This window comes from Lissotriton helveticus, chromosome 12, assembly GCF_964261635.1.
Source record: "Lissotriton helveticus chromosome 12, aLisHel1.1, whole genome shotgun sequence".
NCBI classification, from domain to species: Eukaryota; Metazoa; Chordata; class Amphibia; order Caudata; family Salamandridae; genus Lissotriton; species Lissotriton helveticus.
The window spans coordinates 190,011,032-190,083,120 of record NC_136073.1 but is presented as its reverse complement, the minus strand read 5'-3'; positions in this window follow the sequence as shown (position 1 = coordinate 190,083,120).

Genomic DNA, 72,089 nt, shown 5'->3' with positions numbered 1-72,089 from the left:
GGGTATTTTTAGGGTTCAGGGTCAGTTTTGGGTTTTTGGGGTACAGGGGTATTTTTAGGGTTCAGGGTCAGTTTTGGGTTTTTGGGTAAAGGGGTATTTTTAGGGTTCAGGGTCAGTTTTGAGGTTTTTGGGTAAAAGGGTATTTTTAGGGTTCAGGGTCAGTTTTGGGTTTTTGGGTTAAGGGGTATTTTTAGGGTTCAGGGTCAGTTTTGGGTTTTTGGGTAAAGGGGTATTTTTAGGGTTCAGGGTCAGTTTTGGGTTTTTGGGGTACAGGGGTATTTTTAGGGTTCAGGGTCAGTTTTGGGTTTTTGGGGTACAGGGGTATTTTTAGAGTTCAGGGTCAGTTTGGGGTTTTTGGGGTACAGGGGTACAGGGTAAAAATAAAATAAAATTAAATTTAAATTAAATCAATTAAATGAAATGAAATGAAATGAAATGAAATTAAATTATATTATTTTCAATTATTTTAAATTAAAAAAATTAATATATACTTACCAATACTTACGTTGTAATGGTATGCCTTGTAAAGGTACCTGCGTTGTAAAAACATGCATTGTAAATACATGAGTTGTAAAAGTTTTTGCGTTGTAAAAATTTCGTTGTAATGGTATGCGTTGTAAAAGTATGAGTTGTAACGTCATACATCCCTATCATTATCCCCCCCACCCTTCCCTGGGTGGTTGATTTTAGTTATTACTGTTTTTTTTCTTCAATATGTATATCTGTATGTTTAACTTACACCTTTTTGTTTATATTCCTTTGCAGAACTGCTCTTTATTGTTTATATTTATGGAATTATTAACACCTTTTTTCTTTTCAGATAATTTCTCATGACTTCGTGTCCTTGGCTCTTGTCCTGCTGGTCTTATGTTCATGGACTTTTCATTCATCTTTCATCTTTCTTCAAGTTTGGAGTTTTGTTTGAAGCTTATTGGTCCTTTTATTGGAAGTTTATTGGACTTTTCCTTCCTTCCTTTTCACCACATTTAAAAGAGGCGGATTGCCTAGTGATCTTTCCTTTTGTTGGTTCTTTAATGTTCTAATATGGAACTATTACTTTATGATGTATGCGGCTGCTTGGGTCTGCATTAAAAGTAATATGCATAATGATAGCCTCCGTGTCTTTAATGAAATCCAGATTCTCTGGTCATGTTAATAGGAGAATCACAATTTCACTGTGCCACTTGCACAAGGCTTTTTGAGGGGGTTTGCACACCCTGCATACATTATACCCAGCCGCGGTTGGTAGTGGGAGTACCTGCCGGGGGGTTGACGAGGGGAGGGGGAGGGGCAGGGTGAGGGTAGTAAACTATGGATCACGGAGGTTTACAGGTAAGTAAACATATAAATAAATATAAATGTATTTCGATGTGCGCACTGCATCGCATTTGGGGACCCACGGGGGACACGTGCAGTGTCTAAACACAGCTGCAAATTACCATTAACTTCTGTTGGGAAAGTCGCGGTTGGAATTTTAAAGATAAAGGACACTTAGAAGAGGACTTGGAGCAAACCTCTTTAGAACTAGGAGATTCCAGAATCAACACCCACAGAAGCACAGGAGTACTCGAGTTACCTCACCCAGGGAAGCCGGGTTCATAGGTGTCTTTTCGTGTTGGGTTTTGTCATCGTTTTCAATGGCGATCTGCTGCAAAGTGCTGCTGGCGTCCAAGTGGAAAGTGTCTGGTGTGATCCAAGCCTGGATCAAAGATAATAAGAACCTGAAAGGAGAGAGGACAGAGTCTGGGTCGCTTGCCAGTGACCAGGGGCACAACAGTCGAATGCCCACAGATGTCGGGTGATTTCAGGTAAAGTAGGTAAAGTAGGTGAGACTTGACTCTTCAGCCACAAGGACCAAGAGGCGTCGATGATGACCAGGACCTGGAATCGAGCTGTCCCACAAAGGATGTCGAGTACTGCGGTGTCAGTTTCCGGATTGGACCCAACAAGCCTTGGCAAAAGCAACCCAAGTAAAAAGGAGAGATATGCTTCGGTGCAGACCAGCAAGGTCTGAGGGACTCACCACTTGGTAGAGAGTCAGGGCACATCTTAAACAACTAGAGAAGCCTAAGGAAAAGTAGAGTTGCCTTTGAGGGGACCCACCAGTCGACGGACCAGGGATTGCAAAGGAGCCTCTAGTGGAAATGCAAGAAGCGGGCTCACGGAATACTAATGGAGTGTAGGCCACAATCTTTAGTGCAGATGGTGCTCGGGCGTGGGCTACAAGTAACCCAAAGCACAACTTCAGGAAAGCTCAGGAAGTCAATGCACTTAGCAAATGTGCACAGTGTCCCGAGATTCTGGTTCCACATTACTCGTGAGGGTTGCGGGTCTCAGCTTTGCTGGGGACTAGGGTCGGCCTTCGAGAAGAGTGCACCCACCGAGCCCCAACACACTAAAGCCTGTCTGGGAGGTGGTTACAGCTCCCTGTGACAGGAAACCTATTGTCCAGGCCTCACCTGCCGGACTTTCGGTCAGCAGCAGGAGGCCTGACTCGAGTCTGTAATTGCAGCATCCATTTTGTGCTGCCAGGGCTCATTTAAACTATTACCGGGCAGACCAGTGTGTACATGTCTCTCCCTCTAGAAGGGTGAAATTCTAGCATTTACTGCAAGGTTATAATGCACTTAAGAGTATATGGTCTGGCTGCATCACAGAACAGCCTCAGAGAATAGGCTCCGAAAGCTGCAGAGGGACTCTGCTCATGCATGGGCACCCTCTCAAACAAAACCAGGCACTCTGCCTCCAGATTGATTAGGCCTGCCATAGGAGTGACTGATAGGCTTATATGTGTCAGGGATTAAAGATAGATAAAGGTAACCTATATCCTAGTAAGAGGTGCATTCCCCACCTTACCCAGGCTGCAGTAGCAGTCCTGTGGTGCCATTTTGGAAGGCTTCCCAGGGGTGGCATAATAGATGCTTCAGCCCCTGGTAGGCCTCCGGGGTACATATGCCCTTAGTACCTAGTGTACTAGGGACTCACAAGGGTGCCTCAGTAACCAAACTGGAGTGTACCTAAAGTACAGATAATCAATTTATAGAAATAGCAGCTAGGCTGGGTTCCTGGAAAGCAGGATCCCAGCCAAACTAAGTCAAAAACCATCAAAACACCAGGAAAAAAGTAGGGGCAACCATGCAGTCAGATTCCACCTTCCTACAGCTAGTTTGGGCTGCAGCTTCTGCTTCTGCCAAGGAGAGGACAAAGACTGGAACTTTGCTGTGAACCTGCTTGAAGAAGAATCACCAAGGACCTGTGTGTGCTGGCCTCCTGTTCTGAAGTCTCAGGGATGCAAATACTTCACCTGCATTCGACTGACCAGCACCTGAACTCCTCTGTGGATACAGTATGCAAAATAGCACCAATTACCGTTCCTGGGCCCTGGGAATTGTTGTGTTGGTTCTGCAAAGCAAGAAGTACATCTCTGCCACCATCAGCGGTGCTGCCATGACGCCCCGACCTGCACCGAGGTATGGGGTACCTCTTGTGAAGTGTATGATGCACTGCCCTGCCTGCACTGCAGCTCTGATGCTCATCAACTTCTGCCAATGCCTGCAGTTATCAGCGTTCAGGACGCCAGCTCTCACACCGAACCACCAGCAAAAGCATCCCATTTTCGTAGAGCCAATAACCGATGAGGGTAACTTCACAAACTCCTCGACTTTGCATCGCCTTACCGGAACTGACACCTCACCACCGACTAAGCTGACTTCCCCTGTCCTGGAGTCAAAGCATCGCCTCCTAACAAACACAATGCCTCGCCCCCCCATTGCAACCAGGTAAATGGCCTCAACCTCTGCACTGATGCCTCACCTCCACGAATGACACTGTGCATCGTCCATAGACTTAATTTCCCAGGGACTGTTATTTGGGGGTTCATGTGACTCCGCGCCCAACACCATGCACCTCACAGTCGGCACCGTACTTTGGATTTATGCCTGTCATGACGTCGTAATAGCCCCAGTTGGAGCTATTTTGTTTCTACAAGTTCTATTTTTGCAATAACTGGTTCTAAAGTGATATTTTGATACGTGCATATTGGATTCTTGTCATTTTGGTCTTGCTTGGTTTAGATAAAGATACTTTATTTTTCTAAACTGGTGTGGTTTCCATTTGTTGCGTTTTCACTGTGTTACTGTGTGTTTTGAGTATAAATACTTTACACATTGCCTTTGGGATAAGCCTGTCTGCTCGTGCCAAGGTACCAAGGGGGTGAGCATGGGTCATCTAAAGTGTGTAACTCCCTTACCCTGACTTGAAGCAAGGGTCCCTACTCGGAGAAAGGTGCATACCTCTGCCAACTAGAGACCCCCATTTGTAACGTCGCTATTAGTGTGTTCATCATGTTGATAGACAATCTACGTTTAACTCTACAAATGTACTTTTTGATTTACTTCTATTTATTTCGCAAGCCTCTTAAACAACCTTAGTAACTGTGGTCCATGATGCCAAGCTATTTTAGACAAACAGTAACTTCATATAGAAACGTAAATCATGTGTACCAAAAACTTTGACAGTAATAGTTGGTCCCCAATCTTCAACCTCATTTACTACTAACAAAATACCTACTTTGAGATATTTTAAATATAGTGAAAAGAAAAATGAAATTAAATAGATGTAAATTACATATTTGTATTTGTTATAAGAAAAGTAAATGCTACCAAAAATTCTTTAAAGCATAATTAAGTTATTGTATGAAAGTATTTACTCTAGCCAACCCTTACAAAGAAAAATTGGTTTAGGTCCATGTTTTCTCTCACAGAAAACAGATTGATAAACATTGCACTTTGACATACCAATCAAAGGAGGTGCTTAGCATTTAGAGAATGATACATGACCTCATTCTAAATCAATTATTCTTGTCCGTTTTCTAAACATGTGCTCTAAGTCTGTGCCATTAATTTTGAAGAGACACATCTTTGTGGTATCACAAGTTGAATACAACTGTTGTACTAATAATTCATTTTTAACATTTATGATCATATGCAATTTGTTTTTTGAATATTATTAAAAAGAGTTTTTTCAGTTTAAGTAATTATATTAAAATAAAGGAGAAAGTTGACAGATTCAAGCCGTGGCTTAAGAACCAATAACTATTATTTTACATGGCGATCATGATGCCTTGTAAACAGTTGCTCAAAACCAACTATAGACTACCTTTCGGAAGCAAATGTCACCATATTGCTGGTAGAACATTGTCGATTTATAGGCATGTGCTAATTATTGTTCTAAGGCCGTGGTCTTTAAACTACCCCTGGGAGGTCCTTAATTGATGAGGGGCGGGGGGGATCAGGCTATGACCAACAGAAGCAACATGCTGATAACAGTCTTTTGACCAGAATAGCATGTTTGGTCCTCATGTGTATGATTGCATTTATAAAAGAGGTGAGTAAAATTAACTGCAATGTTTAAGTATGTTTAGACACAATACTAATAAAATATTTTTGAAAACTTCTGTAGTGCAAGGGGCATTGAAATGTTTAAAGACCACTGTTAGCATAGATAAAGTTAGTTTTAGAATATATATCTATTTAACAGTTTAGTGGTATTTTCCTATGTGTTTATTACAGGGCAGGGAGGGGGAGGTAATGTTTAAGTATAAATATATGTAACTGTAAATGTTTAGCTTAATAACATATGTTTACATTAATGTATCTATGTTTTAGATAAGATAATAGTAATATATTTTTGGTGGAGTGAGTTTGGATTTTATATATAAATATAAGTGTATTTTAATAAACTATAGAGTAGTTTAGGTTAAGTTAGATTAGATTTGTTTACAATTATATAGAGTTGTACTAAGGCAGTATTTTTAAGAAATAATTAATTATTTATTATATATTTGCTATTCCTATAAAAATGTTATTCTATATAAATAATCTGCTTCTCTATTATTTTTTATTATTTAAAAGTAATTGGTGATCATTATTATCAGAAAATTACAATTCCTAAAGCAAAATATATGTTTTTTTACATTTTAACCAAACATACAGTTTTAATAAATTTTTTTAATATTGAAAACGGAGAAGGCTTAACGTAAAATCAACAATTCATGCTTCTGTCATTAAATGGAAAATTAAAATAGGGGGCAGTTATATTGTACTTTATTAGAAATGATTAGACATGCATTATTTACAATATGTTTTATTAGGAATAAATCATATGATATTTCAATGAACATTTTTTTGTGAAAAATATATAAATGTCGCCATTAAAATGATAATGTTTAATGCATCAGAAAATATTAAAACATTGTCATTGCTTCACACACATGTACCACCTGAGAATCCATTTGATTTAAGAATTATTACCAGCGGATGTATCTCCATTCACATTAGACAAATCTTCTTCTCATTCAATAGAGGCATTGACAGAATTATTATGAAAAGTGGTACATGCTACAATCGTTTTGATCACCATCTCGGGAATATATAGACATCAACCACAAAAACACCAATAACTAGGGGCCCATTAGGATTGCGGGTGCATTGCCCCCGCCAGGCCAGCGGTGGTCACCGCCGGCCTGGCGGGGGCAATCCGCCCTCCATCCGCTTCGGAATGACCCCCTGCCATATTAGTATGGCTGGGGGGGTCTGCGGTAGATGGAAAGACCGTCCACCACATTTCCGCCCCAGTCGACTTGCGACCGGGGCGGAAAAGGGTTTATATGGTAGCGGTGTCTATCAGACACCGCCAGCCATATTAGGATGGGCCTTTGAAGATGCTTTTCCGTGGCGGCATTGAGCATGCAGTCTTTGCTATATGGGGGCCCCCTGCTGGCTCCCACGGTGAAGGCGAGGTGGGGGGTGCACATGGGGGGTACCTGTGGTATCCCCCCTGCATTTGCATGCACAATGCGGCAGGCACTGCGCCACAATGTTAAACATGCATGATGCGCCCGCCACTGTGGCGGGCGCATCCTAATACTCCCCACGGGACCCCCGCCCTTATAGCGGGCGGTCCCTTCTCCCGATGGGATGGCGGGCGGACTAAGTCCGCCCATCATCCTAAGGACCCCCCTAGATTTCAAAATTCCAAATGTCCATTCAATGTTATTCTTATTTTTTTAAAAGCCAATTTATTAAGTATGGGCGGAAAATTCGTTCCGCTCGCGGAATTTGCAAATTTTTGGCAATTTTGCGATCCGCGAATCGCTCGAAATAGCCCAAAAATTATTCGCACGTTGGCAGATTTTTTTTTTTTTTCGCGCTTCAAAAATACAATCTAGCTCGCGTTGACTTACCATGATTCTGCATTCGCTGATGAGTTTTCCTCCCTGTTCGTTTGCGCTGCGAGATTTTGGTAGCTGGCCGAGCGACGCCGCGATCGCGAACACGTCATTGCGACCCGAAACAGGAAAATGCAAACGCTAACACATCATTGCAACCCGAAACAGGAAATTGCGAACGCGAACACGTCATTGCGACCTGAAACAGGCATCGCAAGCAGGCTGGTTAAGTGGAAATAACATGTTTGCGACCGTTGCAACCGCATGCGCAAGTTCTCATTCCCGAACTGGTAAAAAAATCTTGCGAACTCGCAAAAAAATAACGTTCGCAAGCTCGCGGATTTTGGCGGATTTTTGCGAATCAAGATTACTAATTTGCGCAAATTCGGTTAACGCAAATTCGCAAATTCAGCCCATGCTTACAATTAATATTTCTTTTAACCTTCATTTTATGGTTTCTAAATTGGGTTTGTTAGCCAATGCTGGGGAGAGTAGCTTTGATAACCTAATAAAAAACATACAATGTAAATTGTTAGATAGAATTAGTTTTTGAAAAACATATGTCACCTGTGAAAAAAAATGCTGTACAGGCACCATATAAAATGTTGCTATTTTCATGAACTTTGGAATAACACGTGCGCATGGCTACATCTAACACACTCAGTTGGGAAAACAAATTAGTGCCCAATGTGTAATGATATCACACTGTGCATTTCTTGATAAGAATTCTATGAAATAGATTTAAATTATCAAGTATGTGTAGAACATGGGGTTAAATGACATAAAAACATAGGAGCAGATTTACAAGGACTGGTGCATCCCTGCATATCAGCAGGGATGGATCAGGTAAGATGCGTCAGGCAAGTTTACCCTTGCGCCACCACAGATGCGCTGCATTTACAATGCGGTGCATCATAGTGAAAGGATAAATAGGTGCATGACTCATCTGATGAGGTAAGGGCGGCACATTGCTGGAGTCGTGTTGCAAGCGCACGCAGTGGCGTCGGAAAAGAGACTCAGTGAAATCTTGTAGATTCCACTGCATCACTTTTCTGAGTTATTTTCCGCGGGAACTCCCACCCTGCATACATTAAAGCTGACACAGGTTTAATGTGGCGCATGTTTTTACAACGTGACGCATCTCCCTAGATGCGTCACGTTGTAAATAAGGCGCAAACTGGTGCATGGTTTTTGGTCATAGAAGTGACGCAATGGCAGCGTAAATGTGTCGCAAAGGGGCTTGTTAATCTGCCCCATAGTTGTCCATTTCCTGTAATTTGGATTTGTCTTGATCATTTTTTAAGTTTATGTACAAAATGTTTGATATCTTTTAAGAAGATTTAGGGGCCGATTAGGATGGAGGATTTTCCGCCTCCTCCGGGCCGGCGGAAGCCACCTCCGGCCCGGAGGAGGCGGAAAATCCTCTGCGGAGTCACCAAAGACCCACCGCCGCATTACGATGGCTGGTGGGTCTTGGTTTCTGTCCGCTGCTTTTCCACCGCGGTCGGATTACAACCGCGGCGGAAAAGCTTTCATTTGTCTGGCAGTGTCTATCAGACACCGCCAGCCAAATTAGGATGCATTTGTAAACATGCTTTTCCGCGGCGGTTTTTCCGCCGTGGAAAAGCATGTGTACTTTTGATTTTGGGGGCCCGTTGCGGGCCCCCAGGGTGTAGGCGGGTGGGGGGTGCACATGGGGGGTACCTATGGTACCCCCCAGTATTTACATGCACAAAGCGGCAGGCACCGCGCAGTGCCTGCCGCTTTGTGCATGTAAATGTTAAACATGCACTTTTAACATTGCGGCGGGTGCTGCTTGAAGCAGCACCCGCCGCAATGTTAAATATCCAGGATGTGACCGCCAGGGTGGCGGTCACATCCTAATTTGCACGGAGGGACCGCCGCAGCCCATGCGGACGGTCCCTCCACCTCTGGGATGGCGGACGGACGAAAGTCCGTCCGCCATCCTAATCGGCCCTTAAGTGTGGTAAAATAGAAACATTCATCAGGCAACCATTAAACATCAAATCTGACATCATGGAGTGCATATTTGACATAAATATAAAAACATGGATGCCATCTTAAAACGAGGTACACAGAAGACCACTGGTATGGTAATTAGACACAATATCGAATCCAAAATATAGAATGGACATAATATCGAATGGACATAATACAGTGGTAATAATATCGAAATGCAGGTAAGTAATATCGACTGTCCAAATATCAAAGTACATAATATAGGCATTAAAATATATAGAATTTTAATAATATCGAATTTTTTTAAGTGTTTTGTAGGTTAGTATATGTGTTGTAATGTATGTTACATTTTTTTTAAGTAATGAATTTTATGTTATTGAATTTTTTCGCAATTTAATACCGTAGCGGGTTGTGGGTTTACAGGGTAATAGGATGGGAAGTAATTTAATTATAGTAAATTAAATAATAATTTTTAGGAATTATTAATTATTTTTAATTTAATTTTGCATTTTAGTTTTGTAGCGGGTTGTGGGTTTATAGGGGGATAGGGTGGGAAATAATTTAATTGGAATTAAGTAAATATTTATTTTTATTTATTGGTATTGATAAATATTTAATTGTTAATTAATAATTGGTAATTAATTGTTATTAATTATTATTAATTGATAATTATGTTAATTGTTTTAATTTAATATTCAGAGCGGGTTGTGGGTTTATAGGGGAACAGGGAAGTAATTTAATTGTAATGAATTAATTATTTAAATTACTTTTGTGTATTGATAATTAATTTCCTGTTAATTAGTTAATAATTGGTATTTTTTTATTATTTATACATTTTGGTATTGAAAATTTATTGGTTGTTAATTAATTATTAATGGATAAATACATTTTAATAAATACTATTTATTTGTATTTATAATTAATCAATTATTACATATTTGGTAACTGCTTTTATTTAATGTTTTATTGGGATTGATAATTAATATATTTTTATTAAAATATTAAATCATTACTTTCCCTACTGTTGCACTCACTGGAGTGGGAATAGTAATCTTTACCCTACGTTATCCAACGCTTACCCTACTGTTGCACTCTCTGGAGTGGGAATAGTAATTTTTACCCCTTTGCTATCCAACGCTTTCCCTACTGTTGCTCTCATTGGAGTGGTAATAGTCATTTTTACCCTCCCGCTATCCAACGCTTTCCCTACTGTTGCACTCACTGGAGTGGGAATAATAACTTGTACCCTCCCGCTATCCAACGCTTTCCCTACTGTTGCACTCACTGGAGTGGGAATAGTAAATGTTACCCTCTCTCTATTCTACACTCAAAATATTTTTTATTAATATTACGTTAATATATATATGTATTGAAAAATAAAAATTGATGTTTATCTGTTTCTTTACTTACATTAATTATTTATACATTTTAAGGTTAATTAAGTGTTTTAAGTATGTTTTAGTTAATTATATTTATTATTTCATCAATTTTACATTACTTTTAAGACATTTTAAAAAATTCGATATTTTGACTATATTTTTTACAACAATATTTTACATTCGATATTTTTGTACTTACCTGTTTGTAGATAGGAATTCAATATTTTGGAATTCTCTATTTTTTCCTCGATAATTTGGCAGGTCGATATTTTGCTCCTCGATATTCTGTCAGTGATCCGGGACATCACATATCTCAAAAGGTGATGACAGGTTCTGTTTCACAATGGGCAACATATTGTCCATAGAAACCAATATATGAGAAGCAAATTATATTGCGAACTAATAAAGAATTTTAATATGCTCTAGTCTGAAACCAATGAATAATAGTATCATGCCTAAATATTGATTGAATCTTACAGGGTATTTTGCAACAATATTTGTACTAAGTATCCATAATAGCTTTCTTCTTATTAGAGTAATTGTGCTTCTGATTCCTGTACAGGTGTGAAGTTGCTGCTGGCGGTACTAATTGTATGTGACTAAAGACTATTGTACGAAACTCAACAGGAAATGGGCCAAACTGAAAAAATCCTTGCTTGATCTGAATTTGCTCTAAAAGAGTATTTGGAAAGTGATGAAACTGAGGGCTAATTTTGTTGATGGCATCTAGAACAGTTGATAAAATTAAGAAAGTTCACTATGTGAAATTCAAGCCATCTTGGCAAAAGTAGTTTGGAATGATCTCGATGCAACCTGTTGGAGTACTGACTGTATCTTGACATATGGTACTGCATGTGAGCATTCAGGATGGATTATAAAGTGAGTCCAATTTTGTCCAGGTAAAGCAAATACGTTTTCTTTCCACAGTCTGTGATATTTATTCACATTATCCTCCTTTTGGTCAAACTCATACAAAGCCTGATGAATCTCAGGCTGGCCAAGTATTTAACAAGAGATCCGGTGTTGATGAGGCAGTAGATATGTTTAGAGTTATCACTCCTGTTAGGAGGTTGCAGGAAGAGATTGTTGATCTGCAGGCACAATTAGTGGTTGTGACTGTGGAGGTTGAAAACTTAAACCCACAAGAACAGTGTGTAATCATGAGTCTATCTCCCCTTGTCCAAAGGGGCATATTCTAAGTTAATGGCAGAACAAATCAAAAAAAGGATCAGAAGGCTGGAGTTAGCCAAGCCCCCTAACAAACGTCTAGCACCAAAAGCCCGTTTGGTGCAACCTCTTGCCCAGGCTTGCCATCCTCCTGGCAAATATTTGCACCCCATTAAGAAGTGAATAGCATGCTCAAGCATAAGCATGACTAGATCATCTAGAGCCCTTAGAGGGGACCAATGCTCCCCACATTCAGCATGTAGGGGCGTGACAAACTCTTGGAAGGGCCAAGAAGGCTATAGCAAGAGACTGAATTATTGTGTTTACTTGCCTAAGGTCCTAAAATGGACTGAGGGTTTGAGGAAGGATAAGTATTCGTATCACTAATGTATTTATTATATAAGATCAACACGCAATTGTTATTCAATAATATGTGAAGATATTATAGCCATAAAAACATCACCTGACCCTTCGTCCAAAGGGGATTCATTTGAAATTATTGAAATCTGGCTCAAAGATCGGAAAATGGCAGAAGGGCTTGTGGACCTGAAATTTCGGAAGAACCCCCTGTCAGGAACCTAAATGCTGTTTAAATTTAGGTCACCCTTTCTTGTCCTCTCATTACTGACCATTGACAAAATAGATGGGGATAATGATTCGAGACTGTCTGGAGTGAATTGAGTGTTACAGAGGAACACTCCCAAAACAAATATAAACATGAATTCGTACATGGGTTTTGATCTTTTGCAGCATACAACCACTTTTGGAACCTACCGATTCCCTGATCCCCATAGCATTTATTTTGGGAGCAGCAGAAGCATCTCTAACTCCTATCCAAAGCCAGAAGCAGGCCAGAATAAATATTGTGTCCTTGAATGTGGATGGCTTATACCCCACGCTCAGTGATCCTGCCTAGGGAATGTTTATTGACCAATTTGATATTTGTTTGTTCAAAGAGATCTGATCTCTGGACCCTGTAGGTAGAGCAGACTTTTCACATTTCTTTTGCACCAGCAACTACAATTGGAAGGACGATCCTCTGGTGGCCTACTAGTCTGGCTATGCACCTATTTGATCATAACCCCTTGCCTCCTAAGTATAGCATTGTTAGACATACAAGGGATAAAAATTATTGGGGAAAATAAAGTTGTGATCCATCTGTTTATGGTATATAATAGGGGGGGTGAGATGGGGTAAAGAAACTCCAGTTTGGAAAAAACTGCAGGCGTACCACGAGTAATGCATTCTGTATGATTTTGTAATCATTAGGGGCGACTCTAATACTACATTTGAACCTCTAGATAGTGATGGCTATTTACTATCTGAAGTGGAAGATGAGGAATTGGGGGTTCCTGCCTTCAAGATTCTACCTATAAAGGGGTGGACAGAGGAAGCATACCAGCTGCTCTCATTTATGCTAGCATGTGGATTGAGGGTCTACAATGGGTGGACAAAGTTAGACTTATATGCTTTACATACCTATAATCGTATTTGCCACACTAGTAAGATAGACTATATTTTGCTTTCCCTTTTGGCAATGATAGTATGATAATTGCTAGATGCGATAGTGACCATACCACCATCATTTGTAAATTGTCAATTTGATTGCCCATCATGAGCATGTCCCATTACCCTGTATTATTAATTTAAATCCCTCAAATGATAAATGGAGGCTTAAATGGGCTAATATGGCATCTCATCCGGAATTAACGATGGCCATGACTAAGCACTGTAGGAGGCTATAGAGAGTCTGGAGAACTACCCCCCCCCTTGCAGTTCTCTTCACAGGGAGTTGAGACAATTCACGTAAAGCTCTTCAAGACTCTGAGGGACAGCTTTATAAAGGGCCATTGGAAAGCTAAGCAAAAGGGAAAATTCTCTGATGGATGGTACAATAAGCAATGTAAACAAGTCAAGCAACAGCTGTGCATAGCTTTGAAAGGTAGGGACCCGGTGCAAGTTAAGATGCAGCAGAAGCTGTATAAACGACCCAGGCTAAAGCTCACACTAGTTGGGAATATCAAACTTGGGAGGAACTATATGAGGCTGGGATTTCTAGGGATGTTAAATGATTTGAGTCCTTGGTAGTCAATAGGGGGCAGAATCCCAAAGATTATTTGACCAATACTATTCATCCGGAGGTCCGGTATACTCACTTCTCGGAACTATTTGATTCCGCATCAGGTTTAGCCATTGAGGGGCTATGCCCAAGAGGCAAATGGTAAAACATTATATTTGTTAAAAACAATGCTATCATACGATGAAACCCTAGCTGCAATTAACTCAGTTTTCATTGTAGCAGCCTATCGACGGGGTCCTAGGTGATTTGTTTCACGCAGATGCAGAAAGTTGGGCTACATATATTAACATCTTGTCAAATGTGATTTTTAAGGTGGCCAAAATACCCACCAGTTGGAAGGCTGTGTCCCAATATACAAAAAGGGCTCCAGGGATTTGCCTATAGGCCCATTACTTTCAATGATGTCACGCAGAAGGTCTTTAGCAGGCAGATACCAAAGAGACTTCTGGATTGGATTGAAGAGACATAGGTTTAGTTACATTTGCAAGCAGGATTCTGAAGTGGGGTTCGTACCATTGACAGGTTTTTAGGTTCATGGTGATTTATTGGAAGAAGGTGGTCCTCTGAAAGACATATCTGTATTTGGTCTTTATGGACCTTAAATCTGCATTCAATATGGTCTCTAGGCAAAACCTCTGGGAGGTGCAACAATGGGAAAGGTGTCCCTGAAGATGTATTAATTATTATAATCTGAATACATTAGGATACTTACGCACAGGTTAGGTGCGGCCCAAAGGACGAGCTAACAAGATGGATAGCAACTTGGTAAGGGGTCCACAAAGGCTGTGTATTGGCCCTGACCTTATTCTTCTGATATCTCAATGACATGGTGACTCACCTGACAAATTTTGAGAGGGATGCACCAAAGATTGCAGGAAATACTATTCTGGTGTCCAAGAACAAAGTGGGTATGCAGACAGTGGTTGATCAGTTTGCGGACTTCTGTAGAAAGAGGGCTGAAAATAAATCAATCAAAAAATACATTTTTGACTATTCACCCGCATAAGTCCTCTAGCAGAAGTATCACGTTGGAGAGATCAGAACTAGAAAGAGTCTTAGAATACGACTACCCAGGTGTACGGTTCACCCATAATAAGTCTTGGTCTTGACAGGGGAAAAAGAGTAGTATGAATTTATGTCACCATGTGTCTGGGATATGTAGAATTTATAGGGAGTCGAAAACTAGGCAAGTTTACCTGCATTAAAAGTATATTAATGTGAAGGCGGAAGGTAGTGCCCTTTATGGAGCAGAGATGTGGGGTTTTACAGGATTGTCCTGTTTGGGTAAAGTTGAGAATCATTTTTGAAATTTCTGAATGGGCTCACAAAGAGCATGCCCTCTCGACCCTTGAGCTGTGATCTAGGTGTAAATAATTTGTCCACACAGAACAGTTGAGCCTAGTTTTGCTTTGGAGAAGACTTAAGTTATTGCCTGCGTTAGTAGAGTATTATAAAGCTTTTAAAGAAATAGTTGAACTAGATAAAAACCACAAGATCCAAAGGACCTAGTAAATTAGATAACCACTTATACAAATTGGTCTAGAGGACTATTGGAATGATTGGGACAGCCCCTTGTCTGTTTCCAAGAATGCACTTAAGGAAGCTTACTGGGCCCATAAATGGGCGACTGAGGTGAGCAATAGTAGGCAAGGAGCTCTAACTTACTTTTTAGATATAAGATCATACAGAATATGTGAATCTTTTTTAAATTACATTTCAGCCCTTTTGGCCACTCATCCATAAATTAGGTTTAGACATGGCACACTTCCTTTGCAGTCATTCTGTGCAAAATGGAAATCCAAGGTGGACATGAGCCTGCCCTGCCCAGTGTGTCAGTACCCAGACTAGAATTTGCAGCACTTTTTCTTCTCTTGCCCTGTTTATGTCCAGTCTAGGATTTCCCGGATACTCCAAATTTGTAAGCAAGTGGAGGCGAGGCAATGTGTAATGGCACTGAGGCTCCTCCAGACAAAGGAATCCATTATTTGCACTGTTGTGAAGTATCTCCGTTGGAGATGGAGCATCAGAGCGATGATGATGTGGTGATTTACCACAGATTTAGGAGATCCACCTTAAAGTAAATATTTAAAAACAACTAAAGATGGTCCTAGGGTAGATCTTTTTTGTGATGTAATTAGTAATGGCCCTCCTTCAAACCCTTAATTTGGGAGCCTAGTCGACGTGCCCCTTTGCTTTGCGCTTTGTATAACGTCTCATATATCCAATGATTTGGATAACACAAAGTAACGTCACTAGTTTTGGAACAAGGCTCTAAGTTTCTATAGAATGCTTTGGTGTGTACTACTTCATTTTATGAATTACAAGGAGATAATAGTTTTAATCTTGTAATGTTATGAACTGCCTGATTTATGTATTTTAGCGATTTTATTCTTTGTGTTTTATGGTATATTTAGGTATTTTAATATTACGATGCACCTTTATGGTTCAAACACCCCCCAAAAAATTAAGAATTACAGAGTGTAAAACTTACACAAAAGAATAACTTGTCGTTGTGAATCAGGCTTGAATTCTTTAAATGCTGAGCACAGACACAAAGTGAGTGGACCATTTTTTAGAATAAATAAACCTACAGGTTAGAGAGATACACATGCATTCAATGGCCCTGCAGTAAAATGACTAATTGTGCCCTCTCTGCCTGTATTTATCTCAGTGGCAGCTGTCTACAGAAGTGACATGAAAACTAGAAGACGTTCTGAAGAGGGATTGCATAGAACACTCCATGAGAGCATATACAAAATACTTCACATTTGGAAAAAGCTGAAGATGAGCTAATTATCCTGATCAAAACCATTAGTGTTCTGGAGAGAACATGTACTCTCATTCATTACACAAAAGAGAGCATTTGATAAGTACCGCTAGAGGATTCTTAAGTGGGAATAGATAGAAAGGATATTTTTTTCTTTTCAAGTTTAAAAAAAGGCACATATTGTACCATTTTGGAGTTCTATACATTATAGTAAAATTATCGGTAAGAAGTACTAATGATGGCATGTTAAATGTGTTCTGGTATTGAAATATATAGACATGGTGAACAGCTATTATCTCCAAGAACTGTTAATATGAAGGCAAGTAGGTTCTTTTGACGTAACAACTCAGCACAATAATAGGTCAGAGAGTTGACAAGGATCCTGATTTATATGTTACAGAAAATCCATTACTACTTGTGGCATGCTTTTCATTCACAGATAATGCTTTAAAATGATTGGTTGTCAGTAATCTTATCAATCCACACATTAGCAAACTACCAAGAAATGCCACTGTGGAAAATAAATTAAGAGCAATGAATCCCAACCGAAGCCAACACAAAGGATTGAACGAAACATTGGTTTCTTTGGGTAGCAGCATCTCCCACACAGCCTAGAATGCTACCACAGCAGGATGTCTATATTCAAATCACTGTAGTATATACAAAAATGGAGGTCAGAAAAAAGGACCCCTCGAGACCTACCGCAAAGTAATAAAGTGGAACAAAGGGGCATATTATCAAGGGATTTATCTCCGCTTTTTTGGCTTTAAAAGCCAAGAAAGCGGAGATAAAATGATCTCCCTATTACCTAGCTGTCGCTAACACCAGTTAGCCACAGCTAGTAGGAGATAGCGACCATCTTGGGCCCCACTTTGCATGTCAGGGATATTTATCATTAATGACATGCAAAGTGGGCGTGCCAAGATGTTAGCGACTGGAAACAGTCGCTAACATCGCTATCTCCTATTACCAACTTTTGTAGATATTCGCGCTAAGCGCGAATATCTCCAAAAGCTAACACCTGCCCTGAGCAGTTCTTAGCCATGTTATCCAATGGGAGCTGGATCACATGGCTAAGAGCATTAGCTTGGTAATGCATGAATATCGCTGACTTTACAGCGATATTCATGCATTTCTGCCGATTTTTATCGCTTAGGAGATAAACCTTGATAATAGCAAGACTCCTAAGCGATAAAAATCGCTGCAACACGGTGATAAAATTATTGCCGCTAAGCCAACATAGCGATGATTATCGCTAGTTGTTGGTAATATGCCCCAAAGTTACTAAAACTACAGCACACTGGGTTTAAAATTGCACGTAACCATGCCCATTGAAAAGAACGGTCCTATTGTAGTAGGTCCACTTTGGAGAAAAATAAAGTAAGGTAATTTAGCAAGAAAGTAATGACCACTGTCCAGACCCCTGCAAGGAATCTGAAGCAGTGCCTCAAATTCCATACGGAGAGGTAATGCAGAATCGCACGGAGACACACCCATACAGATTCCAGGTATCAGAACCACAAATAACATAAAAGTACCCCGTTCGCCTAGAAGGGTGTGATGTGCTCCACTCCTATAATCAGGGAAACCCTTACCACTAGCTGTCTCGAGGAGGCTCACCCTACCTATGTTGTCTGTTTAAAAGGATACTCTCACCCACATTACGTGATATCATTCATCACTGTGTTCATCCCCATCCACATTGGGGCGATAAGAAGCAATTTTGTATGTTCTTCTTATGACCCCTGTTTACAGTGCAGATGCCAAAAGTCTATCAATATATTATGAGTGGTATAAGATTTGAAATGTGTATTGGTAGAAAACAAGCTTAAAAAAATAATTATAGTGGAACTATTAGGACCCTCCTGTGTGAATGTCCGAATGTTTCAGCCAGTTGCAAGCCAGACAAAGGTCTCAAGCATTTGTCATGACAATAAAGATATCTTACATCATCAAAACTAAGTCAGTGGTAGATAGTCAATGTTAAGGAACCCACCCAAAAGATTTTTTTAAATGTAGGACAACATCATGTATGTGATATTTCTATAGCGTGAACCTAGCCAAAAGACAGCAGAGAGCCATTCAGGGTCAAAGCCAAGCACACTGTCAATGCATGATTCGAGAGGTAGCTGGTTATTTATTTGTCACTGCATTGTGATGTATTGTTTTTAATGAGGTGTGTCTTTAACTCATCCCTAAACTGGAGCATTGGGGCAGTACTTATTGATACAGTAATGTTGATTCAGATCCTAGGTTCCAGTTGCCATGTTTCTTCTTCTTTACATTTCTTAGGCTCCATTCTGATGGTTTCCTGGCTGTGGGTGTGCTGAGAACCACCAGAGATGGTGAATTTGTCGGGTTGCTGGTCATGATAGCTTTCCAAATGATGAAGCTGGTTTTGAAGCTGTAGTGGGACTGTCAATGGCAGCCAATGTGGTTCACTCAGGATGGGGGTGATGTGATCATATTCCTTCATGCCATGGATGAAGGGTGCTGGGGCATGTAGGATGCCCTAAGGAGTGCCACTGTGGAGTCTGGAAGGCCACGGAGCAGGGTATTACCACCATCTAGAAGCAAAAGTACAAGGACTTGGACAGCAGTTCTGAATTTGCTTTCTGGAAGAAACACTTCACTTTCTTTATAAGTAAGAGCTGGTACTAGGTCATCTTTTGTCAATGTATTCCATGAGGGTGAGGTTGGTGTTCAAGATGAATCCAAGTGCCTGGCCATTTGGTGAAAGTTGGGGTTTGAAGCAGTTGAGGTTCATGTTACGAGCCAGATGTGTACTTTTTCTTGCTTGTTGTGTACCTGGGGTAGAAGCTCAGATTATACATGCTCTATCGACTTAGGAGCATCAAACAGATGCTTATGATAACAAGTTAAAAATATAGTTAATGTGCTTACCACATGTGAGAAAATGCCCCTATTTGCTTATTTGCTGTTTTTTTTACTTTACGCACTTGGGTAATGTTTACCAGTGCCCAGTGTTTGTGCTCCGACACCAAGTTGGCTAACAAACTACACCCATAGCATGGGAGATTAAATGTCACCTGTGAACTGCAGCACTTCTTGTGCCATCCACTTGTATGACAGCAAAAACATGGCCTCTTTTTGTGTGATGTAAAGTCCCTAAAGCCAGACTACGTCTTTAGCAGATCAAGACACCATTTTCTCTATTTTTGCCTAACCAAAGGCATGTATGCCTGTGATGCAGATGCCGCCTTCCTTTGTTTTTCCAAGAACCCATGAAAGCGTCAATTCACCTAGACAATGACATCGATAAGAACACCTGATGCAACATTAGACCGGGACAAATGCCTTTTTATCTCTAGTTCAAAGTCAGATAATAATAATAACAAAAACAACGTAGTCTGACTTGACAAGTGTAGAAAGAGTCGGGTATTACGTAGTGAGGCTGGTATGGCTTCACTATACAATACCTTCAGGCCGTTGTGGCCCACATGGCTCACGTGGGGTCGCAGGGAAGGTTACCCAGGTGGAAGTCATGTGGGGAGAGGTCGTGCAGGGGGTCATTTGGGGGGTGTAATAATTAAAAAGCTATTTTCAAAAACTTACCTTGGGGCCAGGTCCCATGTCTTCTCGGCTCCTGCTCTCTTGCCTCCGACCGGAACAGGAAGCAAGCAGGCAAGCTCCCTCCCCTAAGCCAATCACAACTCTGCAGTGCAGCATTGTGATTGGTCTGGAGCCCCCTAACATGGCACTCAGCCAGGGGCTAGAGCAGAGGTCTTCAAACTTTTTTGGGTTGAGCCCCCCAGCTGAATGTATTTAGATGTCGGGCCCCCCCACCACTTGACAACAAATTCTGGAACCTGGTATTCTATATAATCGACCGTCATCCGCATTTCCCAGTCCATATCTGGCTAATAATGTTAAACACAGTAAGAGTGTTTAGAGAACTGCAGGTTTGCGAGTTGGTACGGTGAAATGACAGAGGCTTACTACACAGTCCAAAACTACATTTTTCAAGATAAAATGTGTGCAAATTGTTACGGGTTCTCCACTTAATTCTTGCAAAGCCTCCTCAAAGAAACGTCTGTGGTCAATAAAATGAGTACCATTCAAAGACCATGCTCTCCACTGAGAAGCACTGTCCAATGGCATTAAAAAAAACGAATTCAACTCTGGCCATCCTAAGCAGCACTGCCCCATTCTCACCTCCCAGAAAAATCTCCCCATTCCTGCACTGCCCATCCTATCACAGCTTCTCTTTCCATGAAACAAATCGGTTGACTCCGTCTGCCAGGCATTGAGGTAAGCAGTTCATTTGATACACAGGTTGTAGCAGGTGTCTTCCCTGGCAGAGACATTTTAAGACATAGGCAACATGGACTCTGGCCCAGGGCCCCAGCCTTTAAGGGGGACCCCTGATAGAGCCAGTTCTGTTCTGGAGAGAGTCTTACCCTGACTATCTTAAATCATTCTTAAACAGATTGTTTTAAATAGCATTTTCCTTTAAGTTATTTTTACTGTGGTGATGTGTGAGAGTCTACTAAAGACGTTTTGCAGACAAATGTGTTTAAGTTTCATGCAACACCCATAAAAAATGTTTATTTTAGAACACTGCACTGCACACACAAGAAATGGGAGGGTGTCACAGAGATTATTTGCAGTAGTGAGCTGCCGCTGTGTTACAATATTGAATACACACGTCACTATCCCTGAATATGAAATGTCAACACAATTAGAATTTGGACCAGTGTGCCAGTGCACGGTCAGTGACCAGACCGAAGAGGGCATGAAAGAGCTGAAACTGGATAATAAATTCAAAGCTGTTCTGAATATGGCCCCCCAAAAAACCTTAAGATGTCCCTGTTCCCTGGACCTGGGAGGGAGGCAGGTGTCTTCTTTGGGACAATGGTAGTGGCCAGGATTTCTGGGATCAGGTGAAGCAGGTCGCTCCTCTGGGGTAGTGATTGGTACAAGTTCATCCCTGGGATAGACTTTGAGGCTGAAGGCTTTCTCCTTCACAGCCGATGAAAAGGAACTTCCTACTTCTGTAGTGCTCTAGACCCTGCATTTTTATCATAATGCTAGTGATTTGCTTCTGAAGGGTGCAAGTTTGAAAATATAACAATAGGCCAAAGGATACCCAGTGTCTGGGATGTGTGACCTAGGAGGTTAATGTCCCAGCTGCTGTGCCTAAAAATGTCAGGTGTATACCACGTGTAGAAGGGTGCCCTGGGGGTACATTTTAGTATGTTGCTGTATTTATGGGTGCTCTTGCGCAAGATGCCAAGTCTGTCCCAAGAGTGTGAAGATTGGAGAAAGGGGCTGTATTTGGAGGTGCCTCTCTGAAAAGGACAAACCTGCGCCATATCTAGGTGAGGGACTAGGATGCTGAGGTTAGAGTAGGGTGCTAAACCTGAAGATGCAAAGCCTCTGCCTATCGTGCAATGGATGTTGTAGGGGGCTTTATTTAGGCGTTTTATGCCTGAGGGTGCCAGGCTTAAATCAAAACTGCCCAGTGAAGTAACCAAACGTTTACTGGCAGGGGGTTATAAAACTCCCAAATAAATAAACAATAGAACTAAAGAAAGAGGCCGACATTAAGTGAGACAGTCAAAAAGAGGATACGATGTTCACTATGCTGTGAAACCGAAAGTGAACATACTACTTTCAGGCAAGCAGATGCCCTATGAAGAAGGACTGTCTGTTCGCTTTCTCTTCAGATCTGACTTACCTGTTGGTGATTTTAAAATGTCCAGAGACATAATCCTTTACAGCGAGGCAGCACGCAGGGCAAATAGCAGGAGTGAAGAAGTGCCACACTACCAAAAGATAGTGGTATGCAGGAGCTTTGTGCATGCAAATTTCACGGCACTTCCTGCCATCTATGGTGCTGTCCACTTCATTGGTTGCACGTCAGTGGTGACATTCCTATGTGCTAATCGGCTGCTGTTCTCTATTCCAAAAGCCCCATTTGAAATGGGTGAAGAACAGGCGCGCAATGCCCATTGGACTTAAAGGGCGTCTCTCCCCCCCCTCCTGTGTCTGTGGGTGGCAGCCTGGGATGAGACAGCTTCACAGGCGCACACACAGCCGCACCCGAGTACTTCACAGGTCTATTAAAGACCTTTTGCTTGTTAATGAGGCGTTGATGGTCTTCACCCCTTTTTAGGGCCCCTGCAGCTCCACTCTGCCTTTCCGCCGTGGGAAACAATGAAAGGTGAAATTTTATGGTGGAGTTCGCGCCCCCTCTGAGATGGCGTCGCGCCCCCCCAGGAGGGCACGTTCCACAGTTTGAATAACTCTGGGCTAGAGTGATGGGCATGTGCTCCATGCAGGCTGCATTGCAACCTACATGGAGAAGGGCAAAGTTTGCATGAGTGGTTTGGGCAGCCAGAGAGGGCTGACCAAACAGTCTTTACACACTCAGGAGTGGGAACACCACTCCTCCCCTGCCATAGTGGAGGAGCCACCACTGCCTTCAGGTTACCCCAAATATGCCCTTTAGATTCACACTAATAAATCCCTAGCTCAGTCCTGGTAGTGTGACAGAGAGCCGTCAGGCTTTACTAGAGGAACATGTGTAAAGCATTTCAAAGTACCAACATGGGTGATAAGTAATTGAAACGACTCAAAAGAAATCCAACCCCAGATTTTTATATAATTTTAGACACCAACATGAAGACAACCGTATACGTTTAACCGAAGTTATGGATTTTTAAAGGAAAAAGAAATCAATGCATTTAACTCTTGCAAAACGATAATGTTGCTGTCAATGTGAAAACACACTAGTGACAATTGGTCACTTGCAGGTCAAGTCGAGTAGAAACCATGGAGGAAGGTGTTGTAGGGGGAAGGTGTTGCTGGTCGTAGGACCAGGCTCCGAAAGGCAGTTGAATTTGATATGGCTCTTAGGGCCAGAGTTGTTCTGACTGTCCCTGGTACGGACCGTGGTGCTTTTTCTGCTTTTGACAGTGCTAGTGAGGAAAAGAAAGACAAAACATGACAACGGTGTCACTGAGGTGTTCAGTTGAAAGTGCTATGGGATTCCTCGAAGCACAGAATCAAACAAAGGTGGTGGTAGCTTGACTGGTCACCAACAAAACTTGTTATTAGCAAACACAGGTTACTTTGACATCCTGCAGTCCGGTGCAAAACATTAGCCGCCTGTAACTTGCTGGAGGTCATGACTATATTTCCCGCAATGCACTCAACCATTTTGCTTTGGGGTGATTATTTTGGCGGTCGGTGCACCAGTGATTTTTTGGTTTCGGGAGTGCCATTTGCAAGCAAGCTGCAAGGGACCAGTACCTCTACTCCAGGGGTGTTATGGAGTTGCCTTTGGCTTTTAGAGAGGTTCCTCTTTCTTTTGGAGCTGATCTCTGGTCCAGGAGTCGTCATGGTCATGCAGTTGCAGAGTTGTTGCCAGGTGCAGATTATCATGCATCTGCTTTGTTCAGGTCCTGAAGTCGCAGTCTCGGGTCTCTTCTTTGTCCTTGGTTACACTTGATGCAGCGAAGCTCCAAAATTTCCTACAAACCATCACCTTATCCTCAGAGAACTATTCACACACTACGCATCAGTTTGGCCCATAACACTGTGAGTCATTTATACACACATTCACCCTGCTCTAAGGGTTGGGTGAGGACCAGATGGAGAGCTGCTGGATTATAGCGGAGTGTCTAAATTAACACTAAAATTTGTACATTATATACATCTGCAGTTTATTCTCCATTACCATGGTTTTATTTTCAAGAAAACATTTAAACATTTAAACACACCACCATTACTTGTCAATGGATCTGCTAGTAAAAGTCAACTAATGGATAACAAGACCAGCTTAATTTTCCATTTATTTAATTTTTATTTTAGAGTTTAAATCTCCTAGCATAACCTAGCATAACCTTTCTTCTATTCACTCTAATTTAATAGTCATTTAACCATCAATAACCTAAAGAAGGAAAAAGGTTAAATTCAAACATTTATATTTATTCGCATAGCAGTTCAGAAATATAAGCAGAAATTAATATTACCAAGATTTCAGGACACGGACATCAGCATAAGGAAAAAATAGTTCCCAAAGACCACCTCTCTATTCTCTCTTGGTGTTCACCTCCCAGAGTAGGTGATCTTTTTACCTGTTCTCCTTCGCAGAATCCTGTCTCTGCACTGTATCTCAGTAGATTTACACTGTGTGGAAGTGGAGGTTGTGGCACCTGACTTTGTTGAGTAACTACCTGCTGCTGTGGCGATGGCTGTTGAATTACCTCATTCTGCACCTGCAGATTCAATGATGTATTTTCAGGATTAACCTTTGGTGGGTACTTACACTCTTTCTTCCAATGCCCTATCCTGCTGCAATAATGACACGGAAACTTTTTCTTAAGCTCATCCAGATTTCCCATTACTTTTGTTTTATTAAAATTTCCCTTAATTTTTCCTTGACTCAATTCTGCGATTTTATTTTCTAACTGAGCTACTTGATGTTCAGCTACTTTCACTTGTGCCCACATAGCTTTCTCTTTAAGTTTTCTTTGTTTAACCACAATCTCATCACTACAGTATTTTGCGTGTCTCAAAATGTCATCTACTGAACATGACTGTCATCCCATCAAATTATGCTTAATCATGTCTCCTATTTCTGGTCTTAATCCAAACACAAAGCGATACACAAAATTACTCATATCTTTTTCATTCAACTCCTCATATCCACTGTACTGTTTAAACACTAATAACAGTATCTCATAGAATGCATGTACTGATTCTTTTGGTTCTTGCAATGTCCTGTCAATCATTACTTCAGGTCCAGGAGCCCCTGTTACTTTATCTCATGGATATTCAGTTTTTGGCCAATCCACTGTAATTCTGCATCCAGACCATAGATCTGCTGGTACTACTATGTCAAACAATCCATCTTAATCCTCCCATAGTACCTTTGAAACTTTCACAAATCGATCCACCTGTTGATACCATTCCACTGGCTTCTCTCGCAGTCTGGGTAAATCATTTGTGAATGACAATATATCCTGTCTACTTCAAGGGACATGAACATACCCTCCTCCCGGGATTTCTCTCATAGGTAATTCATTTGCTACAGGTTCTTTTTCTCTTACTGGGAATGCTAATGTTGATTTATCACTGCCTTCTTCCTTTTTCTTTGCCCATTTCACTTTCCACTTATCAACATCTCCCCATCTTCCCAGCAATACAATTAGCTCTTTTAATTGGGTTATTCTTCAAGCAGCATTCATGTTTCCAATGTATTTTTCTGAAAAATCTACTCTGTAAGGTTTCTGTAACGCTTTATGCTTTACAAAATCTACATTTAGCTCACTTGCCAATCCTTCTTATCGATCATGCATAGTTTTCGCTTTTCAAGTAATGCTTTTACACATAGACATTAATTCCTCATCTTGGTATGCTTTTAACCTATCTGTTCCAATTGTTCCAATTATTAATTCTTCCCTGTCGATTTTTAGTCTAGCCACATCTAATACTTTAGGTTCATGATCTTTTACTTTCAAAGTTTTAATCCAATCACTGTTCGGTCGGTCCTACTGGGGTTTGTGACACATCTATTTTCTCTATACTTTTCTCAGGAGTCACAGAATCAGATTCCGCACCAGTTGGAAACTTATATGGAAGACTTTGGTTGAAAGTCAAGTCAGGCGGTGTCATATGGCTAGTACGCCTAACTTCAGACAAATCTGGATAAACCTTTTCTCTTACTTTTTGCAAACTTTGATTCAAGGGAATTGTCAATGACGGTTCTTTTAATTTCTGGTTTTTGAACACTGGAATCACAGTACCTATTGTTCCTGGGACAGTTACAGCTTCTATATTTTTAGTGAGTTCCTTTATCTTTTCAGTTAGTTCATTTGTAGAGTGTATATATTCAGAAGTACTTGGTTGTTCTTCACTTCGCCTCTCTGCTCTGGCCACACTTCCTCTAGTTTCACCATTTTGTTTAGGTTTACCAGTAAGTCTAGTTTCTATTAATGGGACATTAGGATCATATCTCATTACTACTCTTTCTGAAAGATCTCTGAAATTTTAAAATCGTCTTGGTGTATCAGAAAACCTATCCTCCATTGGCTGAGCATTTGGGGTGAATTTACAGAACTTGGTTGATATGATGGTGGTCTTCTATTTAATATCTCCTCCAGCACTGTATCTTCTGATTCACAATCCTCATAACCTTCACTTTCTGTCTCCACATTTTTTCTTTTCTCCATGCCTTTCTGTCCTACCACTTCATCAACCATTCTAACCGGATACATCCCATCACACTTATTAGCATTTCTCCATCTCTGCATTCTACTCTCATGAGTTTCTCTCCAAAATCCACAAAATCTGCTTTTTGGTCCTATGAACTCTTCAAACCTTTCACGCTCTAAATCATGCATCTCATCTTCCCACTAAGCTAATGCTTCCAATTGAATCGGTCTAGGTCTTGTTTCAAGCTTCATCATCTTGTTCCTCAAATTTCGTAGTACCGCAAGACTAAAAGACCCTACTTCTGGAAAAGCTAGCGCACCATTATTCTTAGTATATCTAGCCCAATTTTCTAACCATATACATGTATGGTAGCCATACTTTGTCAACATGTACGATGCAGGCGTTTTAGGTGGAGGAAGCAATTTTCCCTCTCTTGTCACTACTGCCTTATCCTTTTTAAACAAATGTTTCAATTTTTGGAACCATGTAGATTTTTCTTTCTCCGCTCCGTAATAAAACTCAATTTTTCTGATGATTTCCTGACTTTCAAAATAATCGCGCACTCTTCCGCAACTGGTTCGTTAAACCAACCTATCACAGCGCGGTTCACTCTAATGCACCAACTAGTATAAGATACGTTTCACTTGCGCACAACCAATGATTTCACTGCCTTGGCTGATGCACCAATCAGCTCTTACTCCATCCAAGTAACACGGACCAATCCCAGCGCAACACATTTGACGTCAGCCCTGATCCGGCTTCTGCAGCTTTGACTAACCCCTCCTTTACAAAATTTATCAGCACACTGTATTTACAACTTCATACAACTAAGACCAGTTAATAACCACATAAAGCAACTCCATTCATCTGTTTCGCTAAAACCAAAGTGATAGATTCCTCAATCACACGAGTATTCTGTATTTCCAGTAGACAGCACTTACCTCTTCTCTACCACAGAATTTTAGTTTCGCTGATAAAGTAGCACATCCCTCTACTTTACCCTTCTCTCAAGCTTAGGTTAAACTCTATTACTCTTTCAGGGATAAGTTTTAAGTCAAAATACGCAATGATTCCTTTGCTCAAGCCCAAAATTTTATAGGTTGCCTTCGCTATACATTCACCACTTTTACACGTAAAGGTCCCTAAACCTGTAACATACGACAATGTCACCACCTTGAAAGAGACTATGTGATGTGTGACTTCACTTGCCACACGTCCTCTGCCTGCAGACAGAGTAACCAGCTTCCTACTTCCCAGAAGCCTTTTCCGGACTACATATAACCCAATACAGATTCAACATATAATGTTACTCACAAATTCTGTACATCAAACTTCTGTATACTTTGCCCTATACATTATATATCCTGGTTAACCAATAGCTACCTATGCTCTGCTTCCAAGTAATAACTGATGCAACGCAGCGCCATAAATTTCCTACAAACCATCACCTTATCCTCAGAGAACTATTCATACACTAGTCATCAGTGGGGCCCATAACACTGCGAGTCATTTATACACACATTCACCCTGCTCAAAGGATTCGGTGAGGACCAGATGGAGAGCAGTTGGATTATAGTGGAGTGTCTACATTAATACTAAAATGTTTACATTATATACATCTGCAGTTTATTCTCCATTATCATGGTTTTATTTTCAAGAAAACATTTAAACACACCACCATTATTTGTCAATGGATCTGCTAGTAAAAGTTAACTAATGGATATCAAGACCAGCTTAATTCTCCATTTATTTAATTTGTATTTTATAGATTAAATCTCCATAACCTTTCTTTTATTCACTCTAATTTAATATTCATTTAAACATCAATAACCTAAAGAAAGAAAAAGGTTAAATTCAAACATTTATATTTATTAGCACAGCAGTTCAGAAATATAAGCTGAAATTCATATTACCAAAATCTCAGGACACGGACATCTATCTAAAAGTTGTAACTTTTGGGGTATTTGACTGTTCTGATTGGACACGTCGAGGGGTAGATGAGCATAACCTCATCACATTATTGTTCGTATGCTCGCAAAGTCATAGTTATGATTGAAAAAAGAAAGTTGCTATTGTCTCTTAGCAGTCTCTTCCACCTGTGTCCTTTAAGTCGTTATTTCTGAAGATTTTCCCAAGCCCACGATGCTGACATTGAAATTTGTTGTCACCAAGGGCCATATGTAGCTAATCTCTATTTACAGATTATTAAATAACGAAATTTACCGATTCGGTATTTAAGAATCGGTAAATAGCCTGGAGGCCCATAGGAATGAATGGGAAGCCATTCACCATTACCGATTCGGTAAATACCGAATCGGTAATAGGGGGAACATATTCAAGGGTGGCAGGGTGTCACATTGACATCCTGTTGCACCCCTAAATCGGCCATGTGTGCACATGTGGTACACATACATTCCCTAAGTGCATGAATGTCTGCCACATGGCACTTTTAAAAAAGCACAAAATTGCTTTTTTAAAGGTTTTCTATATTTACCACCAACTTGTAGTTGGTGGTAAATAACGAATCCTTAAATCAAAAATGCACTCACTTGAGTGCTCCCTACATAGGATTTTAGGATTCGGTAATTTACCGATTCGGTTGTTTAAGGAATCAGTAATTTACCGAATCCTTAAATTACCGAATCGGTAAATTACCAAATCCTACAATCAAGCCACCTACATTAGGAAAAGCTAAATACCGGTCGGTAACGGCAAATTTACCGATTTTCGGCCGTTACCGACCGGTATTAAGCTACCTACATATGGCCCCAAGTCAGGTGTCCAGGCCACACTGTCTTTCACACATACTGCACAGGCACAGGCTGCTCGCGCTCTTATCAAGTTCAGTCACGCATGCGTACATCATCTCAAATTTGGAGTCGCAGACAGCTTCCATTTTAATGTAGGCCGCATAGGCCACAATGGGAACTATTATAGAAACAAACACAATTAAACGTTCATTTTCTAAATATAGCCCTTCTGTTTACCTCCCCCTATTCTAAGGTAACCCAATTAGTTATTACCTAGTGATTCAGCAACACATAAGCATGGTTTACTCACCATTCTCCATCATTTATGCCACAATTAGACAGACAAAAAGCATATCCATGCAAATTTTGGTTAGAATGTGACAAATGCGCACAAATTAAACGTGACAACTTCACTTAATTAGTAGATTATGGTTCGCAACATAAGCAAATTAGTGTCCCACATGTGTTAGTGTGTGCATTCTGTTCTATGTTGGTTAATTTCAAAACCACACGATTAATACATGTTACTGTTATGGGGAAGTAACTTCACGAGTGGTATACAAAAACTTTTTGTTTCCAACCTCGCTCCATCACACTGCAAGGAGATCTAAGGTTCTGGCACCAGGGGCTTTAGTGGTGTGGATACAAGTAGTCAATGGGCTACCTGCCCTAGTAGCTAATTTGCCCCTTAGGTGACCGTATTGGGGTTTGTACCACCGTTTCTACTCAGAACCCTCTCTTCTGCTACTTTAAAAAATTCAAGAACCCATCCTTGGCTGTACAGACCAGGTGGCCTACCCTAAGGGTTTGCCTAGCCTACTGGGGGTTTATGCCTCCTGCCTATCTAATTTTCCCAGCTACCTGGGTGCAAATGTGCCTGGGGCAGTGGGGTGGCTGTTGCCTTCTTTTGGAGGCAGCCTGGTTGCATAACAGAGGTGATGGAAGCTTCGAAGCTCACACCTTGTTGTTCCACTTTACTAGCTATCGTGTCAGGGAGTGTGGTGATATCTCCTTTCCAGGTAGACCTTTATTTTCTGACTCCTGGAAGTGTTCACATCTCCTGGTAGGGGGTCAGATTACTGTCTTGGCAGCAACAGCTGCAGGCTGTCAGCCAGGGTACCGGATAGGATGGGGCAACCAGGTGAGCAACTTCTTAGGTAGCCACCTGGGTATATGCCACATCAAATCCGACATGTGAATCCTATCAGGTTTGGTGAGAGAAGTTGGTTGATATCAAACATGATAATTTTCAGTTGAACCATGATGGAGCTGGCAACCTCGGGGTCCCCAGGTGTCAGCCCATGTTAGACACTGGGCCCCCAAACTCTTATAGTAACTCCTAATGGAAGGAGGCTACTATAGGGACATAAACGTTTCTACTTATATTTCCACACATTTAATATAATGCACCCTTCCTCCTTGGCTCAGGAGGCTTACCTTTGGGGTGACTGACAAATAATAAACATAGTGCTGGGACTTTGCCACCCACCAGAAGAGTTGGAGCAGGTTGCACTGTTCCTGCAGTCTGCAATGGCAGGCCTGCTATCATTTGCTTACTCGGGTCACTCAGGGTGGCACAAACAGTGCTTAATGCTCTGGTGACCCCTTTAACTCCCATGCCCTGGTTACAACTGGTGCCACTTTTCAAGGACTTCTAAAGGGCTTAAAGTGTTTGCCAATTGGAGATACCAATTCACATGTATCATATTTTAGGGAGAGAATTGGCACTGAGGTGTGGATAGCAGGCTACAGTGCACTTTCAGAGTCATAACCATCAGCATTGGGGCAAAAGTGTGGGGCTGACCATACAAAAAGGACACTCTCCTACAACATGTTTTTACCTTATTTGTTTCTTAGAATGTGTTTAAGACTCACATAATAATGCACATCAGTTATGTCAGACATTCCTAAGGTTATGTCAGAAATTCCCATCTCAGACAAAAGACAGAATAAAAGGCCTGCTAATTGACCACTTGGTCCTTTGCCCCAGATTATTCTGGAGGATACTGCACACGATCTTCAGACTGCCATGATGTTACTACATACCATTCTGCACTGAAACCTGATACAGAGCTAAATCCTGGAGGAGAAGAACTAATGCTGATGTATATTTTGCTTTCAAGAGATCACTTGTTCCTGAGTGTTGATTATTGCAATGTTTTGCTGTAACCAGGCAATGCCTGAACAAACTCTAGATGCAAGTTATGCTATTCCATGCTCTCCTAGTGTAGCACTTGCAGCACCAGAGAGTGTGACTAAATCATTGCACAAACCTTTAACAAAGCTAAGCCTAGACCTAGTTTACGCAACACCATTTTTTGTAAACAGATACTGCTGGGTTTTTAACACACCAGGACACTCAGAGCCAGTCCTCAATGCATATGTTCAGAACCACAATACATGTTGAAACTGGCTAAACTCCTAAAAGGCACATTTAAATAAATTTCCTATAAGGCCGTGATATATGGTGCCTAAAATACACCCATAACATCATGGTCATAGCTCATAGGTCAGGGCACTTTCCGTTCCCCGCCATTTTTAACTGAAATGGGCATGATTTAGTCACATTTGTTCAAACACTAATGGAAAAGACACAAACATTGTTTTCCCTTTCTGCCACAAAGCACCTGTGTATTGATACCTCTGGTTGCATGGGAGTGAACTCCTCTTAATTTGATTGGAAGGTATAGAAGATCGTTACACTACCACCACCTTTCATCCCTTGAAGGTGGAATAAGATTCAGTCATCTCTCATGTTCTGATTATCATTAGGACTCCTGCTATATAATCAAAAATCTCCTCCGGACGTACAAAAAAAACACCTGGTATGCCCCCAATTCCTCCTATATCCAAATCCATGTTTATGGAAATAGCATTAAAAATGTTCTTTGGTAACAGGATACAACTATGTTATCCGCCCCTTTTAATGTAGGGTCAAGTGCTGAAACACAAGGATGGAGTCACCCATCAACATAAGGAAGTTCTCAGATCTCCTGGAAAATTAGCAGAAACCATCTGATCATACGGTATGTCTCTACATAACGTTGGGTGATACATGTCAGATACTAATGTTTTAGGGACTAAAAAGGTACTTCACATATATTATTCATTTGAGTTACTATTTTACACAGTGTCCACAAAGTTCACAGCCCTGAGGAAGACCGTCTTTTAAACACACCACCGGCCCACCATGAAGGTCGAAACACGTCAGCGTGTTTAAGAGCCTGGTCAAGAGCTATCATTCAATGTATAAAATTGCCCATATATGTGTGTATTACCAGCGATGGAATTCATGATCCCACGTGTATAATAAGCTATGCTCTGATCACATTTCAAAATAGGGCCAAGCATACCTGTTTGGACTGCAGACAAGAGGTGTAAATTGAGACTTGCCCCAGTACACAATAGCATAGGACACTGGACACTTAATCCTGCCTGTTTATGTTTTATGATCAATTCCTTGCATACACTTTAATGTTTGATGTGATGCATTGTATGTCTGTTTGTACATGTCTTGTTTCTCATTAATGGGGTCAAAAGTGTAACCTTTTGTGAAGTAGTGTAAAACAGTACATGTACAGTGTTTATTATGTTTACAAAAAAAATGAATGGAATAAGAAACATGATTCCTTGTATATTCCCACTTATTTAATTTTTTAAGATTACTGTTATGATTAATTCTATTGGTGCGATCTAATTTTGTGTACACCTTTGAAGTATTTTTCAAATCAGAACAAGTCAAGTCATTGATATTTGGAGAAACAATTTATTGGGTTTTTCCAGCTAAAAAATATTAGATTGATGGTCTTGGGGGTAACTTTTTTTTATGATAGAGTATGAATTGATCCCAGTCCCCACTGTCCTCAACTGTATCACTCTACTTAACGATACATATATAAAATGCACCCATGGCATCGAAAATTGAATATCATCTATGGACTGCAGAACTACAGTGTCATTCACTAGTGTGACTAGGGGCAAACATGACTGTTGACCTACCAGTGTTGCCTGACTGCTGCAATTTAAATATGTAGCCCTACCTGTCAAAAAGCATTCTGATTAGGGGAAAACCTTCCTGTAAATATTAATGAGTCACCCATACGTAGGCCTGGCATCACACAACCAAAAGGTAGGGTGCATTGTATTTAGAAGTGGGGAATGTAGAATTGTAATCTTATCATGTCTCTACAGTAGCAAGACCCCACCAAAAAGTATTTTAACTGTGGAAAGCCATGGTTATCCTATGAGTAGACTAGAGTACAGATTATAATATTAATTCTGCTATCTCCAGTTTGGGGCCCACTGCAAAAGCTAATCAAAACACTCTTTTTAATATTTGTTAAAAATGTGGACTTTGTATTAATATATAGGAAAGGCTATTTTTTTAAAGTTACCTTTTCCCTCTCTGAAGCTCCTGCAGGCTTATATTCATTAATTCTCCAGCAGCTGTCAATCAAGTGCTTCACCTTAATGAGACATTACATCTGATCACCAGAATACTTGCCTGTGAGTGGGGAGGTGATTTCTTCTCTTGGCAAGAAGACCTGTTTGGTGTAAGACCCAGGAATTTAATTAACTTTAAAGGTGCCTGCCCTGTCACAAATGTTACTACTGGATAAACCCAGACTCTGTTCCCATGGTCCAGCTGACATTGAACCCAGTTAGAGGAAAGATTTCCCCAAACCAGTTTTGAGTGACTAGAGAGGAGGTGATAGCTCACTACCCTGGCCACATTTGTGGGTGGGTACACTGGCTCTGAACCAGGGTAGAATGGTTTCCCTTTGTTGGATTTTTGATAAGGTGCACTGTGGGATTGTTTGCAGCAGGGCAAACAGCCACTGCTGCAAACGTGGGCAAGGTTACCCCTGGAACCTTTTGCTGCATTTGTAAGGGAAGAGCCCACGCCCTCTAGCTGGTGCAAGGCATAAATGTGGCAACCCAAGGCACCATTCTCAGAACATTATCAGAAATAGAGCAATACCACTGGCCTGATTAAAATGTCGGGTAGACTCATGTCCGCCCGACATCACCATGGTCTTAGGACCGATGACCACACCTCCATTACAATACGACTGCTCTTGTTGTGGTCACATACTCCCATTTATGTAAGGGAGCTTGTGCTGCAGCAATAAACCGGCAGCAGCACAAGGTCCCATGGAAAAAGTGGAGATTCTGTTAATCCATGCACTGTGTGGAAGACACCTCAAGGTGCCTTACACACGGGGCAGGGATTAACAGGGGGCACCATAGGTGCCCCCTCAGCCCCCAACAGGAGGCCATGTAGGAATGGGGCCCCCAAAGTTGCTTTCCTTCAGGCTTTCCATGTCGGAAAGCCAGTTGGAAACCGACATCGTAATCCTGATGGTGGAAACGCCATCCTCAGGAATTACGTTAGGGCCTCCAACTGGCCGACGGGCTCCTTGAGCCTGTCGGAATCCAGCCGGAATGACTGGCTAGTTTCAATTCCAACTATCTACATTGTTATTAGGCAGTCGAATTGAAGCTGGAGATATTATAATCGGCCCCCTAATGTTTAAGACCTGAAGAGACCTGAAGGGCTGGGCCTACTCTCTATGTAACCAGGACAAATATGTGTACTCCAAGGGTCAGTTCACTGAACTTCTATGTTACTACAGGGACACAATAAGCTTCCAGAGGACTTTTTCCTGGAGTGCCTAGCTGAGCAGTAGCAACTAGAACTGGTGAGGGCCTCTACCTGACACTCTGTGACCTGGTTCACAAATATCAAAACCCTAAATATCATGGGACAGAAATATTGTGACAAATATATAGAGTACAAAAACTTCATTATCTTATACTTATAATGTAAATAATTAAAATATCCACAAAAATATATCGTTATACAGTAATATTGAACCCCCAAAAAATAGTTTTTTAATATAAGCATAGTAAACATAACATATATAACATTAAACAGTACTATAATGTAAATTAAATATACTTAAATAATCTAAAATTATATATACATGTTATGCTTCTTTTTTTTAAACTCCTCCATATGTGTATGTTTATCTAAACTCAAATAATTTACAACTATTGTTAAAATAATAATTATAATTTAGGTTACAATTTACTAATTACTTGTAAACATTAAAAAATAACAAATATATAGTTATCTATATATATGTATATATACATATATAGATAGATAACTACAAATAGTAACAAATACATTGGAAAAAAGTCTGACAAACATAAAAATTCACTTACACACAAAAAGAAAACAAAATAGAAAATTACATTTGACTAAAAATATATTACATATTACAAACATTAATAAATAAAGATAATATAATGATAAATTCACAGAAAAATCATGATAATATAAATTTCAACAAGACTATAAAATTGTAGGAATAATACATATACTATTCCCACTCCAATCTCTGCAACAGTAGGGAAAGAGTTGGATTGCCGAGGGGTAATATTTACTATTCCCACTCCAGTCAGTGCAACAGAAGGGAAAGAGTTGGACTCAGGAGGGGTAACAAGTTACTATTCCTACTCCAATCTGTGCAACAGTAGGGAAAGTGTTGGATTGTGGAGGGGTAAAATTTGCTATTCTCACTCCAGTCTGTGCAACGGTATAGAAAACGTTGGATAGCGGAAGGGTAACATTCACTATTCCCACTCTAGTTTGTGCAACAGTAGAAAGAGAGTAGTTCACTTCAAACAAATACAATATTGTAACAAACATATATACATTTTTACATGTTGAATATATTACAAAATGTAATGCCACACATTACATATTTATTATAATATGTAATACATATCTTACATTGAAACAAATAATTATTATATGATTAAAATACCACATTACATTTTCACAATTATAACAATCAACAAATATAAGGTTATTTTTAACCCTGGGCATAGTAGCACTACACATAGCTTCACGTAGTGTACTTTAAACTTGCGTAGCATAGATAAAGACACTGTGTACTTGTCTGTACTGTGTAAAAATTGCAAAATAATTGCAAAAAGCTTCCTGTACATGACCAGATACGATAAATTAAGTATTTCTATCTGTATATGCTAAAGTGCATATAGTACTTTCACAATGGTGAAACTGAAAAATTAGCAAGCAGCGGGAGATGTGATGATTTTGGGATCCTCCCTAACCTAGGGAGAGTACCAAACAGATGCCTTGAAAACAAAAAAGCACATCTTATTGAACAATTTAGTTGTGGTCCCATCCTCTTAGGACAAACCCAAACACAGTTATTGGCAAAAAAACATTCCCAACCAAAGTCCCTGCAAAGCATTATGGGATGAGATTAGCAGTGGGCAGTGAATATTATATAGTATACAATATCAAACAAATTCTACAAAGAGCTGCAGTTCAACTGGTGGTTACTAGATGCCCCTCACGAGTCAAATGCAAATGCTTGATGAAAGGGTTTCAATGGTTTTGCATTTGACTTGTGAGGGACATCTAGGGACGACCAGTGGAACTGCAGCTTGATGTAAGAATAATTTCAATGCTTTGCATTTGAATCATGAGGGACATCTAGTAACAACTAGGTGAACTGCAGCTCTTTGTAGAATTATTTTGATATTGGATACTATAATATTCACTGCCCACTGCTAATCTCGTACGATAATGCTTTGCAGGGCCTTTGGTTGGGATTGTTTTTTTGCCAATAACTGTTCTTGGGGTGGTCCTAAAATGATGGGATCACCACTGAAGTTCAACAAAATGTGCTTTTTGTTTATGCTCTTTGTGTTCAAGGCATCTGCTTGGTGCTCCCCCTAGGTTAGGGGGGGGGCAAAATCATCAGCTCTCTCATTACCTAATGTTTTCATTGTAAAAATTCATCTTTGTGAATTGGTTATATGCTGTTAAGCATGTAAAATTGCTTTTTTAAATCATCTGAGAATATTGTTGATTTAGATGCTACGTATTGTACTACGATGCTCCGTAGTTTTAAGCCCAAGGTTAGTTATTTTACACAAATAACACATTTTCTAAACCCTAAAAACAATTTTTAGTTTTATTACTTAAATACCTTCCTATACATCCAAAAAGTAAACAACAAACATTGAAAATATATCTAGAACATATAATAATTATACATTTTACATGATTAATGACCAATTAAACAATTACTAATAATTAAATAATAATAAAATAACTATATTTAATTTACTTTCCACCATTGATCCCTAGAAACCCAACAACACGCACCCAATATATATTTTAAAGAAAATATTAATTACATAATTTAAATAATTATTTATCAATTACACAATTAATAACAACAAACTAATCATAAATGTCCACCCTTTACCCCTGCAACACAACAACCCGAACCTCATACATAACGTAAAAATGTTTAGATGGCACAATTAATATGATTAATTAACAATTACATCATTATTAATAATTAACATTCATTATTAATTATTATAAATATTTTCCTCACACCCTTTACCCTAGCAAGAACCACAACTTCCATCAGAAATGTTAATACATAACTAATCTAAGTACACAATTGACATAATTAATTAATAATTACATAATTAATATGAATCTAAAATGTAGTACTAAATATTTATAAATAAATTGTCCCGATCAAAGGTCTCTGCACCTCTGAAAAAATGACTAAGAGCCTGATTACAAGTTTGGAGATGTGGGCCCGCCACACCAGCGCCCTGCTCCCACACCTGTGAACTGGACCACCGACCCCCCGCCAGATTAGAAGTTTTCTCCTGGTCTGGAGGGTGGTGCTTTGGCGGTCCCAGGCGGTGAGCCTTGGAAAGCAACGCAATGGGAATGCCAAAGACTCTTTCTGCACGGCATGGACTCCATGCAAAAACTGGGAATGCATCCTCAGGTACATTTTGGGCACAAAGGTGTATTTTGCACTAAGAATATAGTGCCAAATGCAGGATTATGCTCCTTGCGTAGTTCCATGTAATCACGCATAATTTTGCTGTCATTTCACATAATTACACTACAGCAAATTACAAGAGTTACGCCCCGTAAAACTTTCTTATATCCAGTTCCTTTTTGTTGTTTGGTGTCCTTTTGCTTATTCTTTTTCCTGCTATTTTTCTGAGTTTGAGTGGGATTTGTATTGTGATTTGTCTGCCTTTTTAGGTGTTTTTATACTTCTAAATGCTTTACACATTTTCTCTAAGTTGAGCCTGTCTGCTCTGTAGCATAGCTACCAGGGGTTGAAATCAGGTTTAAGTTACTGAAACTTTTCACAGGACAGATTAGTGACTTTATTATTTGTGGTGGACTACCATTCATTCCAATTATTAATTGACTTTCTTACAGCACACTCTAACTGTAGAACATGTTTTTATCTCACAGCAGAGTGTATAACAAATCATACGTTCTGTGAAACAGCATACATTAAGAAGTTAGCCACAGCACACACACCCCACCATGCATGTAGAAGTACATACTAATAGTGTAGCAGTTGGTCGCAGAAATGAAGCTTACCATGCTGGGAAAAGTGATAAACCTTATGAGAGGTGGAGAATACTTATGCTCTCTTGGGTAATTGGATGGAGAAAAAAAAGTAGGAATCGACTGACTCTCTGTTATAGGCAATAAGCTCAACAGATGGAATCCTGTCAAGTTCTGAAGTGCTGCATACTCTATTTGTTTAAGGTTGAAAACAAACCGAAGTAGAACTTAAAAGAGTAGATATGCCGTGAAAATACAATAGCGCTGAGAACAACTCCACAACGCTCAAACAATGCAAAGTATGGGGTTGGTATACAATACTGAGTACAAGAGCACAAGAAGGTGAAAGCTCATACTGTAATCAACCCTGTTGGAAGAGGCTAGTCAATGGGTCAAACAGATGTTATCCAACCGGTAGGGAGGAACAGAGCCCGACATCTGAACTGATAGCGACCAAGACCCGATCTAGAGTTCACACATGCAGCAGGTGGGCAGTTCCAGGGAGGGAAATAAGAGAATGCAGGTCCTCCTGAACAAAGAACATAAAATAAAGAGCTCATAGGTGATCACCTGGATGAAACTCAGTATGCACATTTGCTTCAATACTTTTTTGTATTTTATGCAAATAGTTGGCATTTTACCGAGGATGAAGGAACTATCTGAAGCACTGACCAATAAGTCTATTAGAGGTAGCGGTTTTTAATGATTGATGAAGATATTATGTGGAGATGAAATCAGTCTACCTTTTGCTTGTGTACAGAGCATGCCTTCCACGAGGAGTATCGCTACTTTTGTGCTCAAAATACATTGAAAGAAATGCCAAAAAGCAAGACAAGACATGGAGACCAAAACATAGATCAACTGTCACCAGAAGGGTTTATAAAACTGAAGGCCATGTCTCTTGATATAACCAGACTTTCAAAAACCCTCCAAAAAATAGAAAACTGGGATCCTTGGGTATCCAACTGTTGAAAGACAAAGTCGGAAGAAAGACCTCCCAGTCTCAGGTTTCAGGCATGGGTTAGAACCAACATATGCCACACTACAGAAAACTAGATTGGTCCAGCAAAAATCTGTGACCTCTTTAAGACATGAGCTAGACACTCCCTAGCTGCACAAGAGGGCTATCATATATGCCAGCCATGTCCCACTAACTGAGGCACAAACCACATACAAGAGAACATGCGATGAATGTCAAACCCCTGGGCTCTTGGACAGGAGTATCAATAAGTCTCCAAAACAACATTTTTGGAAAATGGCCCTTTCTGCAAGGTTACCTCCTAACCTTTTGCCTTCCTTCTCCTTACTTTTTGCCGAATTTGTTTTTGTTGGCCTTAGGACTCTAAACATGGTATCATTGGTGTGTATCTTTTTGGCATATTTTATTTACTTGTAAGTCCCTTGTAGAGTGGTATTTTATATACCTGGGGACTGTAAGTTAAATGCTCCCTGGGCCCGCAGCACTTATTGTGTCACCCACTTAAGTAGCCCTTAAAACTTGTCCCAGTCCTACCATTGCAGCCTGAATGCAGTGCCAGACTAATGCATTAAAAATCCCTTGCCAAGCCTTAAACGTCCCTTTTATTACATATCGGTGATCCCTAAGGTAGGGCCTAGATGGTAATAGGCCAGGGTGCTGTGTAATTGAAAGGCAGGACATGTGCTTTAAAGTTTCACATGTGCTGATAGTGAAAAACTCTCATATTTGTTTTTCACTACTGTGAGGCCTACCCCTCCCATAGCATAACATTGGGATTCCTTATGACATTTAATAAGCTGCAATTCCTAGAATGAGAGGAGGTAGATCTTTCATGTATGGAATTGAAATGACAAATCCTCTTTAATGGTAAAGTTGGATTTGACATTATTATTCAAACAATTACACTTTTATAAAATTAGGCACTTTTTTGCTACTAGCCATTTGGTGTTTGGTTCCTGTCTCTGATCACGGGCTGGGCTGGGTGACCGTTCACGTTCTGTATCCCTATAGGCAGCCACACACAAAGGAAGGCTGGGTGTGACTTCATGCATCTTCCTGTTATATGCCTGAATAGGCTGGTACCCTCTCCACATACAAAGGCCTGCCTACCCCCTGTAGTGAGCCTGGAACCAGGGCAGGAAGAGAGGACCTCTGTGCACTTGAAGTCACCCCCACTTCAAAGGCACAACTGGGTATAAGTACTGGATCTCACAACCTAAGTTGAATTTATCATTACAATTTTGAAAATGCCACTTTTAGAAAGGTGGCATGTTCCTGCCATTAGCCCTGTGTGCCTGCAGCCCATTCCTGGTACACAACTGGGGAGGGTGACAGCTGGACTTTGTATATTCTCCATTGACAGCCACACACAATGTGAGCTTGATTGTGACTTGATGGGCCATCCTGGCAGGATAGCCTATCACTTATACCTCACTTACACCTGAATAAGCTGTGCTCTTCCCCCCCCACACAAATAGCTGCATACCCCTTGTTAGTGAGTCTGTAGCCAGGGCAGGGAGGACTGTTGTGTAGTTCCTGCAAATCTATATAGGATCTGTGCATTTAGATAACATAAACTAAGGGATTGGTGTCCAAACTGATTCCAGACACCCCAAGGGATATGCTAGTCTTTAGATCAGCTAGCTCACAGTGCCATGATGAGCCTTCCAACCTTACCAAGGAGCGTATAGTTTCTGGCAACTATCGTACATGACAACCCTGACCCCTCAGGGATCATGGAAAAAGTACAGTACTTTTCGCTCAGGCACTCGTGCTCAGATTGTCCTAGAGAAATACACAGACTAAACGGTGGGGACGTTTTTCAATAAGTATTTATTGAGCCAGAATTATTCTAGCATAAAATAAGTGTGTTGCAATAACCATACAACAGAAACATATATATATATATATATTTTTTTGGAGCAATATGCCATTTTTCGTAATAATTTTATCATTTTTAATATTTATCCCCGGATGGAGTATTTTATTAATGATGGAGCCCCGTGAGCCCCGTAAGGTGCCATGTGGGGTCCCCCAGGGTTCCTCCCTTTCCCCATTACTCTTCAATCTGTATATTGCCCCTCTCATCTTTGCCCTTCAACAAATGGAGGTCTCCGTATTTAATTATGCGGATGACCTCCAGCTCATATTCACTCTATCCTCATCCCCTGATTCTAGGTCTAATTTTCAAACTACTATGATCTTCATCCGGGACTGGATGAACCACAACCACCTGAAATTAAATCCAGACAAAACCACCGACAGGTGGTTGTGCCAGTCCCTGGTCTCCTCTCTTTTGGCCCTCCTCCCTTGGTCCCCCGCCATCCCCCTCTCCTTCTGTCAAAACGCTCAGTTTCAAAATCAATGATCAACTCACCCTGCACTCCCAGGTGAGTTCAGTGGTGTCCTCTTCTTTCCTTTCTCTCCGCACTATTCGCAAGGTATCCCACTTTTTCTCTTTCCCCGCCCTCACACTTATTGTATTGGCCATAGTCGTTTCTAGATTAGACTACGGCAACGCTTTATACTGTGGCATGCCTGCTTACAATGTTCGACGGCTTCAACTGGTGCAGAACCAGGCTGCTCGTCTAGTCTATAAGTTGGTCAAGTCCCATCACGTCACCCCGCTTCTAAAATCCTTGCACTGGCTCCCTATCCGCGAACGCTCCCTGTTCAAAATGGGTTGCATTACCTTTCAGGCTCTGACAGGATCCGCCCCCGCTTTCATTTCTTCTGAGATAAAAATCTATGTCCCTGCAAGGGAATTGCGATCATCCTCCCAACACCTGTTGACTGTTCCCCGGTTTCGGCGAAAAAAATGGGGAGGCTCCAAATTCTCCACAATCGCCCCCATCTTTTGGAACTCGCTTCCGCTCCACCTCAGGTCCCTCACCCAATATTCTCTGTTCGGAAAAGCTTTAAAAACTTTTCTTTTCTTACAGGCTTTTCCTCAATAGTTTTTTTCTTGCCCCCTGGTCCCCCCTGCTAATTGAGGCTCAGTGAACTATAGCGCCATGAAACCGTCAGGTGTACGCGCGCTTTAGAAATGATTTAAACTCAAACTCAATACGTGCTTGCTATAAACTATTATTATTGTATCTTAGTATATTAATCAAGGTCTTAACATAATAGATTTATTACTGCACTGCACTTTTTATGCTATTTTGCACACTACTGTTTTTTGCACTGTCATATTAGTTCCTAATTTAGGACCTTAGCACTTAAGCACTTTTATTGGGTATTTTGGTTGCCTGGATTTATCCGGATAGAATTGCAATGTACATGGGCAGTGCATGTGTGAAGTAACAAAAAAACAACGCTGATTCAATATGGATTTATCCAGAGAGAATCTTTTTGCATTCATTTGCAATTACCAATTGTATTTAAACGAATGTAGTTGTTTAAATATGCTGTATTTGTTAAATTAATGTTGCGTGCAAAATACATCAACATTTCAAACTAAATGAATAGCATATAAGCAAGTATTAGTGTAGGGTAAAGAAAAAGTACGCTACACACCTTGCTTCTGAAGTCTTTTTACACTGTCTTTTGACCATGTGACTGTTTTTTTAATGCAACCCAGGTGTGCACTTTCACTACATGTATATAAAAAAAAAATGGCGCAGTTTAAGCTGAATGTGATCAAGGGCTGCATAGCCCGAAACGCGTCGTCGTGAGAAGTGAACAATAACGTTTTTCTTGCCTGAAAATCTGCTGCAGAGGCCTCGCCAGGTGCTTGCTGGAAGTGGTCGGGGGTAATCTTTGGATATATATATATATATATATACACTCCTACATACAAGCACCAACAGAGTAAATAAAAGATAGAATTCTACCATGGTGCTAAAACAGTGAATATTTGCAGGCATACAGATACCTGGTGGTAATAATGCTTGCTCCTATAATGATGTGCTTAAGTTTACCTAGCATGTATGGATATATGTAGCCAAGAATCACCCTAGGAAAGAGCCAATCCCATTACCTGATGTGAGAGAGCAATGAACCCCATCTTGAGCTTGAGTTTGACAGGCCCAAAGGATGTCAGATCCCTCCGTGCTGTAGTATCTGCATGCAGGGACATCAGCGTCTTGTGTCAGCATGTCAGCATGGAAGCTTTTTCTCCACTGGCAAAGATGTGGTACTTATATTCCCAAAGGGTACCCACAGGGGTTCTACCTAGATGTGTCATGGTACTGTTGGCATGTCGGCCAAGGATGACGATTGCGGTGACCCTTATAGAGAGTTATTATGCAGAAGATGGTATTCCTGCTGTGATACTAAGAATCCTCATACATAATATATTAGGCTAGTTTTTGGAGAAAACCACACAACATTTATGTGGCATCTAATCTAGGTAAAAGATCGATGCCAGAACCGTTATGTAGTGCAAGGTAGGACAAATGTAGGTAAAAGGTCATGCAACTACCTAGGCCTATATTGAGGTTCATTGGGGTTCATAACACAACCTCTACACTTTAAAGGCCTGTCTTTGAAGTCTCCCGCATTTCAAAGGCACCACTGTGTATAGGAACTGGACCTCAGACCCTACCACTTCGGGATACGTCTGGACCTGTGGATACTCTGCCCGGAGGAAAGACTGCTGTACTGCTGAAAGACTGCCACTCTGCTGGACTGTTGCACTGGAATAACTGCTTTCTTCTTGTGCTGCCTGCTGCCCTCCTCATCTGGGTGAGAAAGACTGGACCTGCATCCCTGGAACCCTAGATCCCTGTGTGACTCCAAGAGCTAGTTGGCTGGCTTCCTGATCTGAAGTCTCAATGACATAAATGACTTCCAAATATCCTGCTGCTGCACCTAGACTCTGCTCTCTGTGAGTCTACCCCATCAAGTGGAGCCACCCCAGTCTTGCACCCTTTGAAGTGGGTCTAAAGTGCTTGCTCGGCAGAACCAATGCATCCCGCCACTTTGGAGAACAGAAGCGGTGCATAGCTGTCACTGCGTGGGTCAGCACCGACTCATTGGCACTGCTGAGCAGATCAGAACCAACGCATCGCTTCCATTGCATGGACCAGAACTGGCACAACAGTGCTGTTGCGAGACTCTGAGTCACCGCTCTACCTTCTGAACCACCACTGTACAATGCTTTACAAAAGCAAAGTCCTCGAGACAGCCTTGACCACTCTGCATCCTAGCAACCCAATTGTAGGAGCCGACACATCTCCGCTGTTTCGCCACCAGGACCAGCACATCGCCCGCGTGTGGATCGACCCTGGAGTATAGCCCCCTTTGCACTGTGCATCCTCCTCATCCACAGGATCCCGTCCTAAGGTACTTTTGCTCAGCTGGTCACTTATTTCTTTAAAAATAAATAACTCAGGTTTTGGCGATCAGATTTTTGTGATTTTGGTGTCAAATAACGTATTACATTTCATCTATTTTTCAAAATGTTTTGGGATTTTTCTTGTGTTGCGTTTTCACTTTATTACTTTTTGTGTGCTGCTTAAATACTTTACACTAAGAATCCAAATTAAGCCTGACTGCTTCTTGTGTCAAGCTACCCAGGGTTTAGCACCGGCTAATTTAGTGACTTTTTGTGGTTCACTCTGCAAGGATTTTGGTTGTTGCTTGACCAGCGCTCACACCCCAGTCAACCGACAACCACATTTCCTTCACACATCAACAAGAATGTGAACATGACCAGAGCCACTGTTGGTGTATCAAACCATCCAGGAGGCAACAAAAGTTCAGGCTGGTGGTCTGCTATGAAACACCACAGAAAAACCTTCCAAGGACAACAGGGCATACTTACAGAAGGGCTGTCTGCAAGTAGATCACTTCAGACATTCCAACCAAAAGAAAAAGATAACTCTCATAGTTTATGACAACAACTACTTATCCACTAATTTGAAATATCTTTGAAACACCTTGTGTCTGAGCCGACCTTCATTGAGGAGCAGGGCTAAAGTGATAGGAGTACGTTTAACCTTACTTTGTTACAGAGAGTTAGAGGCCTTAACTACCTGGTTGTTAATTACACTCTTCCGAGAATGAAAAGCACAACATTCAGGGACTTCAGAACTGAGTGTACTTGTGGGTGTGGCTAGCGCCCAAAAGATGATGGGGTTGTCCTGACTCTCCCGGGACGGCGGCCGGAGCAGCGGACCTGATGAATTACCAGCCGCCTGTAAGTGCCCCAAAATGACTGCATAGACTTCTTTAGTGGAGAAGTCCGTTACACTGTGATTTTCAGACTCCACAGCATACCGCAAGCCGTTATTCCAGTCAGAGTGCATTGGAGCGGCCCATCATCTTGATGTCCATCATCCTACAACGCGGATGAAGGAAGATTTCATGTGTAGCTGCAATATGAGGCGCCTCAGATACCGGCAAAGGAAGGAGTCCAGGTTATTACATTGAAAGTAGGTCCATAACTGTTGAAACCGAGCCCTATTCACCTTCCTCTTTTGTAGTGCTGCAGTTTGTTTTTTTTGTCTGATATTTAGACCACGTCATTTTAAGTCCCAGACAGGAAGATGACAACTTGCAAACTCTTTTCTCCTGTTTTCATGGCATGCCTCCCATAATTATCACCAGCTGTATTAGGTTGGAAATTATAACATCCTATTATGTCATATTTACGTTATTGCTATAATCTATGAGGCATATAACAATAGCAATTTTAAAGAGGTTGTATGTCATGATGGGAAGCTGCCTAACAAGGATGACGGTGTATTAACATGTTCCTTTCCTGCTGACATACACTTGTCTCGGGCCTCTTGGTGTGTCATTTCAGCATAACAAGGATAACATCAGCTGCAAAGTTTCCTCTTTTCAAGAGCTGCTATACTTGCTCTCTCTCTGCTCAGGTGTATTGGCAAATTAATTCAAGTTAAATCTCAATTGACGCCCTCGGCGTAAACTTTTAACACGCTCAAGCTTTCGCTCATATTGTTTTTCACTGGAGGACTCTACAAATTCACAGCCTAAGGGCACCCCACTACCGGCTATCACTGTATCCTCTGGTACTAACAAGACGTCAAGCTAACGACTGAAGAAAGACCTCCCAAACAACACTCATCAGTCTCTATGGACCTTTTACTTCAATAAATTAGAGCTCTATACCTATTTGTAGAAGAAACTAATTCTAAATTACAAGTTCTAACGGACAGGTGGTCATGCCTGGAAGATAGAGTTACCACAGTGGAACAGAACATTGAATCTCTGAGTTCATCCAACATCAAAGTAGAAGCTCTACAATCTCAAGTGTTGTCACTCCAGAAACAGGTCGAAAATCTTAAAAACAGAAATAGCTGAAACAATCTTTGCATATACGGACTGCCAGAGGGCTCGGAGGGCTCAGACTCTATCACTTTTCCCAAAACCTTCCTTCGAAAAGTCCTTAATTTACCAGAGAACACTCTCCTTAACATTCAACGGGCTCACAGACTAGGCCCTGCTTCTGCCATGACATCTTTCAATGTGAGGAAACCGAGCGGGGTCATCTTGTACTTTCTGGAATACACTGACTTGCTAAAGATCCTGTCGGCTGTTAGAGTCATCAAACGTATTACTTGGTCAGGCACCTCTTTGTTTTTCTCTCAAGATTATGCAAAGTCTACTGCTGACAGATGCAGGGAGTTCCTGGCAATGAGACCACACCTCTGTTCTATCGGTGCACGCTTTGGCTTCTTTCATCCATGCTTGTTTAAGGTGACCTTCAATAATAGGACTACTACTTATGAGGATCCTATAAGTAGTAGTCTTATTATTGAGCAAGCAAAATGACATCCGGGCGAGACTTTTTCCTCGTTTGCGATCAGCAACATCAAGTTGCTGATCGCGAGCGTGGAAAACAAACCTCCCTGCGAGATTCTTAACTCACTCGAAACCTGTTTCGGCATCAACGGTCCTGCCCTCAAATGGTTCTCCTTCTTTCTCCAACACAGAACACAACAAATGAAAATCAAGGACTGCCTCTCAAACCCCACGCCGGTCTCCCTAGGTGTACCCCAGGACTCTATTCTCTCTCCCTCCCTCTTCAATCTCTTTATGGAACCCCTTACCCTCATTCTGAAACAAGCAGGAATTAACTACCATCTCTACGCGGGCGACACCCGACTGTACTACAAGATCAAATCCCACTCTACTATTATTCACCTTAACAATGCCCTGAGTATCATCCAATCCTGGTTCTTCTCCAATTACTTCAAACTTAACCCTAATAAAACCGAAATCATTCTCTTCTCACCCAAAAACAACAAGCTCCCCATCCAAGGCTGGCTCGCTCTCCTTATCTAACTCAGCAAAATCACCTGGCTTCAATATCGAAAACAAACTCACTCTTAACAATCACATTAAGAATGCGGCAAAAGAGCTCTCTGCACTCTCCGGCATCTTAAAAAACTCAAACCCTTCATTCCTTCTGATGACTTTAAATGGGTTGTCTAATCCCTAGTCCTCTCCAAAATAGACTATGGGAATGCTATCCTCACTGGAATACCCAAATCACACCTTGCCCCCCTCAGATCTGTGCTCAACTCTGCCACCAGGCTAATCACCGACTGCAAACGCTTCGACCACATCACCCCAGCCCTCAAGACCCTAAACTGGCTACCCGTTGAGGGAAGAGCTGCATACAAGGCTGCCTGCATTACACACAAAGCCATCCGCCAACAAATCCCGCTATATCTCTCCGACAAACTTGAAAAAGGGGCTGCTCGAGGAGAAGCTCAAATGCTCTACTTCTCGTCCCCCCCTATCAAACAGGAGCTCCACAAATCCCGCTCCTTCTCCGGAAACGCCCCGATCATCTGGAATGCCCTCCCCAGAGACCTGCGCTGCAACCCCTCGTACCACAGGTTTAAAAAAGACCTCAAATCCCACCTTCTCTCCAAATACTGGGGCCTGTAATCGCTGCATTCAACCCTTTATTCATCCCCTGTCATTTATTCCCTGACAGTCTTTTTCTTTCCGACTCCTCCCCTCTCTCTCTTGTGGAAAAGTAAATTTTGCCATGTTATATGTGCCTACGTGTTCCCCATGTTATGTCATATGTGCATGATCGATATGCATGTATTCCCCTCTGATCGATTAAAGACGCAATTACAGTTGTGTCCATCTCTAGTATGCCAGTTTCCAGTCCTCGTGAATACAACGAATATCAGGCCTATGTAAAGCTACGTTGCCACACTTTACAGTGTGCACGTTAATTCATTGAATTGTCCCCGTTTTTAGGCCTCAAAAGGGCCCGGACTCAGATTCAGCTCCTGTTTCCTGAACCCTCTCCGAGGAGCGATACAGCCCCCACCTGTATCCCTGACCCTTAGCTTACTTTCATGCCTCGCAGTGCCCGGCCCGGCCTGGCTCTGCCTCCCAGTCTGCCAAGAGTATGTTATGATTCTAGTTATCAGTCCAGCCCTCTTTCTCTGCATTCCTAAGCTACTGAATCGCATCAATAGTTTCCGTCATGGTCTAGCCTTTATGTCTCCATGTAAGAGAAATACTGTATTAATATTCATAGAATATTCCTCGCACACACACTACATGTAGAATTATGCATGCACCAGTCTTAGTGTCTGTTTGCCTTTGCCCTGATAACTTTTGGGTTCTATCAACATGTTCTCTAAACATTAGATACTAGATAGGCTTTAGGTACATGTCGCTCTGACACTCCAGACTTTCGTCTCCTCTTCTAGCGCAGAAGTCATAGCCCCCCAGTTCTTCCTAGTAACACGTCATTGCCAGCTTGCGCGCACCACTAGGTCAGAGGTCCCGGCTCCTTAGGTAGCCCCCTTCATGTTTCCGCCCCATTTTATGACATATTCTGTTACGTTTACATCACATGTCTATGTACACGCCTCTTGTTACACCCACTTCAGCCTTATCTTTCGCGACTGCTACGAACTCCGCCCACTCCTACGCCTACTGTATTAACTGTAATGCAATTGTTTTAACTATAAATATTGTGCACTGTTATTAAAGTTTTCTAGCCATTCCCAGATCCTGCCCCCGGCAGCTGCCGGGCCCTGCCATCCCATTCCCGTACAGGCTGTCCTGTTCCAGTCCTTTACGCTTAATTAAAGCCTGTCAACTCTAGCTACCTCGTATCTTGACTCTTATTTATTGAGCTATCTATTTGTATGAGTATCCTGAAAAATAGTACCGGTAATTAATTATTTATTTACCACATAATGGCGCCCGAATAGGGACTTGCCCTTTCCCCACGCGCCGGAGAAGCCACGCAGGCCCCCTGATCCTCTGCAGCCGTGACGGAACTATACCGTGCACGTGCAGATATTTCTGCTTCAAGTATCCCTCAGGCCCACGGAGGAGACGGAGGTTGCGGTCCAGCGTCCAGACGAGGCGGTGGAGGAACGCGGCGAGTCCCGACCAGAGCCCAAGCCGAGAGTCCAAGGTCCGAGGTATCCGGAGGCCCACCTGTAACTGAAGTCCGAAGTTCGTCCGTCCGTCGTCGTAGCAGTCCAGTCCAGTCCGAGGCCTTCCGTTCTTGCTGCCCGGTGAGTACCGTTGCTGGGGTAGTATCTAGACAGGGTCAATTAATTTGTCTCTGGTCCGTGGGTTTGGGTACACAGATCCAACACGAAGTGTCCACCTAGGTGGATGCGGGTCCTGACATGTCTCTTTATGAGACCGGTAAGTTTCGTACTGTTTTAGCAGTGCATCTAGTCATTCCAGTAAGTTCTGTTCTGTTCTCGAGAAATTCATGTGTTTCTGTTCTCAGTATTCCAGGTAGTATTCTGTCCGAATTGTTATTTTAAATGTTATTTCATGTGTTTTCAATGTCGTGGTATGAATGAGTTGTTTTTCAAGTAATCATTGTGTTCATTGTATATAGTATTGTGTCTAGACTCCAGCCTAGTTATGCCTCTGTTCTCTAAGTTACGTCAGTTAAAAACTAGAAAAGGTCTGCTCGAGGAAGCAGTTCCTGTCCCGCCTAGGGACAGTCCAGGTCATTTTATGTATCACAAGCATGGCATAAGTGCCATATTATATCTAGACTTATGGGTGGAGTACACCAAGGAATTAGAGGAAAAATATAGATGGCCTGTATCAGGTACGTGGGATGCCGAGTGCATCATGCGAGTAGAAGAAGTATTATGGAAAAAGAAATCCAGACAGTCCCAGAAAGATGCCATCGAGTTATGGCGCAAAGAATCTCACAGGAGAACAGAGAAAGAAATCAGAAAGTCAGAGTTAAGTAGAGAATCCTCAGAAAGAGCCCAAGAAAGGGAATTGATCGAAATAGGTGAACGAGTTAAAGCCGAACAGTCAGACAGACAGAGAAATGCCCTTATTAAGGGTATGTATCCTCTTCTTGCCGAGGGCTTGCTAAAGGCAACCCCGGAAGCACCATGTAATTTCCCGCCGCCATTAGTTCCGATTAAGCTACGTCACAAACCGACCGCAGCTGATATTTTTCTCTCGTCCTATTTGGACGATACAGTCCCAGAATATGCAAATCCTGTTCCGCCAGCTCCCGTAAATAATGTAATTCCTGTTCCTCCAGCCACCGGGGCACCTGTTACAGCACCTGTTACGGTACCCCCGGTCCAGCCCGTAGTACAAGTACCCGCTACATCGGTCACTCTGCCAGCACGAAGAGTATCAGTCGACGATTCCAGTTTAGGGGCCGCGGGGGGAGGTCCTCCTGGTACCCCACCGCCACACAAACGTGTAACATTAGTCGAGTTACATGAACGTGCGTTACAGCGTACGCCCAAATATCAGTCCGTTGCAGATATCAAGCGAGCTCTTACCGAATGCCGTTATGATCCAGTCCCAGGCGATGATAATATGGTTATATATTCATTGCGTGTAAGACGGGTGACCGAGTATTTGGACACCCTACCGAATATGAAAGAAGATCTAGACAGAATATATCGTTTCATCCGTACAGGAGACGATCCAGAAAGTATTGGCGAAACCATGTCTCTAAGGAAAGCTGAGACCCAGCTCATGCTATTAAAGTTTCTAATCAATTGTTTAGTAAGGGAACAAGATTGTCCGACTAAAGATCCGACCGAAATGAAAGTCCTGACAAGGTGGAGTGATAATATAGCCGAGGGAAGACACAAGACACTCAGTAGTATAGAGAGTATGTACAAGAAAATTCGTAAGGAAATAATAAGGTTGCACGAGAAACGCAAAGCAGCACAAGTAAGCGAGAAAGAAGACAACACTGATACTGAAGAGGTAGACGACGAGAATCCTACCAGAATAGCGTATGTAGGTAGAATTAGACTTCCCGACCGACATTCACGCCTAGAACACAAGAAAGTTTTTCCTCCTCCAGCACCAGAACAAGGTTCTCTGGAACAAGTATTTCAAGCTACCGATCACATTCTGAAATCACGTATCGGTTATAGTGAACTTAGTACCATGCATGAACAAGAACTAGCCCGATCAGCAGTCCGATGGGCTACTGATTCTACCACTTTTCCAGATGAAATAGTGGCACAAATGTTTCTGAAACTGCCCCCAGCCGAGCAGCGACTGGTGGGTATGTATATGATCCAGCACCTCATTACACTGTATGAGGGACAACATTCTGATCCAGGTCCGTTACATGATGTTCTGAATGAGTTACTCCAGTATAGATGGAAAGGTTTAGGTACCGATTTAATTAGTGTCATTCTAGAACAGCGCCACAAATACCGAACGTTTTTGAACCCGCATTTTGTTCACGTCTCACCTCCGGAAAGTAAACCGTTTTACATAGATAGACAGCATCCGTTACGAGAAGTACACCCAGTTAGGACACCGGATGGTGAAATGCAACGAGTATTTGTTTACACCCCAGTTGCCAAGATGGAACTCTTAGAGATGAAGAAATTAATTCCCTGTCACGACAAAGATCCAGCAGGGTTCCATCGAGAATTAAAAGACATGCTCCGTATGGGAGAATATACGTATCCAGATATTATTAAAATGCTAAAAGTCCTGTTGCCCGCAGGGGTATATGAGAAACTCAAGGAAAAGGAATGGGAGGTGGGAGAGAAAAAGATAGATTGGACAGCTCTAGAAGCTGAAGATAATGCACTTGTACCAGGTACCGGTCTTGGAGATAAATGTAAAGAATTACCAGAGTTATTGATTCAGGTTTTGCCTAGGTTATTAGCCACGAAAAAGGAAGACTGGGATGCAATCTCAGCCTGTAAACAGAAACCAGACGAAGATACTAGTGATTTTTATTCTAGATTCGAGAAATGCTTTATTATTAATAGTGGTTTGAAGACAAGTAGCAAGTCATACCCTCATCTTTTTGTTACTAAACTAGTCGAGAATTCAAGTCCACAAGTTAAAAATCGAGTTTTGAAAGTCGAAAGTACCTGGCAAGCTAGTACCCCGTCACAAATGCTTCAGATGCTCCAGTATCACCAGAATAGAATCAGGGAAGAGCAAGAACACGAAAGGAAACGTATGAAAGATACGAAAATTAAAGTATTAGTTGCACAATCTGTTCCACAAGACAGTCAGAAGAGGGGTCCGAATCAAGCCAGTCATCCTGCAGCTCCCGTTAAAGGGACATGCAATTATTGTAAACAGCCAGGTCATTTTATAAACGAGTGTGCAGTTCTGAAACACAACATAGCCACTGGTAAAACTAAAGAGAGACCACGTCCGCCTAGACAGGAACAAGTTTCACAGACTTCACCGTCATCACAGAATGCACAACAGACAGTTCCAGCATCGCAGCCCATCGCTGCAACACAGCATGTTACACAGCAGATGTACCAGTATGCTCAGTCAGAGTATCCAGAGTATCAACAGTATTCATGAAACAGCCTAGAGAGGGAGGTAGGCTTGCCTCTCATCGAGATACCTGTAGATCAAGAGGGTCCCTATGTACACAGTCAAGTATTAGGGAAAGACAGAAAGTTTTTGATTGATACAGGGGCAAGTAGGACTACTATCAGTCATGACGAGGTTCCAGGGGCTCCGCTCTCAGGCTCTAGAAATGTTTCCCTTGGATTTTCAGGAAAGCCTATTGTAAACGAAATTTCAAAACCAGTTTCTCTAGAAGTAGGTCCATTGTCCCGAACTACTGATTTGTTACTTACGAAATCATGTCCAGAAAATGTGTTAGGCATCAAGACATTAAAAGAATTAGGTGCAGTAATTTGTTGCTCCCCAGAGGGAGTTCGTTTGTTTTTAAGGGACTATAAAGGTCACTATGTATTACGCGATTTTGATCCAAGATTATCCAATGTACCGAAGCATTTGTGGGCGCAAGGTCCAACTGATGTAGGTTTTATGCAAATCACACCCCATCGTGTGACCCTCAAGCAAGGTATAGTCTTGCCACGAATCAGACAGTACAGACTGCCACCTGAGGCTGTAGCAGCCTTATCCAAAATTATTGACGAGCTCATTGCTCAAGGAGTGGTTGTAGAAACTGACTCCAATGTATGTAATTCTCCTATCATTCCAGTCATGAAACGTACTGATCCAAATGCACCTCCAGTATATCGATTAGTGATTGACCTTCGAGAACTTAATAAATGTATCATACCTCAGTATCCAGTAGTCCCAGATATTTCATCCCTATTGACAGCCATTGATTCTGAAGCCATATTTTTTAGTGTAATAGACCTCAAGAATGCATTTTTCAGTGTCCCCATTCATCCAGACAGCCAGTACCTTTTTGGTTTTTGTTTAAATGGAAGGAGCTATAAATTCACACGAGCTCCTCAAGGTTTCACAGAAAGTCCTAGTATTTACAGTCAAGCACTTAAAAGACAACTAGACAATATTCACATGCCAACAGACACTGCCCTGCTCCAGTATGTCGATGATCTACTGATCACAGCCCGTTCTGAGCGTGACTGCGAGCGAGCATCACTTACAGTTCTGTATTTCCTAGCCGAGATGGGGCACAAGGTGTCCCCTTCGAAGCTTCAATTCTGTGTCCAGCAAGTGATCTACTTGGGCCACTTACTGTCCAAGTGGGGTAGGCAGTTGACACCAGACCGTATCCAGTTAATAGCGAGTCTTCCACAGCCCAAGACACAGAAGGAGGTACGTGCTTTTATCGGCCTTACTTCTTACTGCAGACAATGGATTCCTCAGTATGCATTTCTAGCAAAGCCACTGATACAGTTAACGACACAGGAGGCAGCCGTATCGACTGTCCTCCCTTGGACATCTGAACATACACTTAGTTTCAATGAATTAAAGAAAGCCTTATGCCAAGCACCTGTTCTAACAACACCGAACTACAGTAAGCCTTTTACACTTTTTGTCACAGAACGTGATGGTACTGCATTATCTGTTCTCACACAAGTTCAAGCCGGACAGTACAAGCCTTGTGCTTATTTTTCGAGCACATTAGATCCAGTAGCCCAGGCTTTGCCTGCATGCCTCAAGTCAGTTGCAGCTACAGCTCTAGCAATCAGACAAAGTGATTCCATAGTATTAGGACACTCCCTGACAGTACAAGTTCCACATTCCGTGGAAGTTCTTTTAAACCGAACACAGACCCAGCACTTGACCATTGCACGTTTAACAGGTTATGAACTGACACTGTTCCAGCCACACATAGAAATCAGACGCTGCAACATCCTAAATCCTGCTACACTGTTACCGTCAGTTACTTCGAATCCTGCCACACATGACTGTGTGGAAGTTGTTAACATTATGACTAAGCCAAGACAAGACCTGACAGACATTGCACTACCTAATCCCGACCTGACACTTTATGTGGATGGTTCATGTATGAGAACTAGTACAGGAGAACTAGTAGCCGCGTATGCAGTGACTACTGACACCGACGTTATTGAAACACACCGTATTGACACCCTGTCTGCTCAAGCAGCAGAGCTAGTCGCTCTGACCCAAGCCTGCATACATGCCAAGAACCTGAAAGTGAACATATATACAGATTCACGTTACGCATTCGGAGTTGTACACGACTTCGGAGTACTCTGGCAGGAGAGAGGTTTCATGACTTCTCATGGAACCAAGATTCAGCATGGTCTCCTCATTCAAGCTCTGTTAGATGCAATACATTTACCGACAGCTATCGCTATCATGAAGTGCAAGGCACATACGAAAGTTACTGACATCATTTCCCAAGGTAATGATCTAGCAGATCGAACAGCCAAGCTTACAGCTCAGACACCAGACACTCCAGTTAACAAGACACAGACATCCACTCCAGAACAGACTACTTGTATGACAGTTAAGGACCCTACACAAGATGTCATAGACATACAGTTACATGCTACTCCTGAAGAAATCAAGAAATGGTCCGAACAAGGAGGGGTCCAGACAGATCAGGGATGGGTGACGAAGGGAAAAGCCACATGGTTTCTCCCCGACTCTATGGTTCAAGTCATTATCAATACCGCACATAGTCCAGCACATCTAGGAGAAAAAGCCATGTTAGACAGTATCCAGAACCTTTGGTTCAACAAGCATTTACGAGCTGCAGCCAAGCAGAAAGTCCGCACTTGTATGATATGTTGTCAGTTCAATCCAGGTAAAAGTATCCCGGTGGAACAAGGTGGATTCCAACCTCCTGACCACCCTTTTGAAGTCCTCCAGATGGATTATATTCAGATGGAGCGATGTCGAGGTTTCAAGTATGTCCTCGTAGTTGTATGCGCTTTGTCCAGGTGGACAGAAGCATATCCAGTTCCAGATTACACATCAGCGACCACTGCCAAGCAGTTGGTTCGTGAATTCTTCCCCCGTTATGGACTCCCTAGGGTCGTGTATTCTGATAACGGCCAGCCATTCTCATCTGAGTTGATGAAGCATGTTTCCCTCTTGTTAGGGTACCAGTGGAAGTTCCATTGTGTACGCCATCCAGAAGCAGCCGGTCTCGTAGAGAGACATAATCAGACCCTGAAAATCCGTATTGCTAAGACATGTAAAGAGAAAGGTGTAGACTGGCTAGTTGCCCTGCCAGTTGCTTTATTCTTTATGCGCATGGTTGCACATTCCAGATCAGGTCTGTCCCCGTATGAGGTCGTATTCGGCCGCCCCCCAAATATGTGGGGTACACCTAGACCCCGCAGTATTACAGATGTTTCAAGTAATATGCTGACAGATTACCTAGCTTCCTTGATGTCTGCCCTACACTCTTGTCGTTCACAGGTTGCCGCCGCATTTCCAGACAATACCGAGGTGAAACCGCATGAAATCGTTCCAGGATGTTTTGTACTTGTGAGGAACTTTGATCGTTCAAGTCCGCTGGAGCCCCGTTGGAAGCAACCTCAACTAGTCCTTCTGACCACCCGCACGGCCGTGAAGTTGGAAGGCCGCAAAGGCTGGGTGCACCTGTCCCACGTCAAGAAATTCCATGGATGTCGCATAAAAACATTGGACTGTTCCATTTCTAAGGACTGCCAGAATTCTAAAGACTGCCCTATTTTCAAGGACTGTCCCGCAACAAACTTTGAGTCCAAGCCTCCCCTGTTAGAGGAAACTCCGCAGCAGGAGTATAAAAGTAAGCTCCGGTCTAGTAAAATAAGTCAGCCAGTTTAATTGTCTAAGTCCCCCTCGGGTGAAACGGTTAGACAGGTTTCTGACATGTATGAGATAGACCCCCATAGTGAGAGAGTTAGTCAAAACTCTATCAGATGTATCGTTATTCTATGTTTTCTTCTATTTTTGAGTTTGATGGTTACCTGCACAAGTTATGCATTGCATTTATGTTTTCCAATTTCTCATGTAAATAAGTTTTCTAATGCTACAGTAGAGCACACGTTTAGTGATCTGCCTCCTCACGAGTTATCCTATCGTCTTGCTATGAGAAATAATACATTTATCCGTATGTTACATTATTCACACCAGACCAGCAATGCCACTAATTGTTGGGTGTGTGGTCGACTTCCCCCTTTCCAGACACCGAAGGGAGTTCTGCCACTCTTTCCTTATCCGTTTTCACATAATGGTTCGTGTGGAGCATGGTCCACGTTAACGTCATCTTCAAATGATATGTCCCTTCTGAACAGTACATGTTTTCCAGACAAGCAAGGTCTCACCCACAGAACAGGGTTAGATCTAGAAAATGAAGTTTATAATTTAGGTAATTATTCTTCGAATTTTATGGTCCTGAATGTTCAGTCTGATACTACTCCAGACTTACCTGCCATTTCAGTACTACCAGTCAAAGGCGAATTATGTGTCAGAAAGAATGGTTCCGCACATGTAGGACATAGTGATTGTACTACTACTGTCGAGTATAGTGACAGTGGGAAATCTATTTTCAAAGCCTCACGTCATTCTTATTTTGTTTGTGGTCAGACCGCATATGTTCGTCTGCCCCTCGATTGGGATGGAACATGTTACATTGCCTTCCTACTGCCACCAGTTTTTCTAGCCCCATCTGATTATCACAGAAACACACATCTAGTACACGTCAGACATAGAAGGGAGATTGAGTCCCCAATTGTCGATCAAACTGAAACTACTCTAGAACAATATCAAGATTTTAATAAAGGTTTTTTCTTTTTTATAGGCCCTGTCCAGAATAGTAAGTTAATACGTAGGTTAACCAGAACCCTTGAAGCAGTAGTGAATGAGACTATTTCTGCTCTAGGTAACTTAACCGAAGAGCAATCTGCTATGAGATTTGTCGTGCTCCAAAATCGTCTCGTTCTTGACGTCATACTGGCCGATAGAGGAGGAGCATGTAGAGTCATCGGATCTAGTTGCTGCATTTTCATTCCGCGCCGTCTGTTTATTCAGCTATAACCAGACTTCATAAAATTGCCCATCAGTTACACCAGAATCCAGGCACCTGGACATGGTCCGGTTGGCTCTGGAGTATTATATCTGCCTGGGGATGGAAAGTATTGTCATTTCTAGGTATTGCAGTAATGATCATATTCAGTTGCTGCCTCTGTTTACAATGTGGCCCTGCGATTTGCGGCATTTGTGCTACCTCTTGTATTCCTAGTCCTAAGTCCCGTTCCAAGACAATTCGAGACGAGCAAATGATGCTATATGAAATGATAGATGGTATCATGAATATAGATGTTTCCTGATGGAAACGTAGGGCACAAGGAGGGAATGTGGAAAAGTAAATTTTGCCATGTTATATGTGCCTACGTGTTCCCCATGTTATGTCATATGTGCATGATCGATATGCATGTATTCCCCTCTGATCGATTAAAGACGCAATTACAGTTGTGTCCATCTCTAGTATGCCAGTTTCCAGTCCTCGTGAATACAACGAATATCAGGCCTATGTAAAGCTACGTTGCCACACTTTACAGTGTGCACGTTAATTCATTGAATTGTCCCCGTTTTTAGGCCTCAAAAGGGCCCGGACTCAGATTCAGCTCCTGTTTCCTGAACCCTCTCCGAGGAGCGATACAGCCCCCACCTGTATCCCTGACCCTTAGCTTACTTTCATGCCTCGCAGTGCCCGGCCCGGCCTGGCTCTGCCTCCCAGTCTGCCAAGAGTATGTTATGATTCTAGTTATCAGTCCAGCCCTCTTTCTCTGCATTCCTAAGCTACTGAATCGCATCAATAGTTTCCGTCATGGTCTAGCCTTTATGTCTCCATGTAAGAGAAATACTGTATTAATATTCATAGAATATTCCTCGCACACACACTACATGTAGAATTATGCATGCACCAGTCTTAGTGTCTGTTAGCCTTTGCCCTGATAACTTTTGGATTCTATCAACATGTTCTCTAAACATTAGATACTAGATAGGCTTTAGGTACATGTCGCTCTGACACTCCAGACTTTCGTCTCCTCTTCTAGCGCAGAAGTCATAGCCCCCCAGTTCTTCCTAGTAACACGTCATTGCCAGCTTGCGCGCACCACTAGGTCAGAGGTCCCGGCTCCTTAGGTAGCCCCCTCCATGTTTCCGCCCCATTTTATGACATATTCTGTTACGTTTACATCACATGTCTATGTACACGCCTCTTGTTACACCCACTTCAGCCTTATCTTTCGCGACTGCTACGAACTCCGCCCACTGCTACGCCTACTGTATTAACTGTAATGCAATTGTTTTAACTATAAATATTGTGCACTGTTATTAAAGTTTGCTAGCCATTCCCAGATCCTGCCCCTGGCAGCTGCCGGGCCCTGCCATCCCATTCCCATACAGGCTGTCCTGTTCCAGTCCTTTACGCTTAATTAAAGCCTGTCAACTCTAGCTACCTCGTATCTTGACTCTTATTTATTGAGCTATCTATTTGTATGAGTATCCTGAAAAATAGTACCGGTAATTAATTATTTATTTACCACACTCTCCTAAACTTTCTCTTCACTTGAATGCTACCCTCTCTCTTTATAACCATTACCTCTAGCTCCTCCTCAATCTCCCCCAAGCTCGTTGCTCCTTTCTCCTCTCTTTTGCTCCCTCCCACCCTATTTTACTCTATTTTTGTCTTCGCTTCCTCACCTAACAGCCCCGATTTCTCCCTTTCCCCATTCTTAATGTGAGATGTGCAGCATGTTTCGGAAAATGGATATATGATCAGCCCTATCCCATTTAACTGCATAAATGAAAGCCTTGTCCTAGGCAAAGGACCCTTCTTTAGCTCCCTTGCCTTTATTTTATTGTTTCTGTGCTAACCGTCTGCCGTGTCATTCTCGTTCTACTCAGGGCCATAACTGTTAGCCTACTTGGTTATTTAAGAAGTGTTTTTATTGTGTAATGTCTGTATATTTTTTGATCCCTCTGAAGCTACTGTACGGACTGGAATCTTAATGCTCATGTAAAGCGCTCTGCTACCCCCGGGTCTTGCAGCGCTATATAAAACTTTTCAAATAAATACATTTATTAAGTTCTGTTGAATGATATTAACCTCCTTTCTTTCCTTTCAGGGTACATCTCCTTGTTGTACGATCCATTTGTTGTACCTGTCATTAGTTCTGCGTTCCTTCCCGCCATCCCTCATGGAGTCCGGACGCGTCTTTGGTCGATGTGGCCTCATCTCCCCACACCTTTCATATATCTTGGAATATCTGTATGTACAATACTCTTTTTTTAGGTTTTGCCTGGTGTTAGTGATGGAGCGAGATAGAAAACAGAATTCTGTTTAAACTCGCGAAGTCACATTTCCATAACATGAATAATAAAATTAATGATTTGTGATGTGTTGTACTAATACAATCTAGATTAAACTTTACACATGGGGGGACTAACATGTGTGCTCATAAACGTGCATAAGTGTTGCATCTTTTTGTTCGTGCAAAATAATAAAATAATTCGTTGTTTTCGTTTTTGTCATTACTAACTGCAGCAAACCTAAAAGAGGCATGTGCTTATTTTGCTTTCCTTGTCTATGTGGTGTCATTTCTACTATTCTAGGTGCACATAAGATTACATGGATTTCATGAAGACTGGTAGATATAAATTGCTGCTTTATTTGTTTGCAAATGCTAGGTAACATTAGACTAATTGGGAGGGTTAATCATTTAGAAAACGAAGGGTGGTTACAGAATCAACATTATTTCTTACATTAATACTTTTCTTGTGTTTGTTTTATACTAGAAAGCATAAGTTGTCTGCTTTTGGGCCTAGTTTGCTCGAGTTTGCTAAAAAGCTGAATTTTACTTCTGCAAAAATCACGAGAAGCCCATTCTGAAAAAGTGTTCGTCAAAGCTGCATTCACTGAGCAAATCTGACGTGCTGTCATCATTTTGTCGGACGTGGCCAAGGTCATAAACCGGTGGAAAAGAACAATTTTGTCAAGTCCTAACTTGGCACCCGCGGAAGTGAAATGAACGCTACGAGAACATTAATTTACAATTGTTGCAAACCAAGGAAGCTCCTAGTCACGTTTGGAAAAGACAATGGTCCTTAAGAAATGTGACCTAATGGAAGTTTTGAAATGTGGGTGACATGTCACTTGTCACTCTCAACCAATGGGACATCGTGGTTTTCTGAAAAACTTTCCTTTACTTAGATTAGTTAGCTTAAAAGGTATAAAAAGTCATGCCCTTAGGGATGGGCTGGCTGCTGCTTTCTGACTTTCCGATGAGGGTGAAGTGCTGCTGGACTTTGCGTGGAGCACGTAAGAATCCTCAAAGAACTTTACTTTATTTTCCATTTATATAGCTTAGCTAGGGACTTAGGCTTTAGAAATGCTAAACTTTAATATTCTTACTTAAACTTTGATTCACTTGCTTAAACTGTATTTTTCTCATGATTCTTTTCAAACTTGCTTACTTTAATGCTAATAAAATTGCAATTATAAAATTACTTTTTGAAATACCATAAATTAGTTAATAAAATCTTACTTTTGACAAACAAGCTGGTCTTGATTATTCAGAAGTGCAGGTTACTATTAGCTAGATCCCATCGCCAATGGTGGTCGTTTAAATAAGTTAGGAATTATTATAATGACAACATTCTTTCCGCAGATGTATAAAATTATATATAGTTTGTAAATAGGGTGTATATAGATTTAATCTGACCACCTGATTCAGTAGGCCCAAATATGTCATGTTTATAAATGGGTCCATGAATTAGTGTAGAAATTTGTTTATAGGTTATGAAATTGGGTAACGTTGTTTATGATATATTTCCTATAGGCCGCTGGATCAATTCTCTGGTAGCAGAAATTGATGGTTGCTAAGGGTAACCAAGGTAATATGTTGATTGCTAAGGGTTACTAAAGTGTTATGGTATGGAAATAGGATCGATGTTTTAACACATGTTGAGTTTGTTTTTCGTGCTATCTGTAAGCTATACCGGTATAGATTGTGTGACAAGAAATTAGTCACGCAAGTCATCTGTTCTGTTTGCAGTGATATCGCCGAGTATCACAAGTGGTATCGCCGTGTACCACAAGTGTTGTCGCCGTGCAGCACAGTGTTAGGGCTAGGTGTGAATCTTGAATAGTGAGGATTATCTAAGAAATTAGAGCAGCATGAGAATAGGGACAAAGCGCCTTCCATAAAACTCACTGTGATAAAAGTACTAGATATATTCGAGCTTGATCGAAGGGTAAAGTAGCGTCGGTGCATGACTATCTATAAACAGGTGAAAGTCCTGTAGGGATACATGTTTTATATCTATAAACAGGTGAGAGTCCTGTACGGATAACGTCGTTATTTTGCTAACGGTGCATGATTTCTATAAACAGGTGAGAGTCCTGTACGGATTTCATGTGTGCTTGAATTTAGGGAATTTTCAGTGCGAAAGTGCGAGTTTGAATTGTAATTTATGTTCGAGTGGAACTTTCGAACTGTCACTTCGCGGTGCGTTCAGAGGAAAACGAGTTCATAATTTTACGTGTTAGAAGGGTGGGGTAAGAGTTACTCTACTGACAATTGGGAATTATCCTTAGTGTGAATAGCGCCGACTATTCCGAAGTGTGGATACTTGAATGTATGTAAACTATCCTAAATAGTGAAACAAACAGATGAGTCCTTATTGTCATTGTTTAAGAATTAATTTACACTGAAAAGTGTTCTTAAAATGGCGCTGTAAAAGATTTTGTGAAGGAGGGGTAAGCGCCAGGAGTGAGAAACGAGAAACCGCAGCTGCTGTATACGTCACAGAGCCGCGCTAGGATTGGGTAACCTACGTCATAAACTGTACTCTGATTGGCTCTTGAGTCTCTGACGACCTGTAAGCTGATTGGTCCTTCAGAAAAACTACATTTTTATTAGTTGAGCAGAAAAGTGACGTAGCTCAACTGTCATTGGCTTGTTGGTGTGTTTCGCGCACGGATTGGTTGTTTTGCGGAACATCCCGGAAATATTTTACGAACGATTTTGTGAATTAAATTTAACTTTTAAAAATGAGCTATCATTTTAAACATGTTGAGAAAAAGCCAACATTATTTCAGAAACTTAAAAATTTATTTTCGCCTGACAAGAAAATCGAAACGCGGGGTGGTAAATTACTTCATAAGTACAAAACACCTGCAGCATACATGGAAGGTGAATATGGATATCATACTGTTTTATGGTTTGATAGCTGGAAACGATATACAAAGAACGACGGTGTTTTAACTTGGCCTGATGATGGTTCATTCAATGTAAAGGTCCTGAGAAATTTACGAGAGAAAATGAATGCTCTTATTCCTAAACCGAGACCAACTCAATTTGAAGCTTTAGTTGAGTGGGAAGATGAGATGTATCAGTTACAAAGAGAAGCTAGTGGAATTAAAAGACCTTCTATATCTCCAGCTTGGAGAAGAGATACTCATGAAGACAGGTTGCGAATGTGGAGGCAGGGAAATATGAGTGAAGGATTATATTTAATTCAGGAAATGGTTATGGGTACTCCTACTGGAAATTCTTTAGAAAGTGAATCTGAAGATGCAGTTATGGAAGAAATATACACTACTGCTAGAAAGAATCAGCCTTTGAGACCTCCTAGATCATGGTCTACTCCGGTAGTTTCTACAGAAACTTCACCGAGTGCACCTCCAATTAATGAAGCTCCAAAACTTTATCCAAAAAATTGTGAGATTATTGAAACTCCTAGAAGACCAGAATTTGATAATGTTCGGAATGAAGGTAGACATTTTTCAATGACTCCAAGAGCAAGAGAAGCTCCAAAGGATTATGCAAGAGAGACAAGAAATGTTGAGGCTGTTGATTCTGCTGAATATTTAAGATCTAAGGAAGAATTAATTAGACGAATGACAAAAAGTATGGAAGCTGTGACAGTTCCAGTAACGATTGGTCCTGTTCAGCCTGTATTTGACCAAAGAGAATCAAACAAAACAGGGTTAACTATTCCTTTAAATGCAGAAATTCAAAGGGTTGCTGAAAAATTTTATTCAGACATATCTGAAATAAACTCTTCGAAATCGAGAATGCCAGATTTAACTTTTAATGAGGATTTATCTCCAAAAACACCAATGGGTGCAATATCAGATGTAGGGAGTCCTGAAGCTAGAGTGACCACACCGAAACTTGATGTGGCTAAATTGAAAGCAAATATTGAAGAATTAATAATTGGAACTATTGGTCCTGATAGTTTAAATTACTATCGAGATGATGAACTACTGTTCATTTGCAAAAGTATTCAGTGGAAAACAAAGAATAAATATGACCAGTTAGAGGAACTAGCAGCGGAACTTGAAATCGATGTGAGTAAACAAAAGAATTTTGCAAAGCATTACAGATTAGACTTTTCAGAAAATGACATTGAGAGTTTGAACTCAATGGGAAGAATATTACACATAAAGGATTTGATTGTTTATATCAAAAAGCTGGGAGAACTCAATAAGTGGAGAGTGAAATGGACGAAAAAGAAGGAAGAGGAGAAATTGGAAAAATTGTCAAAACAATTTCCAATGAGAGAGATTGCAGGTGGAGGATATGTTCATGTCCCTTGGTCAAGACAGGACATACTGCTATTCACAAATGACTTTCCAAAATTGAGGGAGAAACCAATAGAATGGTATAGACAAGTGGATAGGTTTATCAAAGTCTCAAAAGTTCTGTGGATTGATTTAGATGGATTTTTCGACATTGTCGTCCCATCAGATCTTTGGACAGAATGCAAAATATCAATAAGTTGGCCAAAAGCAGAACCTGAACGAATCAAAGAAACAGGTGCTCCGAATCCTCTTGTAATGGATTTTTATGAAAAGGTAATTGTTTGGATGAAAAACAAAATTCCACCCAAAGAAGTTGATTGGGTTAAAATAGAAAGGACGAATCAGGAAACAAAAGAATCAGTTCATTCATTTTATGAAAGGTTACTATTAATTTTTAAACAATACAGTGGCTATGAAAAGCTGGATGAAAAGGATATGAGTCATTTTGTCTATAGATTTGTTTATGGCCTAAAACCTGAAATTGCAGACATGATCAGGAATAGCATTGTAGGATGGCAATCACTTTCTGTGGATGACATTCTGAGAAAAGCTAAGTATTGCAGTGATGAGTTAGAGGTGAGACAAAAGAAGCTCAAAGAGAAAGCCATGTGGGCTCAGGTAAAGGTGGCTGAACAACAAATTGCCAGTATGGGTAATAAGAACACAAATTTTGTTCAAACTGGAAATACGAACCAGATACAAGGAAAGTTTAAAGGTAATAATTTTCCGAAAAAATTTAGCCCAAAGATTGAGGAGATGAAACAAAGATTACCTTGTTTTAATTGTGGCGAATTTGGACATTGGAGAGACGAGTGTCCTAAACCTCCTAAAAATTTAAAGAATCCCTTATTGAATCCACAGATGCAGAATGGTGTTGACCTGCAGCAACAGCTACAGATGCAACAGGGTTTAAACGAGTTAAACATTCAACGACAGTTGCAGCAACAGGTGAATAACCGTCAGGATCAATTGCCACAACCACCATTTCCGAATTGTGGGGGAGTTCAAAAATATAATTCAAGTGTGGGATTTCAGGGAAATGAACAGGTGATAAAACCACAAAAACAGCAAAAGCAGCAAAGGGTACAAATGCAAAATGCTTCACAACAATTTTTGTTAACAGAAAGCCAAGACAGTGATTCTGATGATTATTGCTGACGGTGCCCGGGAGAGGAGGAAGAGTGTGTTGTTGGAGCCACTCTTGAGGTTGACCAGTCTGGTCCATTTGTAAACGGGAAAGTTAATGATGTAGACATCACTTTTCTAGTGGACACTGGTGCTACCCGTTCTACTGTTAGATCAGTGGAAATTGAAAACCTACCTCTCTCTGGGGATACCATCCAAGTTGTTGGAGTAAGCAATCAACAAATTAAAACTGATTTGACTGATCCAGTTCCAGTTGAAATTGGAAATTACAGAGACAAACACAGATTTGTGGTTTGTAATAGTAGTCCAGTAAATTTATTAGGCAGAGATATTTTGTGTAAAATGAATTGCAGAATATATTGTTCTCCTGATGGGGTTGAATTACAAACAATGGAGGAAGATGGTTTGTATAGAATGACAATGATGTTGATGGAAACAGATGAAACAAAATTGTTTCCTGCATTTGAAAAGAAAGATTTGCCTGAAGAGCTCAAGGAAACAGTGAAATCTGAAATATGGGATTTTACTGGGAATGAGATGGGTCTAATGAAAAATGTAGATCCAATAAAAATTACATTGAAACAGGGAATAGAATTTCCTAACATTCCACAGTATAAAATGAAAGCAGAAACAATTGAAGGTGTTATGCCTATAATTGAAAAATTCATCAAACAAGGTGTATTAAAAGAAATGGAGAGTAGTCCTTGTAATTCACCAATTATGGGAGTTAAAAAGTCAAATGGAACATTTAGGATCGTACAAGATTTGAGAAAGGTTAATCAAATCGTTGTTCCATGTTGCCCTGTGGTTCCAAATCCAGCAGTGATTCTGTACCAGATTCCACATGATGCTGAATGGTATACTGTTATTGATCTTTGCAATGCATTCTTTACTGTTCCTTTGCATCCAGACAGTTATGAAATCTTTGCTTTCAGATTCCAAGGTAGGACCCTCGGATGGTGTAGAATCCCTCAGGGCTATACAGAAAGTCCTTCAATATTTAATGAATTGTTAAAAAGGTCTTTGGAAAACCTAGACTTACCTGGTAGGTCTACGTTGGTGCAGTATATCGACGATCTGTTGATAGCTGCTAAAACAAGAGAAAATTGTGTGACTGATACAATAATACTGTTGAATCGCCTTGCAGAAGAGGGACATAAAGTGTCCCCAGCAAAATTACAGTTTTGCAAACAAGAAGTAAAATATCTTGGTCACAGAATTGCAAAGGGAAAAAGACAAGTGACAATTGAGAGAATTAAAATGATTCAAGCGATGCAACCTCCAAGGACACAGAGACAGGTCAGAATGTTCTTGGGAATGGTTGGTTACTGTCGACAATGGATAAGTGGATTCTCAATAATTGCGAAACCACTACAGAGACTGACAAAGTCTGATGTAAAAGATCCAGTTATTCTCAATGAAGCTGAGATGGAATCTTTTGAGAACCTGAAAAAGAGTTTATGCCAAGCTCCTGCTTTAGGTATGCCAAATTATGAGAAAGATTTTGAACTGTATTGCAGTGAGAGAGAAGGATGTGCATTGTCTGTGTTGATTCAGAGACATGGGAATTTAAAGAAACAGATTGCATACTTCTCTGCAGTTCTTGATCCTGTTGCAAAAGCATTACCAGGTTGTTTGAAAGCAGTTGCAGCTACAAGTATCAGTCTTGAGCAGAGTGAAGGAATTATTATGGGATTTCCTGTAAAAGTTTTTGTGCCTCATTCAGTTGAAATATTGCTGACAAGAGGTAAAACTCAGAATTTGACAAGCAGCAGATTGACAAAGTATGAGAAAATCATACTAGGGGCAGATAATGTTTCGATTTCAAGATGTTTAAATCTGAATCCTTCTACATTACTGCCAGATTCTGAAATTGTTGATGACACTGAACTAGAACATGAATGTTTAGATGTTATGGAATTTTGCACGAAACCAAGACATGACATCAAAGATAGACCTTTATCTGAATCAGATTTTGTCTACTTTGTGGATGGCTCCTGTCTGAGGACAGAGGGAGGTGTTTTAAAGGCATCATATTCTGTCTGTACAGTTGCAGATGTTGAAGAAGCATCTTGTCTTGAAGGAATTCGTTCAGCACAAGTGGCTGAATTGATTGCTTTGATTCGTGCATGTGAAATATCAAAAGATATAAGAGTTACCATCATTACTGATAGTCAGTATGGGTATGGAGTTGTGCATGATTATGGACAACTCTGGTCTCAGAGAGGCTATATGACATCAGCTGGGTCACCAATTAAAAATGCAGTTTTCATTAGAAGATTAATTGAAGCAATACAGTTGCCGAAAGAAATCGCAATTGTCAAGTGTGCAGCACACACTAAAGGAGTGGATTATATCTCAAAAGGCAATGCCTATGCAGATGAAACAGCAAAATACTGTGCAAGAAAGGGTTGTGCATACAATCGGGAAAAGAGTAAAGAATCTGATTCAAATTCATTAATGCTAACAACAGTTGTAGAAACATGGCACAAGATTAGGGATTTACAAAATGAAGCAGATGATGAGGAAAAAGATCTGTGGTTAAGATCAGATTGTAGACCACGTGATGAAGATGGAGTGTGGGTTTACAAAGATGGCAGAGTAGTCTTACCAAATTGCTTGATTGCTGACATGGCCAGATTATATCATGGTCCAGCTCATCTTGGAAGAGATTCCATGATCAGACTTTTCCGAGAAACTTGGTTCAATACTAAATTTAGAACAATTGCAGAATCTTTTTGTCAAAGGTGTTTATCATGCCAACAAATGAATCCAAACCGAAAATCAGTGGTGGGGACAGGAGTAATTGGTCGAGAGGGTGGTCCTTTTACCAGGTTACAGATGGATTTCATTGAAATGCCCTTACACAATTGTTTAAAATATGTTCTTGTGATTGTTTGTTTATTTTCAAGATGGGTAGAAGCATTTCCTACACGACATTGTGATTCAATTACAGTAGCAAAACTGCTGCTCAGAGAAATTATCCCAAGGTACGGTTTTCCAGTTACTATTGAGAGTGATGGAGGAAGCCATTTTGATAACAAATTAATGAAGTTAATTTGTGAAGCTTTGAGCATTGAGCAGAAGATACACTGTGCATACAGACCAGAGGCATCTGGGGTAGTTGAACAAATTAATGGAACAATTAAAAACAGAATTGGAAAAATGTGTCTTGAAACAGGTGTAAAGTGGACAGATGCTCTTCCACTTGTTTTGATGTCATTAAGAAGTACACCAGATAAAAAGACAGGTTTGAGTCCTCATGAAATTTTAATGGGAAGAGTTATGAGGCAAGCTTTTGTACCTGTAGGTAAACTGTTGAGCATAAATGACAGTGCTATTTTGGATTACTGTAAAAGGTTATCTGATATAGTGACTTCTGTGTCTAATCAGATGGGAACTGAAGCACAATCAAATGAAAAAGTTTTGACACATGATCTGAGGCCTGGTGATTGGGTCAGAACAAAAGTACATCGGAGAAGAAATTGTCTGGCTCCTAGATGGCAGAAGCCTAGGCAAATAATTCTGATCACTACTAATGCAGTAAAATGCAAGGGATTGAAACGTTGGATTCATCCTAGTCATACTATTCCAGTACCAACTCCTGAAAGTTCTGATGTTGAAAGTGATACTACAGATGATTCTGATTCTGAAGTAGAAGGTGAAATTAATCCAGATTCTGAAGATCGACAAGAAGGTCGACATCTGGAACCTGTGCCTGTGAATGGTAAACTGACAAGAAAAGACTTGGAAATTATTGAAATAGATTCTGAAGGTGAAGAGAATCTGTTAAAAGGAAAGAAAACTGAGAATTCAGTTAATTCTGTTGGAAACAGAGAAGCGGAACAAAAGGAAGTTTCAGACCAGGAGAGTATCGAAAAGCAGAAGTCAAGCTCTGAAGTAAGGAACAGAAATCCAAAATCTGGAAAGTTGGAGGTAATTGAAGAAGAGGAAGAAGACGAATTACCAAGTACCAGTATTGGAAATCAGAGAGGTGTTCCTGAAGGAGTAAAACTGCCGAATAGAGAAGTTCCTGAGTCGATTGAAATTTCAGACTACGAAACTGAAGAAAGTGACGTGGATGGTGAAAGTGAAAACAGAAAGAAAAGGGCTTGGAAGTCAGAATCAAATGCTTCTGAACCAAAGAAGAAATATGTGAGAAAAGCAGACTACTGGCCTGGTGGAAGATTGAGAGTTAGGTTGATCAAGAAACCTAAAGAACAAGTCGAAGAAATCAGTAGTCAAAAGAGTCCTGGAAAAGAAATTGGAGTTGGAAGAAAAATTGAAGTAGTGTCGAGAAAAGGAAAAAGGATAATAAGGCCAAACCAGAAATACAAGTCTCCTGAGTGGACTTATTTAGTAATTCCACCTGTAATTGACATTTATGGTAGTAGTGAAGAAGACGAAATCGAAGAAATTAGTGACAATGATTGAAGTACAGAAAAATTAAATTGGCAAAAGGCTGAAGAAATTTTGTTAGCTGACATAAGGTCGAAGAAAAACTGTTTAGTTGAAGAAAACTTATGTATGACATAAGGTCGAAGAAATCTTGTTTAAGGTTAAAAAAAAAATATATATATATATATATATTTTAAAAGGGGGGTATAAATAAATATTTAGTTTCTTAGAAATTTAAAAATAGATTTTTGTTTTATTTCGAGACAAAGCTAACCAAAAATGCCTTATGTTAAGGAGAGCACTTCAAGGTGTTCTGTTTTCAAGAGATGTTGTAAGATGACTCTGGTGTGTCTGCTCATTTTAATTCTGCTCTGGTTAGTTTTAGCTGTGATTATCCCTTTGGAGATGAACAGAGAATTACACAAAGTTAACAAGACAAGCAAAGCTTTAGTTAGTCAAACTAAACATAGTACATCTGCAAAAGTTATTGATCATCAGCCTAACATTCATCAAGATAAATCTATTAGTGATTTTTCAAGCAATACATTCACAAAGCTTTTGAGTGAATATGTAAAGGTAATGGACGCAAAAGATTGTTATGTGTGCGTAAAATTACCTGCTTCTGTTTCTGAGGGAGTAACATACAATATGCGTCCTCTTACATATGGTGTAACATGTAGTGTGTTAACTAGCTTATTTTATCAAACTGGACGCTTAGAATATTACTATTCAGATTTTGACGAGATTTTTGCGAATATAAAGATTGAGGGTGCTTTAAATAAGCATAAGAAAGCCAAACAAATGAGAGAATTTTTCCTTGTTACTAATGAACTCACTTACGAGTATGCTTACAAGAATAATCTAACCTGCAAATTAAGTGCTGAGGGAAAGAAATTTTTGAACCTGGTTGAGGAGAGAAGAGCAATTTATAAAAGAAATGAATTAGTCAAGCAGACTAAGTCCAGGTTCTGGCAGAAAGAAGATGAGAAGTTAAATGGCAAAATGCTTGAAAATGTTGCAATTCACATAGACAAACCAGTTAGTGGAAAGCTTTGCATTAGAAGAGATAATACACTTTTTGATAATTATTTCGTAGGTGCAAGTAACTGTGAAGATACTTATCAGATTTTGGGAGGTTGGGGATTCAAGGGTGGAAAAGATCCAATCTTTCCTGGGATTTATTTTGTTTGTGGTGACAAAGCCTACTACAACCTTCCAGACCATTGGTATGGAACTTGTTATGTGGGAATTGTTTTTCCTAAAGTGTTTCATGTTGACAGAGATTCAGAAGGATTGTTTAAAATTCATAATTATGTAAATAGAGTCAAAAGAGAAACTTTCA